At 37.5% G+C, this 60,948-nt stretch overlaps 2 protein-coding genes and 1 non-coding gene across 3 annotated transcripts; 1 reads left to right on the forward strand and 2 right to left on the reverse strand.

The window, feature by feature from the left end:
- Positions 1 to 13,954: 13,954 nt before the first annotated feature.
- On the forward strand, positions 13,955 to 35,019 carry DIPK1A (divergent protein kinase domain 1A). The gene is made up of 5 exons (XM_070939380.1): positions 13,955 to 14,008; positions 29,957 to 30,091; positions 30,520 to 30,627; positions 33,017 to 33,193; positions 34,112 to 35,019. Exons 1-5 carry the CDS (start codon positions 13,955 to 13,957, stop codon positions 34,922 to 34,924), a joined length of 1,287 nt encoding a protein of 428 aa, XP_070795481.1. The 3' UTR covers positions 34,925 to 35,019.
- A 14,294-nt stretch (positions 35,020 to 49,313) lies between these two features.
- On the reverse strand, positions 49,314 to 58,681 carry RPL5 (ribosomal protein L5). Its single transcript, XM_070941197.1, has 8 exons — positions 58,581 to 58,681; positions 56,932 to 57,001; positions 56,720 to 56,835; positions 55,435 to 55,569; positions 54,165 to 54,367; positions 52,937 to 53,114; positions 52,168 to 52,256; positions 49,314 to 49,472 (listed from the first exon to the last, which is right to left on the reverse strand). Exons 1-8 carry the CDS (start codon positions 58,581 to 58,583, stop codon positions 49,373 to 49,375), a joined length of 894 nt encoding a protein of 297 aa, XP_070797298.1. The 5' UTR covers positions 58,584 to 58,681; the 3' UTR covers positions 49,314 to 49,372.
- Positions 53,235 to 53,323, reverse strand: LOC139316067 (small nucleolar RNA SNORD21). The gene has a single exon (XR_011600320.1). It is a non-coding gene; the product is annotated as a small nucleolar RNA SNORD21 (small nucleolar RNA).
- Positions 58,682 to 60,948: the final 2,267 nt, after the last annotated feature.

Consider the following 60,948-nt stretch of genomic DNA (forward strand, 5'->3'; position numbering starts at 1 on the left):
GCTAAGCAAGGTAGTTTTAAGTGAGTCACACCTGATTTTACAACTTAAATCCATGTTTTTTAAGTGAATGACTGCAGTTGTTAAGTGAATTATACAATCATTAAGTAAATCTGGTTTTCTCCATTGACTTTGCTTGTTGGAAGCTGGCTGGGCAAGTATCAAATGATGATCACATGACCCCAGGATGCTGCAATCACTGTAAATACATGCCCAAATTTTAATCACATGACTATGGGGATGCTGCAATGGTCATAACTGTGAGGACCAGTTGTCATTTTTTTTCAGTGCCTTTGTAACTTTGAACAGTCATTAAACATGGTTGTAAGTTGAAAACTACCAGTAAGCTGTCAAGAAATGGGACCCATCCACAAACAATACCTCCATATCTCTTCGCCATGAAACTTGGATGTCCACATCCTTCTTCCATCTGAGTCTTTGGAGAAAGAAATGTCTTCATAGCATCTGTGAAGGAGTTTGTTTGATGGGAGAAATGCTGATATATTCAGCTGAACGTGCACTGTCTGTTTCCCCAGGAATGTTTGCTCTGCATAGTTTTATTCTCTGTCCTGTATGCATCCATTTCACTTTAGCTTCTGGCAAACACATTTTTGTGTTGTCTCTTAAAATGGGATAATCTGTGCTACTAAGAATGACAATAGCAAAAGCATTGAGGACATTGTGTGCAAAATGCTGTCAGATTAATTTTGAGATCATAGATATACTAATCATTTTGGCCATAGCTTTGCCATTTTCTTAAGAAGCTGTGTTTGCTTATTAAACCTGGAAGTGACAAGTTGAAGTTTTTTTCATGTTATTTTATTCCCAAATTTTGGCCACTTTCTAAATATTTAATATACTTATTCTCAGAAGAGGGATGAGGTAGCTCAGTGGCTAAGACACTGAGCTTGTCACTCAAAAGGTCAGCAGTTCAGTGGTTTGAATCCCTAGTGCCGTATAATGGGGTGAGCTCCCGTTACTTGTCCCAGCTTCTGCCAACCTAGCAGTTAGAAAGTACGTAAAAAATGCAAGTAGAATAATAGGGACCATTATTTGGTGGGAAGGTAACAGTGTTCTGTGTGTCTTTGGCGTTTAGTCATGCTGACCACATGACCACGGAGACGTCTTCCAGCAGCGCTGGCTCTTCGGCTTTGAAATGGAGATGAGCACCGCCCCCTAGAGTCGGGAACAACTAGCACATATGTGCGAGGGGAACCTTTACCTTTACCTTAATCTCAGAAAGAAACATTATAACCCCAAATAGACACATGTGTTGACTTTGCAAGATTTCACTGCTGAGTAAACATTAGAAGTGTTGTTTTATTATGTAGAGGAAAAAAACCATAAAATGATAAATCCTTAGCAGTATATAGTACATGAGTTTATAATCCTGTTTTCTTTTTCTTCATTTTCAATTGTTTTGTGGAAGAAAGTTTGTTTCAGCATTTGGGTTCTAAAAATTTATATTGGAACTCCTAATAGTTATTCTAAACATTCCTGTTTAAAGGTATATGGCTATTGTTACCGTAATATTATAAACTTTCACTTATAAGTGGCTTGCTTTAACAAAAAGTTGGTATCCAAATTCCTTAAAGGTCCCACACTAAAAAATGGAACAATTCAGCATATTCCTTTTCTTAAGTCTTTAGCATGGAACAATTCAGTATTTCCAATCTGCCAAAACCTGTGATCTGTATCTTGCATTGAATGAAAAAGTTTTTATTATATAGAACATTGAACACTAATCACAATAGAAGTTGGGATTAGTGCTAAACTTACATTTGATCCTCTCTAAAATTTCAGTTTTATATTCACAGGTCATGAAGACAAACTCTTTTCTCTCTCTCATTTCTTCCTCTAATGAATCCTGAGCAGGAATATTGATGTGCAGAGTTATATCAACTTTGCAATCCTAAATTGCTTTAGGGTGGTCCTATATTTTATATTAGCTTCTTCACCAAGTCCAATATTTTTTTTTTCTGTATATATTGGGTAATTCAAGAACAACCAAAAATTAACTTACCATCAGATCAAAACTTACTCATGTTATAAATGTTGAGCCAAGTTTTTTTTTAAACAATCTGTTTGAAAACAACAAGATGGATGGCAGAGTTCCCAGTTAGCACTTTGAGTCAGATGTGTAAGTCAAAGCATGGGAGAAATTATGCAATTACATCATACAACTTAATTTCCTCAAATAAGTTTTTTTTTTAAATTCCCAGCAATATCTGGCATACTGCAGGAGGGAAGCATGACTGAAAGGCAGGAAATAGAAGTAGTTTCAGCCCCTCACTATGTCAAGATGCCTCCATAAAGGATTCTGAGAATTTGAAAACGCTCCATAAAAGGATTTTGAGAACCAAGCGTTTTGCTTCTTTGTACAAGAGATAACAGGAAACAAAAAATAGCTCAATGGAAAAGTATGTGCTTTATATGAAGAAAATTCCCAGTTCCATTCCTAGCAACAACAGTTTAAACATCATGTAACGGTGATTTGAAATATCTCGTGTATGAGAACCACTGTTAGTCTTATTAGTCCATCCTTTCCCATTCTTGAAATAGGGACTGAGCAAGGACTACAGATCTCATAATCTCATAATCCCCAGCCAGTATAGTTAAACTGGCTGGGCAACTTGAATGCTCTAACTCAGGGGTGTCAAACTCGTGTTGTCACAGAGTCGTTGTGTGATGTATCACGACTTTTCTTCCCCTTCGCTAAACTGGGTGTGGGTGTGGCCAGTGTGTGACGCATCCAGGCCGCGGGCTGCGAGTTTGACACCCCTGCTCTAACTTCAGCAAAGAACAATGGACAAATAGTTTGACCTGATATAAAAAGGCTGCCCCTTAATTGTGAAGTAAACTCTGGTGTCAACCTCTTTTTCTTCAAGCAGCTCTCCTGATATATTAGGATCTAAACGCTAGCTAGAAAAGTTGGGATTTGAAGCCCAACCCATATAAATATCCCAATATGCTGGGAAAAGTTGCAGTAACTACTGGCTGGGTTCATAATCAACCATAATTTACAAGCCAGGACTTGTTTTACTTAATCAACACAAACTCTGCCAAAATTAAACACATTATTGCTTGGTGCAGTATGTGAATCCAGTCACAGAATGCCTTTTTCTGCTCTTTCGGCTAGCTCTCAACTGGAAGATACACTTGTAATAGGCTGTGTCACACAGTTGAACTAAATACATGCATATTTCCAGGTTTCTTCATGCCTATCTGCCTGCCTTCCAGCAACTCCTTATACAATATTATGGCTATACAATTAACAGATGAAGGCTATTGAACTGAAATTAGAAAGATGCTGGAGCTTTGATTCAAGCATTTTGCTACAGCATACCTGATGCTTTAGAAAGATTTCTATTTGCCTGGTTTTAAGTTCCCCTGGTGTCAGGATTCACCGCTTACAGAAAGACATTGTGAATGGATGTCCTGCTACTTTGCTCTTCTGCTGATCCCTGCCTTTCTACAAAATGCAAGGAGTCAGAGGAGCTAAGAAGGATAACTGAAAATAAATCCACTGGGGCTTGCAAAAACAGAATAATTTTGCTGGGTGCCAGATTTTATTCATAAAGCTGCATTGACTGACGTTGCTTTTGAGGAATTCCAGCAGTGACAGTCGGCTCCCAGCCTTCACGCAGGGTTCCTAATCAATGCCAGGCAGTGTGTATTCTGCAGAATCTTTGCACTGTGCAGCTTTTTCAACAGTACTCAAACTCTAGAGAACTGCTGATGAGAGCATTTTGCTATATAAGCATTATCTATTCATTCTGGAATTGGCTGTTTTTATTTTTTCCTGACAGCGTATCTCATAATGAAAATCATGCACATAATGGCAATTCCAACCTATTTATTAAAATAATACATTTTCCTCCAGTGGAAAAAACATAAGCCCCGACGAAGAATTAAGTCTGACTATGTTCAGTGGGGCTGTAACAAAATGATCTAAGAGGAGCAATTTGGACAGCTGGCTTGTGGAGCTGTATGGCAGGAGGGAGGTTCCCCTAGCTTTACTGTAAAATCAGGGAGAGTGTGGGGGCAAAAACACACTCTGACTAGTATAGAGAGACTGATTTCAGTCTGAATCACTGCACGGAGATGGTGAGTAGTAACGTTAACAGACGGATCACTGCAGCTGCACACTTCTGCACCGTACAGAATTTGAGCCACTGCTTTGCAAAGGTAGAAAATATATATTTATATATATTTATGGCACTGATCAACGGGCTTATTCTGTGTAAATCAAATAGATTTAGATCTTCCTAAAAACCCTAACTTTGGGATAACTAAGATACAATTTTTCCTCTGCAGTATTAATTGGCTGGAAAGAGGTTTTTAAGATGGGTGGGGTGGGAGGGTTAAACCATGCCATCTGTACAGGCACACAGACTTGCACACTCAAATCAAACAGAGAAAAAACTGAGCAAGAAATCCATAAATTATGGCTATAAGGCCAATCAAACTGATTTAAGAGTTTTCTATACCTTCTGGTTTCCAAGGTTTTACTTAAATGGTTATTGCTATGATCGGTGAATTCTTTAAAAGTCTTCCATTAAACTCCTAGAAAGGAAATTCTAAAATATGCTTTTTTCCCTTCAAGAACTGGTTGTTTGAGTTCTTATGGTGATTTGTTGTAATTTTTTCCCCTTTGTCAAAACAGCTTTATAGGAACCCAGAGCACATAAATGATCAATCGAATTTGCCTGCATTTGACTAGTATATTTCTTCAATTTTTATCTGTGTTCAGGTTTAAATCATTCTGTGGTCAAAATAAATTGGGTATAGTTCTATTTTTGTAAGCCAACGAGATGTCCAGCCTCAGGATATTGGTAACATCTGGAATAACTGCCTGCTGAAGACATCTAAAAGTATCAGGAATTTGAGTAATGCAAGAATATAAGTGAGAAGAATGTATGTGTTGAAGACTTTTCCATTAAATTTATCAGGGCACTGAAAGCAGCTCTGTCTAAGATAGTAAGTGCTAATAATAATGGAAAATGGACATCATTGAATGGCTAGGTGTAAATGAAGAAGAGACTGCAACATATAGTGGGCTTTTACAAGAGTGCATTTTACTCTTTATGTATGGCTCACACAGCTTTGCTAAGCAATCATTTGCAAAACTGGATGTCTTATTGAAATATTCTATATTGGATAAATTCTCATCTTCTCATTTTTCTAATTCAAGATATAGAAAAAGATAATTAATATAGACAAACTTTTACAGGCAACGCTTTAGCCTATGCCCATTGAACTAGTGGAGAGTATATAAATATGAGTTGGAATTTATCTGAAATCTTGGAATTAGAAGATTTCTATTATTGTTCGTTTTGATCTATGGGAATGGAATTTGTACATTTCTTTGTTTCTTTATAGTATATATGGATTGAGTGGTCTGTTCCAGGAAAATATATAGTGGCCTCCATAGATGCTTCCGATTCTGCCACAGTTGCTTTATTTGATGCAACAATGTCTCAAATGTATAAAAAACTCATTCTCAAAATTGCTCTGGATTGCTATTGGGATTCTCTGGAATAAGATTATGCCTTAGCAATATTTACATAGTTCATAATGGAAAAATAAACAAGTCTGTTGCTGTAAGTCTGCAAGTCAATAAACATTGCTATTTAACATGCTTAATGTCTAAATTCTAAGCCATCCAATTTATTAAAAAAAAACAACCTTTTAAAATTATATCAAGGCATCATTATCTTGGAATCTCTGCAAAATAATCCTAACAAAGGTTGACTTGATACTAACAGCTAGAACTGCTATTTGAGAATTATGACATGGAAATAATTTCTTTACTTGGAAAAAAGAGAGAACCTGGCAAGCTCTAAACCTGTTGTCATCTCTGGTATACACACATATATAGTAAAATTGCCTTATCTTAAAGTTATGGTTCAGTTACTTGGGTAACGTCACTTACATCACTCTCTGTTAGCCTAACTCACTTCACAGGGCTGTTGTGGAGAAAATAGGAGAAGAAGGAGTATTAGGAACGTTCACCACCTTGAGTTATTTATAACAATGATAAAGAGAGGTTAAATAAGTACATAATATTGTAGGAAATTGAATTTTAATAATTTTTTATATTTTGATCTTTGTTTTAAATCTGTAAACTTTGCTTTTCAGTTATTAATAAGTCATATTCTGAAGTTTTATGAATTCTAGATATGGTTCCATAATGTCTCTCTCTCTAAGGACTTATTTTTAACTCAGCTTACTACAGTTAGATATATTAAGAACAAGGGTGAATGTAACCCTGCCTGGAGACATAGTAGTAGCAATACATAGTACATACATAATAATAATACATAATAATATTAATACATAGTAGTAGTACTGGTCTGGCCTAACTCTCCCTTTTTAATTGGCTTTTAAACTGTCTTTTAAATTGGGTTTTAAACCTCTTTAGATAAATTTGGATGTTTTTTAATCTTTGAGCCTAAATTACTTAATCTGTTTCTTAATAGTTTTTAACTTCTATATGTATTTGTATTTATTATGGCTGTTCACCGCCCTGAGTCCTTCGGGAGTAGGGCGGTATACAAATATGAAAAATAAAATAAAATAAAATAAATAAATAAGAATATCTGAGAGGAACTTAAGTTAATGACTTATTTATTAAAGAATCTTAAATGTAATGAGATATTAGTGCTGGAATCTCTTCAGTGATATTAAAAGATAGCACATATTTAAGGTCTTTCATCTCAATTAAAATGCATCAGACTGCAAAGTATATGTATAGGACTACAATGTACAGTCAAGTCCCATGCATGCTTATCTAGATATATCAGGAAAACTCTTGTATCAGTTTGATTGTGATTGGGCAAAACAACGCACCAAAGGCAATGATTTTTGAATCAACATACCGCAAATGGGCTAACTTAAAAAATATGTTCAAAATCCAGACTCCATGACTTCCATGGGATTGAAATTTGGCAAAGTTGTGCTGCTCCATAGTGGCTGTAGTCATGTGATCATTCTTTCCAACACTTCCAGCTTCCTACAAGGAAATTCAGTGGGGAAGCCAGCAAGAAGTTGAAAGTCTCTCCTGGTTCCACTGATCTTTAATAAAGGTGAATATTTGTAGCTCAGGGTTGAAATTAGGGGTCTTTGGTGTTCTCTGAGTTGATATTTTCATGCAATATTTCATACCCACATTAGGTAACACCATCAGCGCTAGTAAGGAGTAGGGTTCGCTCTCAGTTTATATTTTAGTGCTGTGATGGCGAACCTATGGCACACGTTCCCAAAGTGGCACGTGGAGCTATGTCACCTGGCACGCGTGGCATCACCTGTTCCTCTTCTGGGCTTCTGGCACACATGCGTGCGTGATGATCAGCTGGCCTTTTTGCATGTGGCAGTGCCGGAAACTAGACAATCTTCAAGCTGGTCTTCCATTTTCCTGCGTGAGTATGCGTGCCGGCCAGCTGATCGTCACGTGAGCATGCGTGCCAGAAACCCAGAAGAGTACAGGAACTGGCTGAAATTGGAAGTTCATTTTTGGGCATGCACCCTGGGCAGCTTCTCTTCTGGGTTGTGGCCCAGACACGCATGCACTCCCTTTTCAGCACTCAGTGTTGAAAAGGTCCAGCATCACTGTTCTAGTGGCTTGCCATGGGGTGGACTTAGGAGTTCTTTGGTTGGGCTGTTTACTGTTGGCTTGTTTGACAGCTCCTTGTTTGGGATGTTGTTTACTTGATTGAAAGCCACTAGAATATAAACTGAGAGCAAACCCTACTGTTTACTAGCACTGATGATAAGTTTGTGGGTAATGAAACTTCTGCAAGAAGACAACCAAGCTCAGAGATCACTAAAGAGCCCACCCCTCCCCCCCCCATTTTTGCCTGCCCATGTTCAGTCTGCTTCTCTGTTTAGGTAAGGAAACATCTCTGAAACGATGACCCAATTGGTCACGGGTTGTCTAGTCGCAAAATAAAACTATTAAGTTTTAATAGGCTTATTTATAACTACATTCTTACATACAATTATGCAGAAGCGTATTGCACTTAAGATTCAATTTACCTTTAAGTAACCATGTACTGCCTTTCCTTTCTTTTGACTTGCATTATCTTTCCCCACACAAGAAAATAATTGTTTTGTTCTGCCAATTAGAAAGTGTAGCAAGAGAGGCAACTGAGTGCCTAATGTGAATGATGGAATATTTTAACCCTTATCTCCTAGAATCCCACTGAGTTTTATACATCCTGGCCTGCTTATATGCCTTATTGCAGCTTGGTGGTAATTTAAGGCTGGCACCACCCACTTTCCTAAGGCAAAAGAATATCTTGATCTGTTTTCCTTCTCGCTTATGAGACAAAAAAGAGATCTCAAACCTTGAACTTAATTAACTAGTGATTTTGAGGATGGAAAATTAACTTTATAAAATCACCTCCCGGCCTTTATAGTATTGAGATATGTGGATAGAGAAAATAGGCTCAACATCTTTTAAAAGAGGAATGAAACAAAAACACAATTCTATTCAGTATTTTAAAAATCCATTTCATTAAAAAAAATGAAAAGGAAAACTGCCTTTGTATTCAAGTTAAAATGCCCATAGCAATTACAAATGATTGATATAAAGTATTTAGCCCAGATAAAATTACAAACAGCATAGTAACCTTCGCTCTTTCAAAAATTGCTATGGCAAAGATCCATAGTGGGACAAGATAAGAAGTTAACGTACATAAAATAAATTGAGGTTTAGATACAAAACATATTAGAAATCAATACTAGAAACCAGTTTGGTGTAGTGGTTAAGGCACCAGGCTAGAAGGTGGGAGACTATAATTAAAGCCCCATTTTAGCCATGAAAGGCAGTTGGATGGCTTTGTACCAGAGGTGGGTTTCAGCAGGTTCTGACCAGTTCTGGAGAACCAGTAGCGGAAATTTTGTGTAGTTCAGAGAACCGGTAGTAAAAATTCTGACTAGCCCCGTCCCCATCTATTCTCTGCCTCCCAAGTCCCAGCTGATCGGGAGGAAATGGGGATTTTGCAGTAACCTTCCCCTGGATTGGTGGGGGGAATGGAGTTTTTACAGTATCCTTCCCCTGCCACATCCACCAAGCCATGCCCACAGAACCGGTAGTAAAAAATTTTGAAACCCACCACTGCTTTGTACCAATACTCTCCCTCAACCCAATCCACCTCACAGGATGGGTGTTCTGGGGAAAATATGAGGAAGAAGGAATACTGCATGTGTTTACAGCCTTGAGTTAATTGTAAAAATAATAAAGGCAGGGGATACATACAGAAAAATACAGAAAAGAAACATTTGAGCATGTCTGCAAAATATTCACACTAATGTGAAGAAGAGCCCTGGTGGCGCAGCAGACTAAAGCACTGTTATTAACATCAGCTGCCTGCAATTACTGCAAGTTCAAATCTCACCAGGCTCAAGGTTGACTCAGCCTTCCATCCTTTCTAAGGTAGGTAAAATGAGGACCCGGATTGTGGGGGCAATAAGCTGACTTTGTATAAATATACAAAAAGTACGAAGGCTATTGCTTAACGCATTGTAAGCTGCCCTGAGTCTCCGGAGAAGGGCGGCATATAAATCAAATAAAAATAAAAATAAAAATAAAAATAAAATAAATAAATAAATAAATAAATAAATAAATAAATAAATAAATAAATAAATAAATAAATAAATAAATGTCATTTTACCACTACTACATAAAGACCAGGGCACATAGAAAATTTTATATGCTTGTGGCTTTCAGACGCTAGTCTGCTACAACATCAAGTAAGATGTTACTAAACTGAGTTCAGAATAGGTAGCTTAAAATTCAATGGATGGTGATTTCTGTCTTGTGCTTAGGGCTCAACATTGTAAACTAGGCTCAGTGTGAACCAAGTTTGTCATATTAAGGTGCTTTGTAACTAATAGGTATATTATTCCAAATGCTAACTTGTTATTTATTATTTGTAACCCACCATATTTTAATAAATAACTCAAGGCAGCAAATATATCCAACACACCTTCCTCCTCCTATTTTCCCCACAACAATCCTGCGAGGTGAGTTGGGCTGAGAGCGAGTGACTGGCTCTCTGGCTATGGCTGTGCTCTCCTATACCCATCTAAGGACCTCATCCTTTTTAGGTTTTTGCTTTTTATAGCTTTTTAGTTTTTAATTTATATATCGTTTATAATTTTATCTTATTTTTACGTTTGTGTAATTCTTTTTAGAAGTTCACTCTTTTTAGATTTTTATGCTTCTTTTCAATTATAGTACCCTACCATATGCTGGGTTATGCTCATAATAAAGACTGGCGGAATAAAAGCTAAGTGTTCAGGAAGTGTAAAAAGTCTAAAAAAAGCAAAATCTAATGTCCTGACATAGTTTTTTTGCGCCAAACAATTCATGGCTTCCCAAAATCAGGGCTGAAGGCTGCAAGGCATAAAATGTAAAAACTGCTCTATTCCCTGTTCTGCAACTCTTATGCTTTATTTGACTGTTATATGCAGGGTTGTAAAGAAGAGGCTGATTCTGCATTGCCTCCCCCCCACCCCCCGCAAATGATGATCTTGATAGGACAACATTATGGGATATAGAATTTCCAAATGGATTTTCCACTGCTTCCCCTTTATCCAGTACTAAAACTGAATTAAAAATTTAATTTCAATTTATTGAAAAGTTGGCAGCAACTAAGGGAATCTTAAGGACTGCACAGAAAGCCCGGGATGGATATAAATTATTAACTCATGATTTAACATACGCACAAAAATACACCTGTAAGATCTTTTTCTTCCGCAAATTATAGCATTGAATTTGTTAGAACCCTGAGTTACTACATTTGCATCATAATCACTACAGTTCCACTGCAAAGACTAACCTTTGCCCTTTATTGAAGTTGGCTCAAAGACCTGCCCAACAATGAAGTACTTCTAGTTTTATGAATTGATCTTTATGGATTTTCCTAGTGACACTATTTATATGACTTGACTATGTGATTATGTTACACACATTCTAAATACTTTTAGCACATAATAAATATTTAAGGGAGATCATGTTCATCACCAAAGATTTGTGAAAATTTGATCTGCAGTTTCACATATACATTTGGTGTGTGTTTCTGTATATTAAGGCTGTTTCCCTTTCCAATTTCCTTCTCACGATACATCAGAATTAATACTAATACTATCCCTCTATGCAGCCATGCCATGTCTCCAGGGTTACCTAAGTTTCTGTAGTTTCTTCATCAACATTAAATTAAACTGCTAGCTTTTTAAATTAAGCTTTTTAAATTAAGCTGTTAGCTGCCTTTGTAGCTAAATTATTTGTGCTTGTTCCAGGCAACAGCTGCTCAGGTAAATAATATTCTGTGCTTCACGTATGTTTTTATTGATTTTTAATGAAATTTTTAAAATGGAATTGTTAATATTTCTCTTGAAAAGATATGCTGGAAGATATTTTATGTGCCACCTCTTTAATTTCTCATTGCTTTAATGCATTTGCCCTATAGTGATGAAACTATACCGTGAATTACATTAACCTTGATGGAATTTGACCTAAATCTACATTTATTTAGTAATAATGAGTGTTCACTAGGTACTGGTATTTAGCTGATCTTGGTGATTCTGGAAAAGAAAAGGTAGACCTGGTTAACACATACCATCAAGAAATCCTAAGGCCTCGGAAGTCAACAAAACATTCCGGAAGGTTAACAGCAAACCACTTTCACCCTGTTGCCAGAAAAGAACATGACTTCTTCATGCAACTAGCAGTCAAACTTCACTCTAAGGAAACTCTCATTGGTTAGAAGTGTATTTCTTCTTAGATTATAAGTATAGGACTTTATTTGCCTGAACTTCACATTTGCCACTTAAATGAACATGAATACTTTTCTCTCCTTTGATGTACCTTTACTAAGAGCAAAAAATATTTCACGTTGCGTTTCATAGAAAACTTAGACATGAAAATAGAGACTATACTATGGCTGGCTAATGAACATAAAGCCTATTGAGAACTGCCAGTGTCAATTGTTTTATTAATGATGTAAAAAGCTTGGGCCGTGAACATAATAAGGAAACACGTGTAATTTTATTCACTCATCAGTAAACCTCATTGTTTTTCTCCATTGTACATTGTGATTAATCATCCTAATGTCTATTATTAATGGCAAATTGTTGGAATGAAACTGAAGCCTACATTTGTTTTCAGAAGAAAGCAGTTATTCAGGGTTTCCATCAGGTATTTTGAAAGCACAAATGACAATATCCAGCAGATTCATTCAGTATATTCAAAAGAAGGCAGATACACTGAATCATGGGTGTTGCTTTATTATAGAATACTGAATTTAATCTATCCGTTTCACTAATGATGAAAGTATTTCACTAATAGTGAAAGAATTACACACACAAGCACACACAAACACACTTTCAATGTACTAGGGCCAGAATATTATTTTGAAAGTGGATGGCATGAGTTTCTAACCCGACAAAAATAAATCAGATTTGCAGTAGTCTTAAGAAATATTTGATAAATTTTGGGGTGGAGGGATAGATAGGCTGTAATGAGAAACCAAGATGTTGTTTTAATATTTAAAAAGAGGCTAGTTCACCATAAGCAAATTGTCACTTTCTCTGAATTTCTTAAATATTAACTAATGTTATTACCTCCTCTGGCTCTAGCAGTTGGATAGATTCCAGTAATTAACTACACTAAGTCATATCAATACAATTAAGCTGTATAAATGACATATTTACAAGAGCAAGTACTACAGAGCCTAGTAGAATGGATGTGTGAAACCGGCCCTTGATCCTTTTTTTTATAAAAATCACCTGACATTTTAAACCCTACCAGCCAGTTTGTACATAGCATCAAAAAGTGATATTTCCTTCTATCACCGAGACACTATAAATACATTATTTGAAATTAAGCACCACTTGCTTGCCATGTTAAACTATTGCGGTACAGTTACACTACAGCATGTCCCGATTTGGCTACCTGCACATAGCACTTGCCACACCGTATTTTTCTTTTCTTTTTTTAAAAAAGAAAAATAGTGAAGAAGATGAAGAGTGCTAGGGACAACATCCCGGCAACCTCCAGCACGCCCACGCCACTCCACGCGTGGACCCCGTCCCCGACCCTCTCTCTCTTTACCATCCCCAGCACATGGCACTGCCTTACTCATCATCCGGATAACTCCCGATCTTAACAGAACTCAGGATCCAGCTTGAGTAGTATCGGGGTAGTAGTATCCCCAAGGACCACCTGACCCTCCCGCCCCACTTCAGCGGGATTCGTTTCCACATACACACACACACACACTCCACGCGTTTCGTGACTCTCTTTTCCTTCGGGTGGGCACGATCCCTCCCACTGCAGAGCGGCAGCGCTCTCAGGCTGGAGGGAGCCCCCCAACCCTCTCTCTCCCCTTCCTGGAGGGCTCAAGACGCTGCCGAGGCAGGCGGATAAATTCTGGGCGGCGCGCCACCAAGCCGCCCTCCAGAACCGGAAGCCTCCCTCTCCTTCTTTTTTTTTTTTTTAATCCGAGGGGAATGAGGGGGAAGCAGAAAAGCGAGCGCAGGCGGGTTTTGGCGCGTCGGCCGAAGCAGCTGAGGTGCCTCCATTCCTCCACTCAGGTCGAGGAGTTGCTCCTCGGCGGCCCCTCCCCTCTGAGGCTCAGGCCACGAGAAAGCCGCGCTTTGTGACAGTTGGCAAAGGCGCGCGCGGGGGGGGGGCGGGGGGGGAGAGGCGGCGAAGGGGGCGGGGCGGAGAGACGCGAGAGGAGCCGCCCGCCCCGCTTTCGGGCACGTTTTGCTGCTTTCTTGGCAGGGCGAGCTGAGCCCGAACCGCAGCCCGCCGGTCGGCCCCGTCGTTCATCCGCTTTTGACTGAAGCCGTCCGGCCATCTGGCCGAGCGGGCGACCAAAAATAATAAAATAAAATAAACAAACCCTCCGACTGCTGCAGCCCGCTGCGGGGATGTGCCATTGCCATGGCGAGGAGGGTCTCTGCGGGGGCCTGGCTCAGGAAGCCCTACTACGGGCAGGTAAGCAGGCAGGGCAAGGGTGTCCAGGCGGGACACGGGCTGCTGAGGCGAGGGGGGGGGGTTGCGGTGGCGGGGTAAACACCGGGGCAGGCACTGCGGTTGGGAGCAGCCAGGCGTGGGCCAGGCTGGCCGCGAATGGGGAAGCGAGTGTGGGGTGGGGGGGGAGAGGATAGCCGCTCGGGGGAGGGAAGGATGTGTGTACATTGGGGGTGGGGAGGAATTGCGAAGGATCCTTGGCTACGGCGTTACTCGGCGAAGCAGCCCGAGCAAAAGAATGCCGCCCGGCGGTTAGGAATCCGCGCCATCAGTTTATCAGGACTTCCCGAGCCTTCCTCTCTTTTTTTGGAGTTGGGGGGGGGGGATAGTGAGCAACTACGGGATGAAGCAGGTAACCGAATCCTCGCCGTGTCCTTAACTAGGCCCGGCCCTAAGCCTTCGTTTTAAAGCCTCCCCCCACCCCCACCCCACTTCTCAACCCAGCAGTCCTACTTCTCCCTCCTCCTCCCCCCATCATTGTTTCCCCACTCCTGGCTCTGGCTATGTTGGAGGTTTGATGGTGATGATGCCTCCTGTTTAAAAAGTCTTTCCAACTATGATTATCTCTGTGATTCCAGTCAAAAGCTTTCCTGGTGATTGAGCAAAGGATTTGTTACCGATTCCCAGATTAAAAAAATTCTCCCCCCCCCCCAAAAAAAAAAACTCGCTGGGCATCCTTAGGATTTGAAGATACGTTGTTTTGACGGGGTTGCGTCTTGGAGGTCAATGGTAGAATACTGTAAAAGGCTAAAAAGCAGCGCGCCCGCACACACACATGCAAAAAACCCTGAAATGTCCTCTGTAAAGTGCTAACCTTTTAGAAAATGTAAGCCGGGAAGAGGCAGTGGGAGCTGGTTATGTTCCTGTTTATTTCTTCCTATATTAAATAAAGATTTAATCATGAAGGCAATATATTTTCTCTTCATTGTGCTTTAACTTCACTACCTGTTACTCCACGGTAAAGCATTACAATTGTTAGAGAGCAAGAATATATTCTTGAGATATTTTTATCAGATTTACAGAACGTTATTGTTCAAAATATTGCTTAACGCACTGTAAGCCGCCCTGAGTCTCCGGAGAAGGGCGGCATATAAATCAAATTAAAAAAAAAAAAAAAGAGCCTAACCATCTACAAAAATTCTGTGATGAGTTTAGACACACTTATCAAAATTCTCTGTAGGCCTTTCCTGGAAGCATAAAACAAGCAATTCCCAAAATCTATTAAACTATAGTCAGACGGTTTACAAAATCACCCCAGACAAAATTGTTGCAGCATGAACATAATTACTTGTATGCACATCTTTGCTGCATCAAAAAAAAATCTTTAGTGACCGTACCTATTTGGTTGTATTATACTATTTTCTTGGTTTTAAAAAAAGTGTGGTAGAAAAAAGAAAGTTTTTATTTTTTAATTTTATCTGTCTCTTGCCTTTCTTATTTTTTGCAAATTACTTGGAGTGGCAAACATATCCAACACACTTTCCTCCTCTTCTTTTCCCACAGAAACAACAACATTGTTAGGTGGGTTGGGCTGAGATAGTGTGACTGGCACAAAGCCACCCAGCTGGCTTTCATGATTAAGGTGCGACTTGACCTCACAATCTCCTATTTCTAGTCTGATTGTTATTTTATGGAATTTTCATATAGTTTAATGTACTGGTGTAATTCCTTCTATAGCACGGGTGTCAAACTCACCGCATCACGTTGCTGTCATGTGACATATCACGATGTTTTTTCCCTTCACAGAGCTGGGGTGGGCATGGCCTGCACATGATGCATGTGGCCCACAGGCCGCCAGTTTTAACAGCCCTGCTCTATAGGATTTTGTATACAGGTTAAAAGATACTTTGGCTGTACTTATATAGAAAGTCTATATTTAGACATGAAGAGAAGAAATAAATGGGGATGTGTAAAAATGATGTAAAAAGCTTTTGCAGTTATTTCAAATAGGAAGTGAGGATGGGTGGGAAATATGTAAAAAACCTTGTAAAAAGTGCTTCTTTCAAAAAATATTCAAATGAGATTAAATTTGCAGCATTGGATGAAGAGAAGTAATAGTCTTCCCATTCCACTCTAAAAATAAAGCTGGAAAATGTTCATTCTTGTTTACTCTTATTTTAAAAGTTATCTTTATTTAAATAAAAATCAAGGAAATTTAAATGAGCAACTCCTTTTTAATAGAATGGATTCAGAAGAGGTTTGTACAACACATCCCTTAAGAGGATGGTGTGATTATATGCAAGGGCAATCAAATGTCCTTCTTAGTATAGTAGCAGAATAACTTTAATACTGCTTTTGTATGTTCTAAAAATAAAAAGCATTAACAAATCTATATTGTGCTCTGAGCAAGAGCTGAATTTTGTTTCTATGTTAGATGCTTCCTAATCAGATTCAGTTCACATACATTTGCACATGGTGTAAACATATATTTACACTTTTTCTATGCTTTGCATAAAGTTGCTTAGCATGAAAGAGAGTTGCATAATGGGTGTGTATGTTTAGACAAGTGGGAATGTCTATGCAATTATTAAAAAGCTATGCGCATACATTTTCCAATCATTTACACAGGAATAACAGCCCCTTTTTAAAACAGGAACAAACTTGTTTTGATGAGACATAATAAAGTAACTAATTATTATGGCTTTTGTTTCTTTGTATCATGGCTTTTCAGAGTATAAAATGCATCCTTTCTTTTCACAGCCTTTCTTTAGTTTGGCTATGTACCATATCTGAATGTCTTCATCATTCCCCTCTCCTAGTTTGTTCTCAAATCTTTGTGTCCTTGGCATAATTTCAAGCTTTACTTCTCCTCCACAAACACTTTTAAAAGTCCATTAATTCTATGAAGCATCACAGGAATCATTTGTGATCATTTACATTTATGCTCAAAGTTGTAGTTGTTTATATTTTCATATTAAAATACTTTGATTTTAAATTTGACAATTTCATTTAGGATTATACTGACCATTTTCTATAGTAGAATATTCATACATCCAGTCATTGCTTAAGACCTGTTCTGTATGAATTGAGATAGGCACCACAACCTGTATTTCTATCTCAGTAACTTTGCAGCAGTTCTTCTGTAACTGAAAGCCTGGTGCTTTTTCATTGCCAGGACTTGCCTTGCCACCATCTCATCTTTCTCATTTGCACTTTCCATTCCCATGAAAATAATGGCTGCTAGCTGCCCATTTTAGCAGTTCCCTGATGCCTCACTGGAAGTGGAGCTGACTAACTTAAGATGGCAGAAAGTCAGGACACTTCAAAATTTGAAGTGCAACAGCATTAAATCGATGCTTACAGCAGGAAGGGGAGGGATTTATGAAGGTGACAGCTGGGTGGAAGAGAGTTCTGAGTTCTCCTCTACTATATAGTCATTATGTTGATTTAGTAGCTTGTGGCTCACTGTATTCTCTGAACCCAGCCACTGTGATATATTTGTTTCTATGGTGAACATAATTGACTTAATGCGAATAAAACAAATGGTCAAATGGTTGTTTGTATTTGCTTAGTAAATATAGTAAAAATATTAATTATTTTAACTTTTTTATGAACTTGTATAAAAATACTGTTAATTTGGGATTGACATCTGATGTTTCCTTTTCAAAGTGATTTCAACTATTGATTATGAACAAATGTATATTTCTATACTTATGTCTGAATCTATCCTTCTGTATCTTTCTTCCTAGCAACAGGTATTGTTAACTGTTTGTATGCCAGTAAATATTTCTCCAAATAGATTGATTTCAAATGATTCTCAGTTATGTACTTTAACATTTATATTGCATGTTAAAAAACAGCTTTTATAGGAAGTTGATGAAGATATATCACTGAATCCCAATAAACTATGACTAAATTTGAAATATGGGAATAGGCACTAATACTTTTTTTGGAATCAAGTTCCTTATTTTAAATGTAATTAGGAGACACATTTGTCTGAACTTAATTGCTTAATTGCTTAATGTTGGTTACCATTCTCAGATAATCTAGATTTTAAATATAATTCTCTCTTATAAAAACATAAAAATAAACCAGCATGTCCACTCCTAATATGAGCTGCTTGCTACCTCTAATCCTGGCAATTACCATGGAATTCTTGTCTAGGAACTTCTGTCTTTCCTTTCTGATATAATACTAAAGCTTCTTGTATCCAAATTTCAATTGTTTCCTGTTGGGTTTTTTTACTGGTGGTTTAGTGCAACAAAATTATGAGATACTGATTCCCTTTTTTCCTTTGTAACCCAATAGCAAGAGAAGATTTATATAATAGGAATTTTTTCAACAGAGTGAAAAAAGTAATCAAAACAAGTGGTATGCAACAAGAGACTTCTCTTCATTTATTGGATTGCTTTAAACTTTGATTTAATTCAAGAATACTGAAATACACTACCTCAATGCATGTGCAACAATTTGTCTCATTCTGTCTCAATCTGATATTAATATCAGTATTCTATGGAACTATTGAGATGTAACTTTTTTCAGAAATGCTACTTGAAATGCATTTGGCATGATGAATAACTCATTGCAATGCAGTACACATTACTTAGCAGAATATTGAGTCTGTAAACTCCTTGTCAGGTGTCGTCATATGCTTTCTCTTTCAGTATTTTCTGGATAATTTCCAAAAGGATTAGCAGGAAAGAGAAGAGAGGGTCTAAAGCAATTTTATTTTAATGTGACAGATATCACAAAATACTTGTTCTTTAAAGTAGATTGCCATGTCATAACTACTTAAAACATTCAAAGGAGCTAATACAACACTAGTGACATTGAACTGGCCACACCTACCCTGGCCCCTGGAGGGCAAACACAACCCTGGTGCGGCCCTCAATAAAATCGAGCTTGACACTCCTGGCCTATGACAATGGCAACCAGGAAATATTCTGCATTCTTAATAGTAAGACTAGTTTCTGACTAGACTTTCAGCAAATTTACAGTAGCTATCACAATTATGATTCAAACTATAATTATACTAATTGCATATCTTATGTTAAAAGCTGTGTTGAGTAGTTTCACTAACTTTCTAATGCTGAGAAATACATATGCTTAAATTGTAGGCTGACGTACTTTTAGACTTGGAATTATTCAGCAATTATTTTGCTCATTCAGCATTCTATAGATAGTAGTTAGGTCTGAAATCAGATATTTTTAGATGTTCACTGGATGAGGGGCGGGGAAGAGAAAATATTTAGTGTTTCAGATTACTGATTTTGGTTATGACTTAGTCTTTTCTAGGGACTAGTCAGTTACTGTCCTGAAGTGAACACAGTATTTAAATATTCCATTCCCAACAGAACTATCAATTTAAATATAACTTGTTTGATTGAGTAATATGCCAGTTAAATCTCATGGACAAGATGTAAAGCTTTGCTTATGTTAGGCAGCTCAATAATAATGAAAAAATGGGCCCTTCCAAAACCAGCACTCATTGTTATATCAATAATTTAAACTTCATAATTAATAAATATATAAATACTTGTGACATTAGAGGTATATAGATCAAAAGCATGAATAACCATGTATTTTTTAATGCTGATGATGCCATATTGATGTCTGAGAATCCAAATGTTTGCAACAAACTCTAAGACTGTGATGGAATAGGCGTGGACCTGAAAATTAATGTGAAGTACAAAGGTAGTTGTGTTTGATAGAGAAAGTTAAGTGAACAGTTCCAGGATATGCATAAATAGAAAAAAATAGAACAAACAGTATATTTATCAAAATGTTTACTAAAATGTGAAGAAAGATGTGTACCTGCAGAAAGAAAGGTAGTGGGCAGTTTCTGATGTGTTGTAAGGAATGAATGTGTCTTGAAAAAAGCAAAATGGCTATATATAGCAACTTACTTCTGCTCACTTTAATATATGAAAATAGTATTTCAGGAGACACAAGTAGTAGTGGAAATGGATTATTTAAGAAGAATGTAACAGGTTAAAGAATAAATGGATGATACATAAATGTAGATTGAATGCTAGAGTGAGTGAACAATATGGAAGAATTGTGTTGAAGATATGTGTCATATAGAGAGAATGAGGTCTTAATCGCAACTCAAATACATATGAAGGGTGAATATGCTAAGAAGTAGGGAAAAGCAAACTTGCAGTTGGATGATTTGAAGAAATCCTTAGGAAATATGAGAAGTTCAAAGAATAAAGGTCATTGTATAAATCAATGCTTGGACATAATAGAAACATGGGTGGCTTGCCAGATTAGAAAGGTATAGAGAGGTATAATGAATGAGGTGTTGAAAACTAGATTCAGCTGTATCTCATATTCTGTTATATTAGGATTACATTTTATTTTGCTTATTATTTCTTGCTCTCTGCTCAATGTTTCTTAACTCAAGAAAATATGATGAATAAGTATATATTCATACTTCAGTTATAAATAAGGTATAGAAATCGTAATAAAAGTCTGTAAAATGTTTCGCGATTGGAGAAAATAGTTTCAGCAATTTCCCACAAAGCTTTTTTTTAAAATATTGCATATTGTCTCTACATACAACAAAATGAGCCCCATTGAAAAGCAATATTATAAACAAATTGTATTGTGATCAGATTGCATCATTGCTCTTTAGTTTATTTATAGTTTCTCATTTCCTTTCTGTATAATATTGCTTTGAAAAAAGATACTCTAAAACAGAATTTGTACCGTGAGGTGTTTACTTCTTTTCCTGCCTAATTAATCTTTATAAAAATGCCTCTAAGGGCCATTAAGCTATACCCTTATTGCAAGAAAAGTGCTGATTGGACCCAGGTGGTAACTGATGAAAGAGTTAACTGTTCTAAAGGTAAAATCTTTATCAAATCAAGCTCTGACTTCATGGATTTATATAGGTACTTTTTTTTCTCGCAAAGATAGTGAAATGGGTTGCTATTGCTGATTTCTAGGATGTTTCTTTCAATTTTTCCAACCTAGCCTATAGCCATGATGTTCCCAGGGGATCTCCATTCTGTGTATTAGCCAAGCCCAACCTTGTTTTATCTTTGTAAAAAAAAAATCAAAATAAAAACTTGATTACTCACATCTGCCACTTACTTGTTGCATAAATGCCCAAAGACCATTATGGAAGACAGCAGAGGAAAGAGAGAATGGAGGACAAAGTAGATTTTAAAATTGAGATTTGCTGTGAAATCTACAGGAAAACTTGATCCAAACCAAAGTAAAGAGAGGATTTGGGGAAAATGGTCAGACTAGCAAATCTCAAGGAAGAAAAATATAGAAAAGGTTGAGACTAGGAAAATGTAGACAAGATAATGGTTTATCTGATACATGGCCATATTTCTTAGGCCTTTATAAGGAAGAGTAGATTTTGGACCATCAGAAAAAAATTTCTACAACAGAAAAGAAGGTATAGAAGTCAGTTTATATGCCAGTACAACTGACTAACTGATCTTTAAAAATACAAGCAGGAACTGATGCAGAAGATACTTGAACCCCCAAACTGCCAACTCAGTTGATTGGCAATATTGCTTGTATATTAGCTGTGCTATATTTTGAGGTTCTATGAAGTGTCAATTGAAAATTAATAAAGGAAAAGGTTGCATTGAAAACTGTTTCCAGTCTCACTATTATTCCAAGGTACTTTTCCCTTTGAAAAGGATAAATCTATGATAATCCTATAGGCTAGAAGGAAAAAGTAACTTTAATGATATAAGCAAAGAAATAATAGTAGGTGTCCAGGGTTATGGACTGGGCCCAACTCACCTCACAGGGTTGTTGTTGTTGTGTAGAAAATAAGAAAAGAAAGCAGCACTGAATTATATATGTTTGCCACCTTGAGTTATTATTTTAAAAATTGGATAAAAATCAATAAATTTTGTGTTTTTTCTAATCGCTTGATGTAAAGGGAGGAATTATTGTAAGGATCTGAATATACTTTTTAATTCAGCCATAATCTTTCAAGTATTAGAAATAATTTTGTCTCTTATTTAACCCAGTATTTTTAGAATACAAGAAGAGATGTTTCTTTTCTTCCAGATCTGTCAAAAACGTATAGGCAGTGCATACTAATAAACAGGCAAAAGGGAGTTGCAATTTGTGTATGCATATAGATGAAACTATAAATCATAGTAATTGCATAGACAGGGAAATAGAACACTCAATCTGTGGCCCAAGAGTGCTCATTTTCTTTCTTACTTTTTTAATAGAAAATAATGTAGTTGGTTCACTCTCTCACTGCAAGAGGAAGAAAATGATAAATACTTTGACGTATACCAGATTGTGAACTCTTCCTGATATGTGAGATGTAAACACTCCAGTTAATTTATCAGAATATGGATAATGTTGTTAAAGCAACATTCCTTGCTATGTGGGCAATACATTTTATAGATTTGTCATATTAAAGGAAGAAAGCCAGTTTGATGTAGTGTAGCTTTAGCTGGCTGGGTGATCTTCGACTAGTCACTTTCAGTCAGCTCTAGAAAGGAGGCAGTGGCAAACCACTTCTGAAAAAGCTTGCCATGAAAACTGCAGGGATTAGTCCAGGCAGTTGCCTGTAGTCTAAAACTGACTTGAAGGAACAATTTAAAAAAAAAAAAATGATATAAATTTCTCTCTTCACAAATCATGGACAGGTTAGGGACACAAACTGTTTACTTAGTACTCCATAATCTCTTCACTTGTGCTTGCTTTTGATCTAGCATATTGCAAGGGTAAGAGACAAACAGGTTTTTCCTCTAGGTACTTAAATGTTATGTCTCCTTGAACTACACTCCTAATAGCATTGTTTGTAGATGGCTGCAGTTGCCAAACATTGTCTGACTAGTTAGTAATTGGTTAAATAAGCATGGTCAAGCCTGATTAGTATTTGGGTGGAAGACAGCCCAAACATTCCAGGGTTACAAGTTGAATTGGAATGGAGAAGGAGACAACATGTGCTTTTGAGAAGAAAACTGCATAGTTTTAGTCGTATAAATCACCAGGAGTAACCTCAAATTGATGATGTCCTCAATATCTCTCTTTTCCTTAAAACAAGAATGTACATTTAATGTAATCTCATTTGTAATATTACCTGCTGATGAAGTGAAGAGAAATAAACTTGCTAATGACATTCTTATTTATTGGATATACTTAGTCTGTATTTATCGTTATATCTAGGCAAAAGGTAAAAGAAGAATTTGAACTGAGCAACTTTGCAATAATAAAGTGTGAGTTACCAGCACTGTCTTCCTCTTGCAACCCTGGTTGTTCTTCTCTCAGACAGACCTCGGTTGTTACAGCCCCTAATAAAGGGAAGTCAAAATCCAAAGGAACCTCCACCAGGTCCCAACTTTCTGTCCAGCCTCCACTTCCTCTGCATCAGAAAAGGATGCTAAGAGACGTCAACGTGCATTAGAAAAGCAATTTGACAAGGCCCAAAAATGGGCAGAGGCTGATAGGCATTCTGCCATTCCTGAAAGCAGCAGGGAGACATGCATTGCCTCTGAGGAGGAAGTCTTACCTCAGGCTCCTCAGCCAGGTATGCTTGGCTGGTCCCCTAATACTTCACCTGGTATACAGGTTTTCCAGGCACCAGGCATGGATCCTTCTTTACAGGCAACCATGCCTGAACCATGGCTTAGGTCCGGGGTACTTGCAGGACCATCTCCTACCCACCTCCCACCGTCCTGTCCGCTCACACAGGGCTGCCCTCCTCAGGATACCGTCGACCAGACAATGTCGGCTGGCGACGTCCAGGGGTAGAACGTTCTCTGTGGGCGCTCCTGCCCTCTGGAATGAGTTACTCACCGAGCTCCGGACGGATGGAACATTAGTATAATTTGACTTAATTCAGAGTAATGCTGTATTTTAAAGTATCTGTTAATGCATCTGGACAAATAACTTTTATAATGATGATGATGATGATGATGATGATGATGATGATGATGATGATGATGATACAAACTGCTATATTTATATTTATTTTGGTTAACTTAGTTCTGTTTTGTTGTTGTTCCTTAAAATCATTTTTTTAACCTTGGCAACTGCCTGGTCTGGTCCTTGAAGTTTTTTCGGCAAATTTTTTCAGAAGTGATTTGTCATTGCCTGCTTCTTCAGTTTGAGAGAAACTGATTGGCCCAAGATCACCCAGCTGACTTCAAAGCTAAGGTGGAACCAGAACTTTCCTGGTTTCTAACCTAATGCCTTAACCACTACACCATAGCTGACTCTCAATGTGGCCCATTGTTTATTACTATAAACCCTAGATTTGTGATTAATTAGTTGGTCAAAATTATTGGGGTTTTTTAAAAAATTAAAAATGTATAATACATTTTTAGAATTTAAAAATACTCAATTATGATGCTAGGAATAGTGGTTGGAACAAGAAGAAGGAGCAAGCAAAGAAAATGCTGGTTTGATAACGCGAATAACATCAAAACTGATATAAAGACGAACATCAAACAACTGAAAGAAGCTGCACTTGGCTATAAAGTCGCCAAGAGTTGGACACAACCAAATGGTTAAAAACAACAAAAACAAATGTATTGGGATATGGTTTGGAAGAATTTAAACTTGCAGTGCTTTTATAAGCTAAAAACTATTTCTAAAATAGATACTGAAAAGTTGCAAGAGCTTTAGAATAGTATAGGAATATCCTAGCTTAATACAGCTTTGGCCTTGTGTTTTCAAGAATGTTAAACATGTCTCTTACAATCTTAAGTTTAAATTAATTCATCAGAAGATCATTTTGCATCTTTATCAGACTCCTTGGCAAATGTTGGAGATATAATGTATTTGGGGGGATTTCATCTGTATAAACTGAGTTTATTCTAATACTTTGTTTTGGGCTGATACTCAAACTAATGTTCATATTGTTCAAAAAAGTAATTTCACATATGTTAATACAAATTATATGATGACAATTTGAAATGTATTAATTAATGATCATTGGATTTATGCAACTTGTAGCATAGTCAAGAAAATTTCTTTTTATGTAACGATAAAACATTTTTTCTCTGTATGGGCAATTCAAGTTGCCCATCAGCCAATTGTTCAAACAATAACATTGTATTTTATTGGGCAACCGACATTTAGAGCAAGTAATAAACTAGTAGCTTTTGTCTGCCCCTTCAATCTTTTTAACAGCTCCTGACTGAAAACTAGTCTTTTTTAAAGTAAGATTAATTGGTTTGTTATTTTTAATGTTGCTTCTGCCCCAAAATTCGGACCTGCCAACAATTTTACTGTTTTTGTTATTTTGGTGAGATAGTTGAAAGTTTATTCTGATGTAAGGTAAGATCTAATGTTAGGTAGTTGTCAGACAGTGAATAAAACCACTGTTTTTTCCCCTTGATTTAATTTTTTCCTTCTAATGAAAGCAGATATAATAACTGCATGATTTACCAATAAATATGTTATACTTTGAGAGCTATGGATAGATAGGAAGATTATTTTTAGGGATTATTTTTTAATGAGGAATAAGCAAGTTTTGTACTGAATCGCCATTGTGTTGTTTAGTTGGATGTTTTTTATCCTGAAACACTGATTCCAAAAGAATGAATCAGAAAACAGCATGAAGTTTTCTGCAAGATTCATAGTTGCCTTCCTGGTAGATTTCAAAATAAAAGAGCCACAGGCTAGCTCACTTAAATTTTAATCTCTTCTATTTCTAAGCAAGTCTTCCTTTTTTTTTATTAATCAGACCAATACTATTTGTTTTACTTGCTGAAAGGAAAGTAGTCCTCATTTACTACAGGAATTATGCAGCATCCTGCAGAAAATTCTAACTGTATGAAGCAAAATGATTGTATTGTGCAAACTGAAGTCCTCATAACTCATACTTCCAGGTGGTCTGCATCATTTCAAAGGCAATGTGAACATGTCTTCTCCAGCGCGCTGCTTGGAGAATCCAAAGCGTGGGTTTTCAATAGTGTGTTAGCTAGAGACTGAGTGTATGTTCCTTTAAATTTTGTCTTAGTTCCGCCTCCTTCGCTCGGCTGGTGTCAGTTTTATTCACTCAGTGGAGCTGAAGAGACTGAAATTTAGCTTGCTCTGGAGAATACTCTATTGAATTTCACCGCTTTGGATTCTACCTTGCATTAGCCAATATTGGATTCTGTTTTTCACTATAATTCGATTCTGATTGATCTGGACTGCTGTGTCTTTATCAGAAGGCGGTGAGTTGTTCTGAGCAGTGGTGGGATTCAATTTTTTTAACAACCGGTTCTGTGGGCGTGGCTTAGTTGGGGGTGTGGCTTGGTGGTCATGTGACTGAGTGGGCATGGCTAGCTGGTCATGTGACTGGGTGGGCGTGGCTATGTGCATAGGGACTACTCAGAGGGCTGAAAAAAGTCATTTCTGACTGGTCCTCGCACTTATGACCATCCTCACATTTATGCCCGTTGCGGCATTCTTAACAACCGTGTCAGTCATTTCACCACTACTTCTCTTCACCACGATGACAAGATAGGGCGTAATATGTAAAATGTGAGGACAGTCATAAGTTCAAGGACTGGTCAAAAGTGCGAGGACCGGTCAAAAATAACTTTTTCAGCCTTCTGTCTAGTCCATATGCACATAGGGACTATTCAGAGGGCTGAAAAAAGTCATTTCTGACTGGTCCTCACATTTTTGACCAGTCCTTGCACTTATGACCTTCCTCACATTTATGCCCGTTGCAGCATTCTTAACAACTGTGCCAGTCATTTCACCACTACTTGTCTTCACCACAGTGACAAGATAGGGCGCAAAACGTAAAATGTGAGGACAGTTGTAAGTTCGAAGACTGGTCAAAAGTGCGAGGACCAGTCAAAAATAACTTTTTCAGCCCTCTGAGTAGTCCATATGCACAAAAGGACTACCCAGAGGGCTGAAAAAAGTCATTTCTGACAGGTCTTCGCACTTTTGACCTCACCCTTATGCCCATTGTAGCATTCTTAACAACCGTGTCACTCATTTCACAACTGCTTCTCTTCACCATGGTGACTAGGGCGAAAAACGTAAAATGTGAGGACAGTGGTAAGTTCAAGGAGTGGTCAAAAGTACGAGGACAAGTCAAAAATAACTTTTTCAGCCCTCTGAGTAATCCATATGCACAAAAGGATACCGCAATAGAGAGGGATGAAGGAAGGAGAAGAGAGATGGAAGAAAGAAGGAGAGAGAGGGAAGGAAGAGAAGGGAGGAAGGAAGGGAAGGGAAATTAGAGTAGGAGTGAGGGTAAGAGAGGGAGGAAGAGAGAAGGAGAAGGAGAAAGGAAGAGGAAGTAGGGAGGAGGAGAAGCGGGGGGGAGAAAGTAAGGAAAGAAAAGAGAGAGGTGGTAGATTTGAGGAGAAAGATTGCTGTACAGTAAAAAAGATGAAATGGAAGAAAAGCAATCCCAAACAAATATAAAGATATTAAAATAAAGAATGAATTGTTAAACTTTAAAGAATAAAAGAGAACAAATATGAATAAATAGCAATAATTAGAAACACATACAAACATACAATTTATTTTCTTTGAACAGAGTATTTGGCCGGTTCACAAATTTAAACAGTGTTTAGTCATTTCAATTAAATTTACAATTTCTATATTTCCTTTTTGCCATATTTATTCCTTATCTATTTTTTTAAAAAATCAATATTACCCTTCATCCTCATCTCTAATCTTAATCAAAATCATTTTTTCCCTTCGATTCTATATTATACCCCTTCCCATTGTCATCTATTTTTGTATCCATCCTCACATTGGTTAATTATGTAATATTACAGTTGTTTAATATAAATTAAACATTTTAATATAAATCAATTAGTTATATAACTATCTTTTTTGTATATTAATCAATATGAACATGAATATTCCAATTATTTCCATGCAATCCAATTTCTTACACATCAATTAATTATATTTACCAATAATAATAAACCAAATAATTTCCCCCATATATTCCTCCAAACCACAACTTAACCATTTCTGCTTTCAACACAATATACAATTCATAGTATCTCAATTATTACAATTCCCTAGTTAAATAGAGCTTTTTTTCTTTTGTGTTTTAAAATCTTGAACTCTCCTCTTTTTCCCTAAATTTCCCATTGTTTGCACCTACCTTTTTTGGTGAGGAAAAGAAAAGAAATCTGCCTGCCCAATTTTCCAACATTGCCACAACAGCAAAGCTAACAGCCTGCTTTACTTTCAGTTTCGTTTTTCAGGATAGCTAGGGGAAAAAAATCTGTAGCACTATTTGCAAGCAAGCAGCAGAACCCTGAGCAAAACAGCTGAGAGCAAATCAGCTGAGAGTCGGGAGGCCGATCTAATCAACGGGCTAATTAGCCTATGCTGAAGCTCCGCGGGCCAATAAAATTACAAAAAACCACCAAACCGTTTGTTAAATTGCTGGCTCACCCACCCCTCGCCCACCACTATTTATTGGCAATAAATAGTGGTGCGGAGGGGCGGGGCAAGGGGCGGGGTGAGCCAGCAATTTAACAAACGGTTTGGTCGAACCGCCTAGAACCGGCAGAATCCCACCACTGGTTCTGAGGCTTCGGCCCAACTCTTCCATACTCCTCGGAGCTCTGTCCCGGCTGGCACATCTCTATTACTTGCAGCCGCTGATGGGTGAGTTGGTTTCCCGGCTTGCCGGTACGACCAGTGCCACCATTTATATCCATCTTGTCTGATCTATTGGCGGCCTCAGAGTCCCTGCTACCGGCTGGAGCATACTCTATATTTGTTTGATTAGTCTGTTCAGCCTGAAGCATAGTGCCTTGTTGACAAGAACTGTTGGAACTGAGAGAGCTTGAATTTGCCTCTCCTATTCTGCCGCATTTAAGTTCCGTCTGACTCGGAGGTAGACGGCTGCGAAGTTCCTGGCTCATTTCAAAGGCAATGTGAACATGTCTTCTCTGGGAAAGGAAAACATATATAAACAGTGATGGAAGACTCCAGGAAGGTTAAAGTGGATAATATATATCTGAACTCTTGACTCCTGTGTGTCTCTCTGTGTGTAAGGTTAAACAAAATATATGCATAGTTGCCATGCTGCACTAGATTTCCCAGGCAAAAGCACAAATAATAGGACACGATAACTGCTTCATTCTCTCCAAATCTGCATACTGTCCAACTATCCCTAATTTATATATATACTATAATTGGGTACTGTTTGGATATTACTTTGAATTTTTAACTACAACCATTATTTAATATTAGCCGTGCAGCTTGAGGCTACTATAAGCTATTCTTTTGTAAAATATGGAGAGACACCAGTCCAAGTCTAATAAAGCCCAAATTATGTTGTAGAAAAGAGCAATATTATGAAGAAATTTGGACATTCCCAAATTAGGAGAACGTGGGAGAAGCAGTCTGGCATACAACATTATTCATGACTGCAGAAAAGGAATTTTGTGTTGAACTTAGGCCTTTCTTCCATTTCACATTTTCAGTCTATTACTGTTGTAGAAAGAAGAGGTCAGGCAAATAAGAATAACGATTAATTGAGGGAGGAAAAAATGCTCGGGGGGGGGGTCAGCTGAGTGGGAGAATGAATGACAGAAACAGGAAAGGAAGTCTATGATGCTATTCTGTGAGTAACCTAGAATTGCAAAAAGGGAAGTCAAGACATGCATATAAGCTAGATCTGGGCATGAATAAGTTTGCTATGGGATCATTGGTATATTGTAGGGTAGATAGGCTTGTTGGGTTAGTACCAGAATGAGAATAAAGCTCAGAGTCAGGTATATAATTCATACATGTGCATGTGTGTTGGTTGATTGATTTCAGGTGGGATGAATGATAGAGAACTTGTGTGCCAATCATAGAATGAATGAAGATGGTCTAGTTCCCCAGATTTTTTCCTGCCTCTTTAGAATTCTAAAGAAGAGAGAGAAACAGAAGTCTTTTTTTTAAATTTTGTTGTTATATGCTTCATTTCTAGCACAGGGGAACTAAGATTTTCTTAAATATCGTAAATATGACTGGAATTTTTCCCTTTCCACTTGTCTTTGTCTCAAGGTTCGCTTCTCTTATATGCGGATGAAATATCTCTTCTTCTCTTGGCTAGGAGTATTTATTGGCAGCTGGATTATTTATGTTCAGTACTCATCTTACACAGAACTTTGCAGAGGGCATGACTGCAAGAAAATAATTGTAAGTATATTTTTGAAAAAATCAGGTTCGTTGGTATTCCTGACTGGCTCTTCTACCTTTAGTATTTTCTTATAAATTAAATATGAGAGAAATGTTATGAAAGAATTAACCAACTTTTGCTGTTGCACTTGTCTAATAAGATAAAGCAGTAGTTTATGTTCTTGGTTTTTGTTTTGTTGTCATGAGAAATAGTATTAGAAAAAAAAACTCTGATGTAGCTTACTTATTAAATTATCAAATCTCAGTTCACTGGAGAGGAAAAAAATAGCTATATATTGTTTAGGAATTATGTGAAGGAATACAATAGTGAATCAGGGAATCTATATACTGAGAGATCTATATTTAAGGAGCTATATGATAACATTTTTTGAGTTTGCTGCTGGTTAAAATTATAGCAATTCTCACGTATAATTTTTTCATTTTTCCAGTGTGATAAATACAAGAGTGGGGTTATTGATGGATCAGCATGTAGTAGCCTGTGTACAAGACAAACACTTTATTTCAGAAAATGTTTGTCAACTCAACCCAACAATCAGGTATTAGTACTCTGATTTATTTTTTTTATTTCTGAAAAAAAACATGAAATGATAAATAATACTGTGTAACTTTACTTTAAATAATGCTTCAGTTGAAAATAGATGAAAATGGATTTCATATATTAAAGATAAAAAAACTACAGAGAGCAGTGATTAATGTCTCCTAATAAGGACTTCAATTGGTTCATTTGACCCCCTAAAATTGCATCCATCTAAATATAGTGATTGCTGCAAACACAGACATTTTAGTTATTCTAAGATATACTAGTTTGTAAATGTCAGAGAAAACAGAACTGTTTAAAAAACCAAAGCCAACCTTGAATTTGCTTAGTTATTTACAGAATCCATGCAATATTGCTAATAGTGTTTTATAATAAAGAATTGACTTAATCAAGTATTTTGTAATATGGAGGAGAATGCTAGGCATTATGTTTAAGAATATCCTACCATGCTATTGTTTCTCCTTCTCATATTTCTCCAGATTTTCTTTTTCCCAATCTACATAATTCTCTTTTCCCCTTCACACTGCAAGACATAGAACGGTTCTGGACTATGACAAAAAAGAAATACCAGAACATCCAGCAATTTGACAAAATACCTACAGATAGTCCTCAACTTACAATCAATTGGTTAATGACCATACAATGTTGCGGCAGATCTCCCCAGGTCTACTTACAACCCAGATTTGAAGTAGGGCTGCCATCTCCTTCCATGATCACCTGATTACATTTTGGGCTCTTGGTAACCAGCTGGCATTTATACCCTTTTGCACCATCGCACGGTCACATGACCAAGATTTACAATGTGTTTTTTGTTAAAAACTGGTGTTTACTTCTGGTTTTCAGCAAAAAAAACCCCCACCCATTGCGGATAATGGATTCACTTAATAATTGCAGCATTCACTTAAGGACTGCGGTAATTCACTTAAGGACTGCTGCAAAAAAGGTTATAAATTTGGGCATGGTTGCTTAACTGGCACAACTTAACAACTGTAATTCAGGTGTCAATTAACGGACTGAAGTCAAGAACTATCTGTATTCACGGCTAGCAACAGCACAGAACAGGACTGCCTACTATCCAAGGACTGAAAGTTTGGCTTTGAGGGAAGTTATAAGGAAGGGTTAAGAGCAAATGTCCTAAGCATGCAGAGGGTTAAGTTATTCATTTTATCCTTGAAATCCCACTACCTGAATTATTTTTAAAAGGTTGAAAAGATCAGTCCTATCTAGTGATGTTATGACAAATTAATCTTGCTCGTGTCTCCTACACACAATACTTAATGTAACATGTAGCTCCCCAATCTATAAAGCTTACCACACTATATTAAAGTTTGCATCCATCATAGTATTTTGAGGCTTGCAAAATCATCTGCAAAGGGACTTGATAAAAGGACTCTTTAGGAAAAATTGCCAAATAGGAAGGAATGTAAGGACCCAATTCAGCTACAGTAGTTTTTGAATTTTTGAAATGAGTTTTACTGTTTAGTCACATCCGATTTTAAGCTGGAGCAGCATCATCTAGATTTTCATTTAAAACCTGTTACTATAAAATAATTTATAACAGTGGTTTATTAATAATACTGCATTCAAGCAAGTCTTAATTTTATGGTTATTAATTAGTGCCATAAATCAAATGGGTGTGAAATGTATATTTAGTAATGATTTAAAGTACATGTCAAAATGTACAATAATGTATGAATTTTAAATGCTTATTAGCCGTGATTTACTAAAAATTACAGAATATCCTTTACCAAATGCATTTTGCTTTTCCATGTTACATACCATGCAAAAAGTATATATTGTTAAAAGTGTTTGATGACAACTGCTAAACAATGTTCTAGGAGTACAGTTATCACTATGCAACCAACTTATTTCCATCTCTGTAAAAGCTGAGTGAAGAAGCTAGTCTCATTGTAATGAAATACATTAAAATATTTCTGTATAAAATTTAAATAATGCTATAAACTTTAAACTTCTATTTCACCTATATATGTCACTGTCTTCAGGTTGCCTTATTTCTATGTCTTATTTTCAAGGGAGAAGAATGACGAAATCAAGGACAACTGCTCATCTGATATTTTGAAATTCACTTAAATTTAGTACTTTTAAAGACAGCATGTGGCATTTTTATATAAACACAGCATATAAGTACTAGTTTAGCAGTAGTGGGAATGCTTTGTCTAGGTTAGCACTTGTCAGCTACAGTTCTTTTATAAATACTATATTTGTATAAATAGCATATACATTTTAAGATTTGTTATCCAGAAAATCAGGTCATCTTATTTAAGCCAACAATTTAGTCAGTGAAATACTGAGTATCAATTACAGAGAGCATTTGTGTTAAAAGATAAATTTCCACCTATAATCATGGTTTATTCCATTTTGTACAGATGTATTTAGGAGAATGGGGTAATTTGCAAGGAGTTATAAAATGCCAGATGGAAGAAATTGCTCATATTGATCTCAGAACTGAACTAGAACCAAGGAAGGAAACAATTCTGTTTGATAAACCAACTAGAGGAACTACTGTTCAAAAATTCAAAGAGATGGTCTATGGGCTTTTTAAAGTAAGTATATTATTTCTCCATTGCCTGGAGGGATGATGACTGAGCTGGAAGTAATGATACTAGACAGATTATTTAATTACTTCATATTTGTGGCAAAATCATTAGATTAAAATTAAGACTTTGTGTTGGAAAGTTTTATAAGGATTGCATGAAATGAACTTTTTAAATTCTCCCTCCCCATTATGATCCTGCTATAAATTGGCTATTACAAATAAGAAACTGCCATTGCAATTCAGTTGACAGTCTTTCTGTTACTGCTCTTACTTTTTTAAAGGCTCCATGTGTAGTGTTTAAAAACTCTTATGATAACTATTAAAATATAGCTAAGTCTTGGATTAAGTACAGGTATGAAAAATTGCATGAATCTGAATTAATGCCAAATGAAATTGTCCTAAGGTTGATGGATAATAACCTTTACTCCTAGAGGTCTTTTGAACCAAAAAACACCACCAAAATTACCAAGGATAGAGACCAAACAGGTCAAAGATGCCCACAAACAGGTTAGACAAAATCATGTGGTCTGCAGGAAACCTGGTGATGTGATTATATTTGTTATAGCTAACTTTACTATAAGGAAAGTGCAGAGGATAAAAGGTGAATGCTGGGTGATGAAATGGAATTTTTCAGTCACTGTGTCTTCTTCTTCCCTTTAGGATGGAGGCACTCACTCTTGCTTTGTTCAATAGTTATACAATTGGTATTTTGTAAAGCAGCTACCTTTAAACACACTTATTTGTAGTAAAATTTGATATTAGTAAATGTGAACCTGCTGCTTAACCTTGCTTAAGGTTATTTCACTGCTGGGATACTTATTTTGTTAAATTTTTTGAAAATTCATCTGACAATAAGCAGTATTTAATTAAAAATAAGAACTGAGTGCACCTGATATTTCAACATATATATGTGACTTCTTTCTAGGCAAAACTGGGAGAGCAAGGAAATCTTCCTGAATTGGTTAATCTCATCTTGACTGTGGCTGATGGGAATAAAGATGGTCGTGTTTCCTTGCCAGAAGCAAAGTCAGCATGGGCACTCCTCCAGTTAAATGAATTCCTGCTCATGGTAATTCTCCAGGATAAAGAACACACTCCCAAATTGTTGGGGTTTTGTGGAGATCTTTATGTGATGGAAAAAGTTGAATATACCTCTCTTTTTGGAATAAGCCTTCCGTGGATCTTAGAACTTTTCATTCCTTTTGGTTTCAGAAGGAGCATGGATCAGTGGTTTACTCCATCGTGGCCGAGAAAGGCAAAAATAGCTATAGGGCTCCTAGAATTTGTGGAAGACATTTTCCATGGACCGTATGGAAATTTTCTCATGTGTGATATGAGTGCCAAAAACCTGGGTTATAATGATAAATATGACTTAAAAATGTTGGATATGAGAAAAATAGTGCCAGAAATGAATTTAAAAGAACTTATTAAAGATCGTCACTGTGAGTCTGACCTGGATTGTGTATATGGCTCAGACTGTAGAACTGTATGTGACCAAAGTAAAATGAAATGTACTACAGAAATAATTCAGCCAAATTTAGCAAAGGTGTGCCATTTGCTTAAAGACTATCTGCTTCTCGGGGCTCCTTTAGAAATACATGAAGAATTAGAGAAACAACTGTACTCTTGCATTGCCCTGAAAGTTTCAGCCAATCAGATGGAAATGGAACATTCCTTAATACTCAATAACTTGAAAACTCTATTGTGGAAGAAAATATCTCATACGGATGATTCTTAGGTGCTTTGTCTCAGAAGAAGATACAGTTGCTGCTGTAGGAACTCACCACTTTTTGTGAAACATACTTTATAGTTTTTGAAACATTCATTATCCTCATCTTTTATCAGTTCTCTTTCAGACATATTTTTCCCCAATTGAAGAGTTATATGTGTACTTAAAATGTATGCCTGTCAGACTACTGAAGCCATATGGCTACAACACTCCTGGCTGGAAAGAATACTAATTCCCTGTTACCCTTTTACCCTTCACTGGCTTAAGAGATTTCATAAGAGCCTTCTGTTGTTAGTATTCATTCTGTTTCTTTAGAAACTTACTAAAAGCCAAATTTATACATATGGAGAGATCATTTGGTACAATCCCAGGAAATCTGTTCTATAGAATTTATAAACTTACATGTATTCAACTGAACAATTTCCTAAATGTAAAAAAAAAAAATCTAGCATTTGAAGTCTAGCCTACCCTTTTGCCTGACATATTAGTTATTAAAAACTGGGAATTCTTGAAGTAGGACAGTATAAAAACACCGATCGCGCTTCCATTTCTAAATAATAGCTAAAGAGAGCTACCCAAGGACCTCTGCATCATGAAGCAGTTTCAGTTAGCCAAGCTGCTTCCTCTGGCAGTGGAAGACCCTCCCACTCAGATACAGCAGACCCCCCCCCCCACTCTTCCTTTGAATAAATGTATTAATACCTCCTCTTGACAACATCCCAAGTATCAAACTGCTCCCTGGGAAAGAATTGTTCCCTGTACTTTGTTTGCCCTTTATCTTTAGCAAAAGGGAAAAGTTCGAAGGAATGGAACAGGATGGGCGAAGTTGGCTGTGTGGGTTATCGGTTTAAAGCACTCTTAGTGGCCGTTTTTGTAAATGCTGGTTACTTTATGAAATAATTCCTAGTGATTCATACAGGCTTCTCATTTGAACTAAATGTGTAAGGGGAAGAGCTTTGTCCCTAAACTGTGATATCATTTAGTCCAAGTAGATGAGGGACTGATTGCATCTAGGGTCCTACTCTTGTTCCAAAGCTACCACCTTGCAGGCATGAGAAGTTTCCTTATGTTCTTTTGAATTACTATATCTTTATTTTGTGTTCTTGCTTCCCCTCAAAAAGCTACAAAAATGTATTGTGGTGCTTTTAAAAAGATCTGAAGTGTGATTTTTAAAATTCTGAAGTTTCTTTACAATCATCAATCTGAAGCATCCATCACTATTAGATTACTATTTTAAAATAATATTTTGGGGATTATCTATTAATTTTAGCATGGCAGAATTTGCACATTAGTAATTTTTAGAGAAAATTAATGTGATAATTGAAAATGTTTTAAAATGGAAGTTTTTCGAACCAGAACTTTTTGTTAGATTTTTACATTTGTATACACATTTACCTCATACATACATTGAATGTTAGTAAGTTTGCTAAATCTCCTAGTTAAAAATAACTGTTGTACCATTCTAGCATCTAAGGATTTATAAGTTGCACACACAATCATGCACACACACTAGCAGCAATATGAAATATAAGATTCAATAAACTACAGTAATCAGTTGGATTATATGAACAGATTTATTAAAAAGTATTAAGCATTATACATTTGAAAGTAAGAAGTCAAAGAGATCCCGAAGCTTCAGTTTGTACAAATCACAGTTTTAATGAAATTGAATGATTGAGTCCTCGTTTTTTATCAGCAAAGTATTTAAATTATAATGGACAATCTCACCAAAAGAAAGCCTATCCAACAGTTAAATTCTATGTATGACTGTCCTGAAGTAATTTCAGTATTGTAATTGTAAGGTGGAAGATTCCTATTGGGAGGTAATCATATTTGTTCCTTCAACCATCGAACCGTTTGCTTTCACCATATGCACTTTGGAAACTAGAATATTACATTCAAGCCGATTTTGTAAGAATGTATAGGTTTGTTTTCATATTATGTGATGAACTAATTTCTAAAGTGCCATTTGTCTTAAGCTAATGAATATTGGTTTTGGCATTGCTTACAAAACAACAAAATGAAACACAGCAGTGATAAAATACATGTGTTCACCACTATCCTTCTTGGATTTTTTTAAATTATGTAGTACTTTCCATTTCTGTTATGTGTTTTTCTCAGGACTACAGGCCATAGTCACCAGTTCTAGAAATGGCAACTTTGATCACACATGGATAATCTTTGGAATCTTATTTAGCACCTAGCTAGTTAATAAACTACATTATTCAACATAGTTGTTTAGCAGACCTCTTCTGAAACACTTGTGCATGTTCCTCTTGACACTAATTCACCTTTAGTTCTTGACTTGATTCAGTTTTGTTTTATAAGACAAGAAAATGACAAAAATTATTGACAATTTCACTTTTTGAAATCAACAAAACATTCTTTTTTAACCTCTCAAACATGCACTTATAAAGACAAAAGAACTATTGTTCCCTGTATAATGTGTGACATTATTTGCTTTAGGGTCTTGTACATTTTTGCCTTGTATAAATATTTTTACTAACAGTTTTCTTGCACAATGTCCACTTTGTTTTTAAATTGACAAGAGACCGCATTTATTAGTGGTACCAGTAAACATTCTTAAATTTTAATAAGCAAATCCATGGTAAGTCTGAATGTCAATATTTAACAGTCATTGCTCAGTGGAAAAAAATATATTTGAAAGTTTGGAATAATGGAACTCGTTAGCAATGCAGTTTGTACTGTATTTTATTTTGATTGCTGTTATACCACTTTCAGGTTTTTATTTTAAATATGAACCGTTTACAATAAACTGGAACTATTTCCCTTTTCTGGTAGTGATACATGTTGGGTAGAAACACTATTTTTGGTAATTATTAGCATAAAATGCTGAAGATAGCAAGAGCTCAACAAGGTTCAATTTGATTCCATAGTTGAGTCTGTATAATGCATGCCTTATCCTCTCCAAATACAAGAAACAAATACATATGACAATTTTAGTGGACAGAGGTGTGTTGAAATAAGTCCAAAACACTGGTTTCTGCTTGTAGTTTTCATATTCTTCTAACAAAAAAAGATACTTTTGATGATTGAATTTGATTCAATTTGTCAAAGGCTGATTGCTGCAAAGCAGAAATGATTGAGGAATAGAAAACCCGAACCTGGATTAAATCTGTTGAGATGACAGGTTTGTTTGATTCTCTGTTTTAGCAGATAGCCCTTTACTGTCCCCTAGTGAAATAGGTTGGGCTACAGTTGCATTTAATAATTTTTTTATATAAGTCAATAGAATGCAATAAAATTAATGAAGTGGGATATATGAAACAAAATGTTAGTTATATTTATGTATTTAGTTACCAAGCATATCTAAATAACCAAAATATCTTTATAATCCCCAAGGTATGTCACAACTTTTGAGCACTCCCTAATGTTTGGAAATTGAAAGTTGAAAATGCCCTAAATAGGGTGCCTCTGCTTTCCTCTTGAGATTGAAAAGTTCATGTAGTGATGGAAGAGATCGGGGAAGGTGCTTCACTATTACACAGTTGGCCATTTCTAATCAGTTTCAATTTAGGGATTCCCATAAGAGCCCAGGATAAACTTAAATATTTCTGCATTAATATGACCTAAAATGTGATCTGTTCTCCACACAAGCCCAAAAACTAAGTGAAGAGAACCCTTTTAAACAATTGAGTCAAAAACCTTATAGTTCATTTGAGAGAAATGATCCAAATCTATACTCTTGTGTGGCAGAAATATGTGAATCTTCACTTTCAGTAAGCGATGTGGCCTCATATAACTGCAACTAAATGTTTCAGATAACTTGGTTAGTCCTGAACATCAGCTTGGATGAATTTTAACCAATTCCTTTTATGGAATAGATTCAATTAAAGTTTTTTGTAGGCTTCATTGCATGAATTCCCTGCTTCCTACAAGATTTCTATAGAATTAAGGTGAGAACTTTGACAGCCCATTCCAAAACATTAACTTTTTTCTGCTTTAATCATTCTTTGATTATACAACATGGATTGTTGTCATGCTGTACACCCCCCTTTCACTGGCGCCCAAGTTCACTGACAGATATCTTGATATTTTCATAAAATTTCCTGGTACAATTCAGAATTCATACTTCTATCAGTGAATAGTTTCTCAATGGCAAACCCAGGGCTGTCTTAATGCATGGGCCTGATGGGCACTTGCCCGTGGGCCCCATGAGCATAGGGGCCCCATACTAATTCTGTATGCTAACCCTTCAATGCACCTTGTATCATATAAATACAGCAACATATTTATTACATTTTACTGCATTTTTTTATTAATACTAACATGCATTAATAGAAATTAACACTGATTTTTTTCCGTAGATGATATGAGCCCACATGTTTTTAATGTTTCAACACTGATTTTGTTGGAAGTGCCAATAAAATAAATATATGCTTAATTTTATCAACCATTTACATCTTTATTCCTGTGAGTAATTGTCGTATGGACCACATTACATTGCTTTGCCCGGGGCCCATAATGCTGTTAAGACGGCCCTGGGCAAACCATCCTGATCCGTTATACTGCTACCATCACAGATGGTATAAGGGTCTTATCCTGAGTTTGCCTTTCCCAAACATAATACTTGTCATTCAATTAAAAAAAAGTTCTATTCTGTTCTCATCACCCGCAGAACATTTTTCCAATAATCACCTGGCTTATTCACATGGTTTATGTACATGGGCAGTAATATTATTTTTGAAGAGTAATGACTTTCTCCTTGCATTCCTGCCATGCACACCACTGTTTAGTGCTGTTCTAATGATGGTCTCATGAACATTGACATCTAGCAATGCAAGAAAAGCCTTTAGTTCTTTAGATGTTATCTTTTTTTTTTTAATAAAAAAGTTTTATTTTCTGATCAAACAAGTATACAATATAAACAATCATTCAAACTATCATCAAGAAAAAGAAAAAAAAATCAATCCTTGATAAACTCAATCTTCAACCCCTCCTCACCACCCCCCACCCCCGACTTCCCAGAACAGAAAACAGGGCATAGGTTTCACCAAACATTCGCTAAAATAAACTAGCTAACTGCAAGATTTAATAACTCCCAAGACCCCTTAACTCCCCTTTTACAATTTCATCAACCTCCCTTTTTATAGACCAAAGTAGCGTATAATCCAATAACTCTAAAAGTTTTAAAGCCATTAGCAAATATTGAACATTCAAACCTTAAAAATTCTCTTAATATATCAGTAAAGTGTTCAATTCATTTGCAAAAACATTTTTCCCCCTCCTACTTTTCTCAAAGTTCAGATATTTTAAAATCTCATAACAAAAAATAAACCTTAAATATTCAGTAGTTAAATTTCTACATTTTTTAAGTTCCTAAATTTTCCCCCTTCATTATTCCTCCCTCCAACTTTAAGAATTTTAAAAGATAATCAACATAATTAACCATTAATACATAAACTAGAAAACCAAAAAGGATTAATCTTACATTCAACCATTAATGCATCATATTTAAAAATCAATATTTAACTTTATGCTTTTTCCCCCTCAGTAGTTATAACACCTAAAAACATAATCATTTTTAACCATGAGTAGAACAACTGCAAAGCCAAAAGAAAAGGAAATATTAAACATTCAAACCTTAAAAATTCTCTTAATATATCAGTAAAGTATTCAAATCATTTGCAAAAACATTTTTCCCCCTCCTACTTTTCTCAAAGTTCAGATATTTTAAAATCTCATAACAAAAAATAAACCTTAAATATTCAGTAGTTAAATTTCTACATTTTTTAAGTTCCTAAATTTTCCCCCTTCATTATTCCTCCCTCCAACTTTAAGAATTTTAAAAGATAATCATCAACATAATTAACCATTAATACATAAACTAGAAAACCAAAAAAGATTAATCTTACATTCAACCATTAATGCATCATATTTAAAAATCAATATTTAACTTTATGCTTTTTCCCCCTCAGTAGTTATAACACCTAAAACATAATCATTTTTAACCATGAGTAGAACAACTGCAAAGCCAAAAGAAAAGGTTAATCTTCCATTCTTGCTTTCTTTTTATATTTTTTCCAGTCTTTCTGCATCCCTCCTACTTCTATTTTGAGGAGGTTTTTCATTTTAATTTGAGGTTGATGTAACTGCAAAGATTGTCCCCTTTTTAAGAAAATTTCCTCTGATTTAGAGCCCCCAAATCGCCTCTTCTTGCTTATATAAATCAGTTCATTCCTTCGTCTGTAGAACCAAAGTTTGTCAAGAGTTTGTGAAAAAAAGTTCAGTTGTTTCTTTTCTATTAAATGTATAAATGCCACTGGCAAATCTCCTTCATCTTCTGAAACTTCGAAAGTCTGGTCATTTACTGCTTTTTTCCAAACCAAGTCGTAATTTTGAAAAATTCTATCAATTTTTTCAAAAAGAGCAGAGAATAAGCTCGAAAATTCTTGAGAAGATTCTTCCACCTTCTCTGCTGCAATCAGAATATCTCCTGAATTGTCATCATGCTCCGTACTTGTTTTTGTCTCCTCAGTCATTTCTGTTGTTATCCCTTTAAGAATTGCTATTTGATTACTTATAGCTGCAGTATGATTATTCATGGCTTCTTTTATAAATTCTGTAAATTCTGCATCAAAATCCTTATAGCTCTGTAAATCAGACAACTGTTCCATTTCTGACACCTCCAAATAGCCTCCAGCCCTTTCAGGATCTTCTTTCTTAGAAGCCATTTTATTTTAAAAAAAAATTCTTTCTTCCCACAACCATAAAATCATAAAGTCAGAGCCATCCTTTTGAGCAGCTTTCAGCAATTTCTTTATAAATCACCAAACGAAATAATCTTTTCCCAAACAGCTCTTCAAAATCTATTCCAGCAACTTAAAGCCAATGGTAAAATGGGCGTTACAGACATGGCGGCACCTACTGGAGGGTAATCCCATACCATTCGAGGTCTGGACGGATCACAAGAATCTACAGGCCCTCCAAACACCTCGGAAACTGTCCCCAAAACAGGTGAGATGGGCACAATATTTTCAGCGGTTCCGTTTTGCCCTCGTGTATAAGCCAGCTAGAGGAATGTTTTTAGCGGATGCGTTGTCACGGATGCCGCAATATCACAGTAAACGAGATGAGGGTTTACAAGCAGTAATCTCACCCCTAAAAGCGTATGTATTGACAGCCCCGCAGACCGAGGATTGGCTCACGCTTTTATGGAAAGCCATTCGGACGGACGCATGGGCACAAAACAATGCAGCATCCCTAACCCACCATGATGGCCTAGCGTGGTGGGGAGATAAACTCTATATTCCAGCAACATTGAGACAACGAGTGTTACTCCAGTGCCATGATAGGAAAACCGCCGGACACTTCGGGTTCCTTAAAACCCTACATCTGACGCGCAGACAATTCTGGTGGCCTAAAATGAGGAGACATTGACCAATACGTCCGGGGATGCCACACATGCGCGGTATCCAAGCCACAACCAGGGAAGCCACTGGGCTTATTACAACCCGTAGCCAAACCAAACAGACCATGGGAGGAAATAGCCATGGATTTCATTGTAGACCTTCCCAGTAGCAGAGGTTATACCGTTATTTGGACAGTAGTCGATCTTTTCTCAAAGCAAGCCCACTTTATTCCATGTAAAGGCTTATCCTCTGCCCGACGCCTGGTACGTTTATTCCTACAACATATTTACCGTTTGCATGGAGTGCCTAAGAGGATAATATCAGACAGAGGGGTACAATTCACCGCCCGATTCTGGAGAGGGTTTCTCCGTGATATAGGGTCAACCCAGGGCCTTAGTTCAGCCTATCACCCTAGTACGAACGGTGTTGCTGAACGCACGAATGCCATGATAGAACGATACTTACGCTCCTACGTTACCTACCAACAAAACGATTGGGTTGATTACCTTCTATTTGCTGAAACGGCATACAATAACGCAGTACATCAGAGTACCGGGTTTACTCCGTTCCGGGTAGTCATGGGGAGGGACTTCCCTGCTATCCCGGAGTTAGACCTTTCCCTCCAAAAACCTATGACTCCCAACGACTGGGCTACTAACGTGAATGCTGTGTGGCCTCACGTAAACACCGCTTTGACACGGGCAGCCGATGAATACAAGCTCCAGGCAGACAAAAGGAGGGCTACATGTCCATCTTTTCAGATCGGAGACCTGGTTTATTTGTCAACAAAATACTTAAAGCTACGATTACCAAGTAAAAAACTAGGACCCAAATATATAGGCCCATTTCCTATCATTAGAGTAATTAACCCCGTAACATTCATGCTAAAACTACCCCCCTTATTGGGAAAGACCCATCCGGTATTCCACTCTAGCTTGTTAAAACCGGCCACTGCACCCACTACAACACCAAAACCACCTCCTGGCCCGGTAACCGGTGCCCACTATGAAATACAAGACATCATCGATTCCAAACTACGTAGAGGCCAGTTATACTATTTAGTCCGCTGGACAGGGTATCCTGATAGTGAAGCATCCTGGGTACCTGTAAAAGACATAAACGCCCCTAGATTACTGAGAAAGTTCCACAAAGCAAACCCCCAGAAACCACATCCCTTACCTGACCATTAATATCATCTCTTTTTGTCTCCTCCTCTTAGACGGACGCCTGGTAGGGGGAGCCGCCTGTCGAGCGTCAAGAAGCACTCGACATCATGTCCATGCACCGGCAGAACATGGATACCCAGCTGGAAGGGGGGGGGTTGAGCCACATCGGTGATGGTGGTGGAATAGGCTTCCGAGTAGGCGTTTATGTGCACGGGTGCCTTATGGGGTCGCGTGGGATTAGCTTACTACTCTGAGAACACTCTAGAAAAGTGACGGCATCCCAGTACGTCCGAAGGAAATGAGGAAGTACGAGACCTTCCAGCTGAATGTAATCTGGAAGGAACTATATAAGGACTCGCTTGCAAGGGCGTGACAGCTGCGTCTTTGTTTTGCTAGCTTTGCATTCCGGTTTCTGTAAGCGCTGATTGCCACGATTAAATGAAGATACACCAGCTTGACTTTAAGCGTGTTCTTTGAGCGTGGACACAGTCCTAGGGGAGCCGAGAGGCAGTCTCTGAGCACGAGTCTATTAGCGAAGACTTTCCTTTCTAACTTTCAGTTTTAAAATCGCAACAAAGAAACGCCATCTTTACTTCCAGCTCAGAAAATCCAATTAGAAACATTGTATCCCCGGAGTTAAGTATTATACTTGCAAAAAGCTTGTCCTCCTGCTTCTGTTCTGCCTGCTTTTTTGAAATCATTTAATCTTCTGTTTGACAGCAGAAATTGGACGCAACGCCTAGCTCTGTAAAAAAAAAACAGAGTCCCCCCGGATCCGGAGCTTCAGTGGGCTGAACGGGGAGCTCTCGCCCTCCTAACCCCTGGAATTAATCCAGGGGTTTTCGGGGAGCTCTACCCTCACCCACCTGCTCTCCTCCCCTTCTTTTCCCGAAGGGGAGATTTTCAAGCCGTTTGACAGCTGATTAACGCTGTCAGAACGGCTCAACAGGATCACGGGGGCGGCGGTCTAAAAAGACCGTCAATGGCGCTGCGGAGCCAACCCGGAAGTCTTGTTCTTTAGATGTTATCTTGAAGTTCCTTGAGACCTTGAATAGTACAAGCACTGCTCTTGGTGTGATCTTAGTTGATCAATCACTCCTGGGAAGGGTAACAGGGTAACATAACGTGAGCTGTTGTGGGTGCACCTAGGTACACCTACATTACACCAATTCTCCGTGAGCTGCACTGCTTCCCTATTGATCTCCGGTCACAATTCAAGATGTTGGTTATTACCTTTAAAGCCCTACATGGCTCAGGGCCAGGGTATCTTCGAGTCCGCCTTCTACCACATAACTCCCAACGACCGGTAAGATCCCATAGAGTTGGCCTCCTCCGGGTCCCGTCAGCTAAACAATGCCGGCTGGCGGGCCCGCAGGGGTAGGCCTTCTCTGTGGCTGCCCCAGCTCTCTAGAACCAATTACCTCCTGAGGTCTGGACCATCCCCACCCTACTGGCCTTCCGAAAAGCAGTGAAGATCTGGCTTTTCCGGCAGGCCTGGGGCCGTTGATCTCGCTCTTATGATCCGGTGAGATCCGGCCATGAATGGTGTGAATGATTGTTAATGTTTTTAATTTTTAAATGTTTTTTATAATGATTTTAAATGCATTGTGAGCCGCCCTGAGTCTTCGGAGAGGGGCGGCATACAAATTGAATTAATAAATAAATAAATGAATTAATAAACAGTGGTATTGAATTGCTTCCATTTGCACATGATCTGCCTGACAGTGCACTGGTGGAGCTCTTTGGAAAGAGTTTTCTTAATTCTTCCAGCATGGTGAGCATCAACAACTATTTTTAGATGTCAGAAATCTCTTTTAAACTATTACATATTACCTCATACTGATGAATACCCAGAATTGTCTTTTAAATAAGGCAAGACTTCCTACACTCACACCTGATTATCACCCTATTCATTGAAACACGTTATTTCTCCTTCAAATGAACTGATAATTCCAGACTTTTACATTAAACAAACCATACATGTACATAAATTTGGATCATTTTCCTCCATGAATAAACGAACACATGTTTTAGACTTAAGTTGTTTTAAATGGGTTCTTTGGCTTTAGGACTTGTGTGGAGAGCAGATCACAAATTAGGTCGTCATGCAGAAATATGAACAATTTAAAAGGTTTCACAAATGTTAAGTACTACTGTAATTGCTGGTAGCTAGAATATAGAAGGTAGCTGGAATATAGAACTGCATTTATTACAGACTGTTGTTTTCATTATATATTTATTGTGAACTAGTAATTTTTAGTAAGCGTGCTGCTAAAATAGAGAACAAGATTGAGGATTTCATCAATTTGGTCAAATATTTAGCAGTTAAGTTTGGGTGCCCCCGTCCCGAGGAAGCCATATGACCTATTTTGAAAACCACTGGTCTACTGAACCAGGGACCTTCTACTATAGCCAATTTTGATAAAAGTAAGTTTTTTCCTTCATGTAGAAATGGTTTCATGGTCTGGCCTACTGAGGGGACTGGTATTGGTCTTGAAAGTCCGATACACCGCTTCACAACCCTCTAAGCAGTTTAGTGTCAGCACATTGCCCCCAACAATCTGGATCCTCATTTTACTGACCTTGGAAGGATGGAAGGCTGAGTCAACCTTGAGCCGGTGAAAACTGAACTGCTGGCAGTCAGCAGAAGTAACCTGCAGTACTGCATTCTATGCCATCACGGCTCAGCCCACCTCTCCCAAATCCAATCACCCGTCTTCTACTTCAATGAATTAGGATGGGTCTGCCTGATGTACCTTTGAATGTTAACCTGGATTTAACATTTTAGTCCTTTCCTCTAGGTAACAGCTTGTCATATTTCCATCAAGATCATTTCCTTACTCTACCATCGTGCCTGCCTGATCATCTTGTTAAACTGTATAGCAAGAGTGTATCAGCCCTCCCCTTCCACACCCAATCCCTTGAGACAGTCTTATTCCACAAGAATTATATAAAAGCAAAGTTTATTAAAAGAAAAATCAGTATTAGTTTAAATATTAGCATGGAAATAGTGATTTAAAAAAGGTAACGCAAAACTGTTACAGAAGAGCAGCTGCTCATTTAAAAAAAGAAAATACGTGACTACAACTGCTACAAATGAGGTTTCTTTCGGCCAAAATCCCAATAAAGAGATTGGTACTTTATTTACAAGATGTTAAAAGAAAAACCAATACAATCTGGAACAAGCCTGAAGCGTGATCAAGGCTATTTAAAAAAACCAGTTCCTTAATTTCTACAATAAAACTCAAGATTTATCACAACAGAAATGTAATGTAATAAAAATTCCTTGTTAGGCTCATTGCCTGTTTCTACAAAAATCAGATTCTTTAAACTATCTTTCAATACACCTGGATGTCCCCACAGATTTCTGGTTTCCAGCTATTGAGCAAAAGCTTTTTGGGGAGATGATGTACCTCACTTCCCACCCTCTATCCTGCAACTTTTGCCCTGTTTTAAAAGAAACAAAAACGTATTTATTTCTAGGAGCAAGAAGAATCTCTCTATGCATCACTCCCTCAAGAAAATGTTGATTCCGAATCTAGTTTTTCTCACAGGTTAGTTATTAGGAATATCTGAATCCTATATTTAAAATAATAGATAGCAAAAAGCAAAACAACATATCCTCAATGGCAAAACTATTGTAGGTATAACATCTAAAGCTTCCAAGTGTGATTCCAGGTATCTTCATGGACATATTCATGTAATTATCTTGGTAATAATGCAGAAGGCGGCTTTCTCCTTGCTGATTTTCAGAGTGTTTTTTTAAATTGTCAAATTAGCATTCTGGTGGTCTCAAATTTACTCAATACAAGATTTTTTAGCCTTTCAAGACCAATAACCAAGGCCAGCTTGGTGATACTTGAGCGAGATTAATGGCTACCTACAAAAGATGCTGCATGAAATCACTTCTACCAGGAAGATGGAGATTGTATTTTAGCTCTACAGTTCTCCCATCTATTAAACCCATGATTACAGATTTGTTTCTGACTCTTTTGAAGCTATACTTTTGGCTTATTAGAGATAGTATTGGAAAATTAGATGTACCACCTTTAGGACTTATAAAGGGATTACATAGGAAGTTTCCCCCAAAAAAATTATGTCCTTATTGAAGGAGAGTTTGTACACCGCAACAGACCAGGGAAAGTAAGTTCTTGGACAGGACAAGTTACAGCTACTCAGGAGATTCAGAGAAAGTACTTGAAAACCAAGGAATGCCAAAAAGAAGCATGTAATCTGTTCTGAAATGTAACTGAAAGAACAAAGAAGTCTTGTCCAAAACCTTATTATCAAGAAAAATTCTTGAAGATAATTAGTGCCTTGAGAAAAAATAAGTTATCCTTAAGTTCATTTCAAGTGAAAAATTTAAAGTCAGATTTTTTTTTTGATAAATCCAAATTTAGACCCACCCAATATTGGCTTTATCATCAGTTCTATTAAATAAAGGATGTAGGTCAAGAACACACATCCAGTCTGAACACACTAGCATGCAGGTCCCATTTCATCTGAACATGGGAAAAGCTCAAGGTGGAAGACAATCTCTATTCAACACACGTATAAGCCTGAGATCTGAAGGGAAATTATATTTATGTATATCATTCTCAGAATAATCCAAACTCAACTAAGGCAGAAATCAAGTTAACTTAAGCATAATTTAGTATTTTAATACATCTTGAACAGTTCCTGGAGAAAAGTTATACTGCATCTTTCCTGAATATTAAAATCTGTGGTTATGCTGTTTTCCAGTATTCACTTTTTTAAAAAATAACTGTTTATTAAAGAATTATCTTGATATACAGCTACACAAATACAGCCTGAAAAGCAATCTCAATCTTCTTACTGCATATTTCCCCTTGATTACAGCTTCTGTTCTTTTCTAAGGATGAATTTCATTTTTGTTAATGGGGAGAGAGTTTAAGAGTGCTGTCTGAACTGCAAAGTCAACAAAATCAAGATTTAAGGGCTTTTTAAAGCCAAGCAATGGAAAGCAAGAGAAGCCGATTAAAACAAAACAGACTTGAGAACTGCTGACACTTTGTCATGCAAAGCTGGCAGGTACCACATCTATAGAATTTATTTAATTTTAGCGTAATATTAAGCTGGCTCACATTACTATGACCTGACTAAAAATGTACTCATATGGTAAGCTAGAACGAAAAATAGCTTGCAGTAGTCCTAGGAGGGCAGACAACATCCACAATACCAGAATCCATTCTTGTTCCTGAAAATGGATTTTTGGAAAATTTCCAGATGAGATTCCAAAGGTGAGATCTATTTATTCCCAGAAGGCAAAAAAAATATTTCTGGGATTTCATTAAGTGAGTTCCATTCATTGCTAGTCACTGACTATATAGTGCCTGGGAATTTGGAAAGCTGTATCTCTAGCAAATCTAGAGAGCACAATTAGAGAGGCTGCTTTTGGATGTCCCTGATAAGGAAACCATACACCCAGATGTTTATCACTTACCTGGTGGGTTTTATTTTAATAGTTAATAGTTTGAAGATTTAGCAGCATGTCAACATTGAACATCAGTGAGGCATAATAGTTGAGATGTTGTATTAGCTGCAAGACCATCTTCAGCCATGAAAGCTTCTTGGGTGACTTGGGGCCAATCATATTCTTTAAGCCCAACCTATCTCATAAGACTGCTGTCGAGAGGAAAACACTGAAGGGACTGCTATGCCTTGAGCCCCCAAGGGAAAAGTGGGATATAAATAGAGGGATTTGCTACAGTGAAGCTAGACTGAACTTCACATCTGTAGCTTCTTCTGTAAGCATAAAGAGGGAGACCCAAGAAACTAGGTGATCAATTAATTCAAAGGCAGATAGAATTCAATCTCAGTAAGTCAACACTTCCAACATTAATTCAATAAGTTTATTCTGTATTCCAAAATCTTCATAGAAAATTATGGAAGGCATCTTAACTATCAGCCACACGTTCCTGAGCCCGAAGGAAGCTAGCTTTCTTTTGAGCCACACGATCTTTCTTCTGAGCAAGGGACAATTTGGGACGGTTCCACCTGCAAAAAGATATATATATTTTGGTTTGGTTATTCTTGCTAATGTAGAGAACCCATCCATCTTAAATGAATCTTAAAAAGAAAAGAAAAAAGAACCAACACCATAAGCATCCTTAGAATTAATGGTCAAATACTACACCACCAGAGAATAATTACTCATGGAAAGGCATCCAAACCAGCTCTTCTTCCAGTTGACGATGACCTGTACCTTTGCCCACCCATACATGATAGTCTCTACCCATTACATCCTTTTAACATTTTCATAAACAGAGCCGTATTCCATCATCTAATAGTTCACTGAGCAGGAGTTCTGCTTAAGGACTCTTCCACCTCTGCAAACTTCTCTTATCTATTCTTAGCTTGGTTAAACAGATTAATATACTGGACTTGTAAATGATCTTAGAATGAATAAGAATGAATCCCAGTAAGCACATTTCAGAAAACCTGAAAGCTATTAGTTTCAACAGAAAACAATACTGCTTTTCTATGAGATAATACATTTCAAACTAGCATGGAAAATTGTACAATTTTATATCAAAAGAACTGATAATTAATACAAATTAGCTTCATTCTGAGGTTTGACAATGGAATAGTGATGCCTATGTTAGGGAACCAATTATTTTCCTTCTGAAAATGTAAGTACAATGCAATCACACCACCTCATATTGTGCTTTATGGTAGCAGAGTAAAATTTTGTTCATATATGGACTACTGCTCATTAGTCTCTGTTCTTATATTCCAAGCAAAAGCAGAAATTTCAAGGCAAGCAGGCTGCACATAGCTTATAAATATAATTGTATGATAGGAATGTGCAAAATGTTCCATTTCTAGTGGTCCATGTCCAATAAAAAAAAGCCAAGGATGTGGTGGAGTTGATGGGTAAGTGGAGGTAGGAAAATGAAGAGGCTAGAAAGATTAAGGGCCGGATAGGACAGCTAGATTGCTATCACTAATTTCCTCAATTTCCAACATAGCACAAGGAGAAATAGCAAAAAGCAGATACTGGAAACTTGGGTGGGCAGGCCAGTACAGGTAGGCTTCAAATTACAACTGTAATGGAGCCCAACTTGAGACAGTTGTGAAGTAGACTGATAAATGATAAAGATCTGATTTTCCAACTTTTGCAGTGGTTGGTAAGTGAATCACAGCAGGTAAGTGAACACCACGGTAATTAAGTGAACCAATGGATATGGTTTTGAAGAAAAACCAGAAATGCTATTTTGCAAAACCACTGTATAATGCAGTTGCAGGACACCACAAACAGCTATGTGACCCAGTTGCCAAGCGGCCAAAGTGTGGTCATCTGTGTGCGCGCATGTGCGCATTAGAATTTGAATCCAGGTTGTAAGTCTACTGGAACTTCAAGCAGTTGCTAAGCAACCTATCATAATTCGAGAACTACCTGTATACATGTCATGAAGAGAAAAGCAGTGGACTAGTCTTCTCCTATTCACTCCTATAAGACCTCTCTGGATATTCCTGGTTTTGGTTCTGAAGAATCACTGCTCAGCCAAAATGCATCCCAAAACTCCCAATACAGTGGGGTTTTTTTCAGTTTGAAACTAAGCGTTGTTCTGTGCACACCTCTAATTATTACTCCAAATCCATTAATGAACTTTGACCAATGCAGAAAGATGTGCAACAAAAGCAAAACGGGAGACTTGGCATGCTCCTGAACAGGCGGCTATGCTAAATAAGCAAGCAAGCACGCACGCTGGAGTTATTTTCAATTTTAAAACCCAGGAACATGGTTTTAAGCTTTATATTAAATTGTTTTGCCAGGAAAAACTTAACTCTTAACACAAAATAAACATTATTCTTTTTTAGCATCCCCCCAAAGAATGAATAAATATCCTTCTCACCCTTATGGGTGGTATGCATCTTCCTCAATCTCAGATCCTCTATCAGAGGCGTGGGAGTTTGAGGATTCTGCACAAGATCTTAGCTCTTCCTAGCATTGCAGTCGTCTGGACAGAGACCTCCGATGTCGTTCCTGAGATCTGTTGGAGCCATTCTCCCAGCTTAGGGATCACAGCCCTCATTTCTCTTATTACCACGGAGACAACTCTGACATTTACTTTCCACATCCTCTCCAGTTCCTGGTACTTCTCCAGTTTCTCATAACCCTTCTTCCTGATGTTGCTGTCACTTGGCAATGCTATGTCTATCGGCACTGCTCTCTTCTGGTTATTGTCTACTAACACGATGTCCAGTTGATTGGTCAGTACCTGTCTGGATCTGGAAGTCCCACAGGATCTTAACTTTCTTGCTCTACACAAGCTCTTGTGGGATCTTCCATCTAAACATAGGAGGGTCTAGCTCATATTCTACACAGATCTTGCTATACACAATGCCAGCTACTGGTTGTGCTGTTCAATGTATGCTGTTCCTGCCTGCATCTATGTGTTGAACTGTCTCTGTGATCTCTCTGCAAAGTCTGTACCTTGGGTCCTGTCTAGTGTGGTAGACCCCTGCTTCTATAATATAGTGCTGAGATCCTGTTTTGCTATGATCAGGATCAGTGCTATCCTTTAGTCCAGCCCTTTCCAGACATTGGTAGAATTTCCCCATATTCCCTATATTTCCATATATATACAGTGTGTGTGTGTATTTCAATGTTAATACATTCCTTCACTAATATACAAGTACATGTTTCCTATGGAACCCCTCTTAGGAAAAAAAAAAGTCATCTTACCTCTTCTTTTTAACTTCTCTCTTAGGTTTCTTTTCATAGGCAGGTTTTTCACGTATTGCTGCATGAGCTTTTCTATACATTTCTTCCATCTGTGGCAACATAATTTAGAGATTAATTCATACTTACTACATATTTAGTACATTTGTCTTGAAAACAAAAGCAAACAGGAGAAAGAGCGTTACAATAGTCAAATGCAGTGCTTCCGTATCTTCAACCCTAAAATCCATTATACACAAATAGCAGACTGAAGAAGGATCTGCAACATGGTTCATGCATGTAACAACTGGTTTCAAGCGGCTCGTATCCAAACTGAAACATTTGTTTTATCCAGGCAGGGACCAAAAAAGGAGTTGTTTTATGCCTGATAAAAACCAAACTGTGGTTTTTCCAGACAGCAAAGTATATTTCGAAGGAAGAGGGAATAACAGTTAAGAAAAAGCCCAAAAGCCAACTGGAGTACCTCAGGGAAAGATGGAGGGAAACTTACAAACAGCAGAAAGCAAGCCAGTAGAAAAGGCGTGCCAAAAATCACGCACACATTGCAAACAAGCAAGCAGGTAAGCAGTCATTCTGCTGAGGTGCATCTGTTAATGTTATATATGGACTAGATACTTATTGAATAAGCCATGCTCAAGAGTACATGTAACCATGCAGCAATGACATCAGGTCTAAATTTTGGTGACTTACAAATTTGCTTTAGCAATTCTTTAACTACAATGAAATGGTTGCTAAGCAGTAACTGAAGGACTTATATAAACAGATGTATTACCATGTCAGATGTTACATTGTTCTTGATATATTGAGAGAACTGTTTTTTATAAGCATCTTCATCTTCTTCCATCAAGTATCGCATGTAATCTGCAACGTTTTGGCCCATGATATGCTTGCGGTGGACTTCTGCATTGAACTCTTTGCTCTCTGAGTCATAACCAGGGAAACGCTTGGTACTATGAAACAAAGAGCTGAGTATTATACACTCTGGGAGCAAACTGGGTAAGATGTGGAACATAACACTGTTAAGATTCCAAAAAGTTTTGTTTGGGGGGGGGGCAGATTCAAGCGTTTCAGCCACCATCAGTCCCGTCTTGAAACACCAAGATCAATCATACACACACCAACTACAGAGTGTTCAGTCAGTGGGATATCATCACACAGTAGCCAGTTAATAGCAAAACAAAAGATGGGATTATTACACAATGCTACAATCACCCTATTTTACTAATGTTTTAATTCAGAAAACCTACTAAAATCAAAGTGAAAAGAGAAGCAGATTTTTGTGCATCCAGCTCGTGTAAGATTTTAGCAATGAATTGCATATGGCAAATAAGTAGCAAGATCAATAGCACTTAGACTTATATACTGCTTCACAGTGCTTTTTACAGCCCTCTCTAAGCAGTTTACAGAGTCAGCATATTGCCCCCAACAATTTGGGTCCTCATTTTACCCACCTCGGAAGGATGGAAGGCTGAGTCAACCTTGAGCCTGGTGAGATTTGAACTGCCAGATTGCAGGCAGCTGGCAGGCAGAAAAAGTAGCCTGCAGTACTGCACTCTAACCACTGCACCACCGTGGCTCAAGTACTGGATCTACTATAGAAAATAGCTTAATGGCAACGGAGAGCCAGTTTGGTGTTGTGGCAAAGTCACCAGATTAGAAATTGGGAGTTGTAGTCCACTTTAGGCATGAAAGCCAGCTAAGTGATTTTGGGCCAGTATCTTTTTTGGCTCACCTCACCTCACCAGGTTGTTGTGGTGGGAAAAAAGGAGGATGTTTACCACCTTGAGTTATTTATAAAGATAAATGTGGATTTAAAAATTGTTAATTTTTTTAGATAAAAAAAATTTACAAAGCCTCACAACAGAATACAAATGACTTTAGACACAGTTATAGCCTCAATAAAAAGAGCATATTCAAAAATGTATAAAAAGAGGGGAAGGGAAAATATATAGTGAAATGGTTGCCTGAATGTGAATTGAATTCAGAAGGGAAGAAATTACCTGTGTGGAATGGAAAGACCACCATCCACAGCTCCTTTCAGAGCACCAAAGACTTTGTTTCCAGTAGTCGTCCGAGCAAGGCCAGCATCCAGATAACAAGTAAAGGCACCAGGCTGTCCATCCACACTTTCCACATTGTATTCATCACCAGTCACTTCAACTTGGCCTTCATAGATCTTATCAAGACCAAATTTATTCAGAAGCTGCAAACAACAGCATATGTTAAGTTTTCCTTGACAAAGAAGTTCACACTTCATTTATACAGTGATGTGCAATGCTTGCCACCATACAGGAATGAAATCAACATACCCTGTAAATCTGAAAAAAAATTAGATACTATGTTTTTTAAAGAATGAAAACTTGATTTACAACAATTTATTGGATTCTGCTACAGCAGACCTCAAAACCCCTAGATCACATTTCCTCAGCAATTTACCTCATTTGAATAATAACATAATCATGCCATTTGTAAAATGGCATCATTATGACACCACTTATCCCGGATAACCAACATTGCCAGGATGATGTACTTTCATAATAAACAGTTCAGAATACTATTATAATACTATTTCTCCCCAAGTAGTCATTTAAAACAAGGTTTCTCTATAATTGTGTCCTTGAGTTGGTTATCTCATTAATCCATAACGTGTCATTTTTGCTCATTTTTCAAATTTTTAACATTTATTACATTTATATATTACGCCTCTGTCAAGATTCCAGGAAGTTCAAAATGTAAGACATAGTAAAATACAATAAAATGCCATAAAATTTAGAACACAAAAACATACACATTAAATCTCTATTTTATCAGTAAGATAAAATTCCCAACAGAAAATGACAGCCCAATATTAGTTCAAAAGCTCACCTGAACAGTGTTCTAATTGACTTGGGAAAGGCCAATAAAGAGTCCAAGCTCTTTATTGACATGCTACAAACTCCCCCACTATTACACACTATGGGGTGCGATAACAGACCCCCTGTAAAGCACAGATTCAAACTGGGAAAACCTATATGGTACTACAAAAAAAGGAGATATGGTTCTCTTTTAACACCCAAGCCTAAATCTCTGAATCTATTTAACGTAAGCTTTGTCTATAAATTAATGCCTTTTATCTCACTGATAAGAATTTTCACTGAACTTGAGGGACTAACACAGAAAGGCTGTGTGCATATTGATTTGTAATTCATTCCTCATATTGGTAATATCAATGACTGCAGATCTTCCAAGTGAGTACGGAGGCACGAATAATAATCTTCAAGAGATACATACCCTGCGGGCCATCAACAAGCCTGTACAATAGGCAGCAGCATAGTTGGTCAAGCCTACTTTCACGCCATACTTCGGCAGCTCGTGAGAGTATGCAGCACAGACAATCATGTCACCTTCAATTCTGGCATATGCAATCTAAAAAGGAGAAAACTGAGTGATCTCAAATCCATTTATTCAATTGTCCTATGCAGCAAATACTCCCAAACTGAGTCACTTTAATCCAGCAAATAGATCCATAATTCAGTATCTGAAAGTTACATGTATATATCCAAATGTTGTTTCCCAGGTTTGCAGAAAGTATGTTTTTAGTACTTTTACAACGGGAATCCAGGGATGGCATATTCCTTTATACTGTTTTCACCTCTAGCATCGTGTTGCATAACTATCTTATAAGGTCTGTTTCTCTTTTTTTCAGTCCTTTTCCATATTCACCCACTTCTTCCATGCCCAACTGCAAGACTAAATTTAGGTCAAAGGCTACCTGTTGTCCATTCTTTCTTTGAACATCATTACTGGTAAAATGTTAAAAGTATTATATATTTTATTAGATTTAGCTGCTGCCCAATTCCAAAACTCTTGGCGGCTCACAACTTAAAATGAGTACTATAAAAATTATGTAATACAATATAAAGAAACCACAGTATCTGTCTAATAAGTTCTCTCCCTCTCTATCCCTCCTATATATATATAGAAATAAAAAAAAGGGAGTCATACCCAACCTATCCACAGCCAGGGTTTCAAGACCTTTCAGAATTATCATCAGAGTGAGAACCACACAAATGTCTGAAGGATTCTCATTCTTAGAAGGCAAGCCACGCGACAGAGAAGGCACTCTTCCCAGAGCACAAGAGATGTCACGGTTTAATCAGTAGGACTGAGTTTAGGAGTTACGAGTCCAATAGAATCCCAAAGTTGTACACGGATTTTGAAAGGGGAAGTGCAATTCATTGTTTTATAAAGCAATGTAATTAAACTTTATTTAACATAATGTGATTGATAATGTATAATGTGTGTGTCTACAAGAGTAAAATATCAAATGAAGTTCCAAATAGTACAGATATAACTTTCTTCTAAAGGGTAAGTATTATGAACAGTATGGACTATTCTAGTTTCAGAATATAATTTTGGTCTAAAAAAAATCAAATGTTGGAGAAAAAGCATGGTTAAAGATGCTCATCACTTAAGGACGCTATGTGTGTTATAAAACATCTACACAAAATCACTGCTATAGGGGACATATGCAAATTGGTTCTTCACAATAGCCAAAATCAAAAGATGGCCTTACCTGGCAAATGATATCTCTGTTGGTGACACGTACAATCATCCTGTATTTAGGGGTGTTGTACTTGTTTTTATCTTGAATCACCAAGCGTTTACGAGCATAGTAATCAGTCTTTCCCTCTGAATAAGAAAAAAAAAAGATCAAATATATTTAGAAACGTTGTCTTTATGCCATGATCCATTCAATGTACTGAATCTCTGTAAAGTGAAGCTGACCTCTCCTTCTTCGGAACTTGACTTGGTACCTCTTAAAGTAGGCTTTGTTCTTGACAACTTTGACAAAACCCTTGAATAAATGGACAAAAAAAAAAAGTTAGAACATCTGTATGACAATCTGTCAAATGAAGGATTGGGGAGCGTAGAAGCTGAAACAGATGTAATTTTTCACAATTGTTTTATCCTAGTCTATGACAGAGAAAAATGTCTGAGAACCAAGAAGCTGAAAATACAGAATAAAGTGCAAAACGGAAAACTGGATTGCCAAACTCATTCTGTCAGTAGATGCTTACAGAATTCTATCTTAAATACTGTGAAAACATTGGAAATCATCAAAAGCACTGACCATCCATATAAGAAAGTAAACATTCAAGCTTTTTATTGCTACCCATCTATCATCAACAATTTATGCATTTATGAAGGCACTCTGTATTTGCATTTGTTTTATAAGATTTAATCCCTTCCCCCAAATTACGTACTGTCAGTCTACCCATGTCTCATGAAAATACCTGTGGATGGAACAATGCCCACAGTGAACTGCATTCTAAAAAGCCAGCAGGCTTACCTATTCTGACTACCTCAAAGAAAGTCACCTTCTATTAAACTTCTTTTGGCTGATGAAATGGGTTCAGCCTTCTCCCTTTCCAAAGTAGTGTAAACCTGTGATATCGTATCCTAGTCTGCTAGGATCAACTGGGACCCCCTTTTTATTTGGGGAAAAAAAAAAGCTACTCCTGAAATTATTCATGGCTATAATAGCAGAACAAAATTATGCATCTTTCACACAAAAAGCCCGCGAGATGGTCAAAGCAACAACAAAAACTCACAAGCTTTATTTAGCTTGACAGACTGCCAGACCGACCCTTGCTCTCTTACAATGATTTAAAATCGTGTTTTTTTTTTTAAATAAAAAATTAACCTGCAGCCCCATTCACTGAGAAAAGCATAATGCATTGAAGCAGCCCTGAACCGGTTTTTAACCATGTGCTGTTGGAAAGCAAGCAAACACACATATCCAGACACTGAGCAAACGTCAAGGAAACTTCAGACACGTTCACGGAAAATAAAATAAAATAAAATAAAATAAAACGTTCTCTAGGAGAAGGGCTCCTCATTAGGGCTTCTCTGCAAAGCCATTAAACGACCCCAAGTCGACTCCCCTGTCGTTCCTCATTCATTCCTTCCTTCCACAGGCCTAGATCCTGCAGGGATGGCAGCTCTCTCCATTCAGCCAAGCCCAGTTCCACGTCTGTACATACCTGGGGAACCTTTCACGCATTCGAGAGCTTCAGTCTAAAGGAGATTCAACGATCTACCCTCCATATAGAGAAAGAGAGGAAGCTAATGAAGAAAAGGTTGCTTAGGACCCTGAGGAAGAAACTCTTCGGGTCGGAAGGGAAACGGGAGAAGGTGAGAAAGGCAGACTCGGGGAGACCCTTTTAATGAAGCTCAGGGAGGCAGCATCTCTCCCATAAGACAGCGAGAGCAGCCATTAGGCCACGCTGGAACTCGCTTCCGCGGCCGGGCCCACCGCTTCCGAATCGGTATCCATCCAGGCGGCAGGAGGCCAACAAGGAGCCAGCCGAGCACGGGAATGCAAAGCCGGTCCCGCCCTCCCCCACCACGGCTCGATTGGGCCCGGTACTGACCATGATTGCCGGTTGTATCCCGTTTCGTCGTAGGCCGACGGCCGCCTAACGAAACGCCTGCAACCCGTAACGCTATGGGAAAAGGCCGAGCTTAGGACGCAGGCGCGACACGTGACCGGGCTGACAAGGCAAGTTCGCATCGAAGAGGGACGGTCCGTCCGAGGAGAGGATGCCGCCCTCTGGAGGCTTGGAGGGAGTGGTGGCTTGTGCTCCGCTTCTTCTGTTCGCTTTCCTGGCGTCTACCGTCGGTTCAAGCTCCTCGGAGTAAGGAGTGCGTTATCCACAGCTGCTGTTCTGACATCACTGTAGCAAAACTTCCGCTGACAACTAATGGCATTTCAGTTTGGTCCTGCCTGGGTTCGTGCAGCGGACATTTAGAGCAGTTTTTTTCAAATTTGGCGACTTTTAGGTAGGACGTACGGGCTGCAACGTTTCGTAGTGGCTTGGGAATTGAAGTCCACACATCTTAAAGTGGCCAACTTGTAAGAAACGCTGATTTAGAGCAGGGGTTCCCAAACTTGGCAGCTTTAAGACTTTGGACTTCAACTCCCAGAATTCTCCAGCCAGCTATGCTGGCTGGAGAATTCTGGGAGTTGAAGTCCACAAGTCTTAAAGCTGCCAAGTTTGAAGACCTCGGATTTAGAGCAATCTTCCACAGCCGATGCTCAGAAACTGTGCTGGACCATCTCATACTGTCAAATCGAAAGTCAACACACTGACAATGAGGAGTAAGGCTCCCTCAATGAGACGCACCCATTGTTGTAATTTGGCATTGGTTTTTTGACTTCTCCTTATAAATTGGCAGCTCGGGGATTTCCTGAGAGTCGCCCATGCAAGTATTACTCAGACCCTGCCCTACTTCTCAACATTCACCCACTATAGCATTCACCCATTATATACTGCTCAAAAAAAATAAAGGGAACACAAGCAGAAGACATCCGAGATCTGAATGAATGAAATAGCCTTATTAAATACTTTTTACAGTATTTAATACAGTACAATGTAAACTACTGTATTACAGTAAATACAGTAGTTTATACACTGCTCAAACAACTAAAGGGAACACAAAACTGCTGTATGTAACGAACAAAGTATTTAATAAGGCTATTTCATTCATTCAGATCTCGGATGTCTTCTGCTTGTGTTCCCTTTAATTTTTTGAGCAGTGTATATTGCTGAACGTTGCAGAATTTAACCAACATATCTGGATGGTAATGGTGGAAAATGCTCTCGCAGATTTTTCATTTGTGTTAAATTTATATGGCATTTGAATAGAATTAACATGTTGACAAGCAGTTAATTGATTGCTTTTGCATCATCAAGTTAACATTGACCACTAATTGCTACCTAAATATATTTTCTTTTGGATGCTCAGTCCCCAACCTCTCTTCAGGTCTACCAATGGTGCCCCAATCACCACTGTAAATGAGTCCATCCATCTTGCTGATGGTCTTTATCTTTCCTTCTTTCCTTCCTCCTTTCTCAGCATTAGAAACTTCTTAAGACAGCTCGGTCTTCACATGATGTTTCCAAAATATGATACTATAATTGGAGCTTGATCATTTGTACCTCAAATGAGAGCTGTTTTTATTTATTTTATTTGTTCTCTTATTTATTTATTTGTTTGTTTGTTTCTTGGCTACCAACTCTTTGAGTTTTCCAAATCCTCATCTTCTACAAAGCATAGAAATAAGTTTAGCTGATATGTATTCTGTCATATATTAAGTTTTAATTCCACAGTTTCCAAATGCCTGGGAGTTATGAGAATTTAAATATATCAGGAGCTAAATTGAGTAGTGAATGAGTAACACTTCCCCTGGTGTAGAAACAATATAGTTTCAGCAGGTTTAAGCAGAAGATGAATATGACATGAGTCAACATGTTTTGTACTCAAAAATCTATGGCTCATTTTGCACTTTCACCAGAATTATGCCTGAGGAGATGATTCCAACAAGATCATTCCTGGTGTAGCCCCAATGACACTGATCCAGCCTAAGCTACACAGGATCTTATGCTTAGAATCAATCTTATTCACTACAAAGTATGTACAGCATTTGTCTGGACAGTCATGTTCCTTTTAAATTTTTTTATAATTTTAAATATTGTAAGCTACCCAGTGTCTTTTTAGCAATTGGATAACCTCAAAATAAATGAAAAAATATAGTGATAAGAAGCAAAAGTTGCATGGCATTAGTACTGGATACTACCAAAATTGGGATAGCAGAATCAAAAGAGAAGAGAACCCATAAAACTTTAATAAGTTGAATAATAATGATTTAAAAGAATTTTAACAGGCAAAACTCTAAAATATGTAGCTTTGTTCAATTAAGTTATGCACAAAAGCAATACATCTTTTCAATGCTCAGCT

Source organism: Pituophis catenifer, unplaced genomic scaffold, assembly GCF_029215685.1.
Source record: "Pituophis catenifer annectens isolate HBS135680 unplaced genomic scaffold, rPitCat1.0.hap2 SCAF_3, whole genome shotgun sequence".
NCBI classification, from domain to species: domain Eukaryota; kingdom Metazoa; phylum Chordata; class Lepidosauria; order Squamata; family Colubridae; genus Pituophis; species Pituophis catenifer.

Coding starts and splice junctions, on each gene's coding strand:
- DIPK1A (XM_070939380.1), top strand. CDS start 13,955: ATGGCGAGGAGGGTCTCTGCGGGGGCCTGGCTCAGGAAGCCCTACTAC. Junction 30,092..30,519: donor ATGACTGCAAGAAAATAATT/GTAAGTATATTT, acceptor TCATTTTTCCAG/TGTGATAAATACAAGAGTGG. Junction 30,628..33,016: donor CAACTCAACCCAACAATCAG/GTATTAGTACTC, acceptor CATTTTGTACAG/ATGTATTTAGGAGAATGGGG.
- RPL5 (XM_070941197.1), bottom strand. Junction 55,570..56,719: donor ACAGAGATATCATTTGCCAG/GTAAGGCCATCT, acceptor TCTCCTTTTTAG/ATTGCATATGCCAGAATTGA. Junction 53,115..54,164: donor GGTCTTTCCATTCCACACAG/GTAATTTCTTCC, acceptor TTTGTTTCATAG/TACCAAGCGTTTCCCTGGTT.